The sequence below is a fragment of the Oncorhynchus masou genome, chromosome 16, assembly GCF_036934945.1.
Source record: "Oncorhynchus masou masou isolate Uvic2021 chromosome 16, UVic_Omas_1.1, whole genome shotgun sequence".
Lineage (NCBI taxonomy): Eukaryota > Metazoa > Chordata > Actinopteri > Salmoniformes > Salmonidae > Oncorhynchus > Oncorhynchus masou.
This window is the reverse complement of record NC_088227.1, coordinates 25380437-25449563: the sequence shown is the minus strand read 5'-3', so window position 1 is coordinate 25449563 and position 69127 is coordinate 25380437. Positions and strand designations below refer to the sequence as shown.

Below are 69127 nucleotides of genomic sequence, written 5' to 3'. Positions count from 1 at the left end.
GCATATGTAGGCCGAGCCTATGAACGTCATGAAAATGTGTGAGGTCGAATTAAACCAGTTTTTACTGAAAAAGTAGGCCTTACGCCTAAACATCAAATAGACTACAGACATGTAGTTATTTGCTTGCTAGTCCTTATTGATAAGTACTCTGGGTCTGTGGTTTGTCTCGACCAAGTTTACGAAGTAACTTTTAATATTTATATTTTTAGGCTACATCAGTCTGCAACCCGCGTGAGCATCCCACGCAGACCCTAGACAGATGCGACCCGGACCCTGGGGCATGACCGCGGCCTCCTCTTTACATTATAGGGTCGAGGTGTGAGTCAAGTCCGTCCAGCGCTCACAACACAAATAAACATTTATGGAGACTAGACGCTATGAAACTGCAACTGCTGCTGCCCCAGGATCGTGAAGCTGATATTGATCCAGACTAACAGTGACATTTTGAGGGGTAGGGAGATGTCTGCAGTAGGTGCTTCGGGGGACCTCGTAGAGTTAATTTGAGATATAAGTCGGACGTAGCCTAGATACAGGTCCTATTATTTAGAAGGGTCTCCCTAAATATTCTCCTGCTATAGCTTGGGCTATATGCGGTCTCTGCAAGGTGCAAATTATGTCCATGGATAATAGCTAAGAGTGCCTTCATCAGGGAATGCACAACTGAATGTTATTGCCAAGCCTTGGTAGTGTTTTATCCCTCTACAATATTGATGTCACTATCATGACCGGACATTGTAACAAATGGTGTGATCTCAAATCTCAAAACGAGTCAAATGTTGCCGATCTATGTTTCCATGTGAAGTGAAGACCCATCAATCAATCTTTCACCTTTTGAGAGGACAACCCTTCATGTTCGGTCTGACGTCATTGGTGACAGCTGGAACTGTCTTGAAATGGGTGGTCTACACCCATCCATCAAAGTTACTGCAACGAAATTGATGGCCCATCAGAACTATAATGAAGAGTTTATGTAGCTTGTCATATAGTGAATTGGGATTTACAAAATGTAATGTATTGAATAGGTTTACTTGAATTTCAATCAAAGATCCAACATTACTTTATTTATATCACACTGTAAAACACTTCTGGCCTAAATATGCAAAAATACAAATGTTTCAGCACTGGCTACAATGAACAGCTCCGTTGCAATACAAGATATTGGAGCTGGTTAACTGCTGAACCAAATAGGCCTTTTATGGGTATTTTAGTTCCATCTCCAGAATAATAAATGCCCAAGTGATGGCCTGTTGCTCAAGCATCATGGCCAGACAGAACACGTACTGTGCTAGCTGCACAAACAAGGAGTTGTTAGATCTAACCACCGTTTCGAAGTCGACCACACTTACCGCTGTGTCCCTATGTAGGCTGCAGTGACGTGTATTCATGGAGGCCAAGGAAAGCCATGCTTCCACCCAAAAATGACGAATAAAATTTAAAAAAATGTAAAAACATCTTTCGTCTCACTGCGTTTCATAATTTCCCTTCAATTCGCAAGAGGCTGAATGTATCTCACCAGAGAAAGCATCTGTCTCTGCATGTGTAGGCCATATATCTGATGCTGTCTGGTCAAAATAAGTATGGTATTGAATGCAAGGGAAGCCAGCGAGCATTTGGCCTCACTTCATAAAAAAGTATAAAATAATAGCCAGTCAGCATTGAGCTAAAATGAGTGAGCTCAACTCCATAAACAGTCCTGGCACACCAAAATAGTGTCAAGAGAAGACAGTTTGGATTTGACTTTACCCCAATCACATCAAGAGCCAAACATCATTGACAGAAACAACTTGAATTGTTGCACCTTGTTGAATTGTTGTCCTCCGGTGGATAGCTATCAAGCTAAAATAGGATATTTCCTAAATTAGCCATGGATGGAGATATGGATTTGGACTTGTAATTTCACTACATTCTCCGTACTGGCCAATGATTATAATGGCTATTCTGGTCCAACCATTGTACCCCTGGCCTGGTAGGATGGCAGTTCAATATGTAGCAAAATGTAGAAGGCTGATGTTAACTAGCTGACTCAACTTGTACTGTATGACAGTCATAGACCGTTTCGTCAACATGAAAGAGAGGAGGATGGCATTGAAGCTTCTCTACAAGTAGAGTGAGTCAACATGTTTATTTCTACTTGCACGAACGCACACACACACACACACACACACACACACACACACACACACACACACACACACACACACACACACACACACACACACTCACACTCACACTCTGCTGATCCTACAGATGTTGTATGCAGTAATCATGTGCTTATGAACCAGAGTGATGCTGCTAGCACTGAGGCGGTGTGCCCTAGTTGGAAGTCCACTGTGTGCAGCTCACCCTGCACTAATAAAAATAACCTGAGTAGGTCTGCCTCTGCTAAGCTTCCCAGTAAAGCAATAAAACAATCAAGCATCCAAGAAAAGTGCAACAAATTGCCCACGTTAACATATGTAGCTGAAGAAACAAGGTTCATGAAATCAATCAGTTGCTAGTAACAGGTGACATTCACATTCGGACAATCTCTGAAACTCACTTAGATGGTACAGTGGTAGCAATACATGGTTATAAGTGTTACAGAAAATACGGAAATGCCAAAGTTGGAGCTGTGGCCGTTTATATTCACAACCACATTTCTGTAAAGCTGAGAGAGGATCTCATGTTAAATACTGTTCAAGTAATATGGCTACAGGTTCATCTGCCTCACCTAAAGCCCATTCTGGTGGGAAGCTGCTATAGACCACCAAGTGCTGACAGTCAATATCTGGATAACATATGTGAAATGCTTGATAAGGTATCTGATATCAACAGAGTTATATTACCTGGGTGATTTACATATTGACTGGCTTACATCTTCAAACTGTAACTAGTACCTGCAACCTGGTTCAGGTTATCAGTCAACCTACCAGGGTAGTTACAAACAGCACAGGAATGAAATCAACAACATGTATTGATCACATCTTTACGAACGCTGCAGAAATCTACTTTAAAGCAGCATCCAAATCCATCAGATGTAATGATCACAATATAGTCTATAAAAACCAAAGTTCCAAAGGCTGGGCCTAATATAGTGTTTAAGAGGTCATACAAGTTTTGTAATGATTCCTATGTTGTAGATGAAAAGAATATTTGTTGGTCTGTGGTGTGTAATGAAGAGCAACCAGACGCTGCACTTAACACATTTATGAAATTGTCGTGAGGTTGTGTGTTTGAATCTCATCATGGGCAACTTTAACGTTTAAGCTAATTAGCAACTTTGCAACTATACAAATACTTTTAAACTACTTTGCAACTATTTAGCATGTTAGCTAACCCTTCCCCTAACCATTTTAACTAACCCTTCCCCTAACCTTAACCCTTTAATTAACCAAAGCAACAATAAACTGGAATTCATAACATGTCCTACGTTTCACAAATTTAGCAAAATGTATATGAATGTAACATAATGTACGAATTTCTATTCGTAACATATCATACGAATTGTAATCACAAGTTAATTACATACCATATGAAACATATCACCCTAAATCAAATGTTTCGGATTTACGTACAGAATGATACGAAATGCTCTGAGACCAGGTTGCATTGGCTATCTGTGTGTGTGTGTGTGTGTGTGTGTGTGTGTGTGCGCTGAAGATGTCGCAGATGGAATGAGTGAGTCACAGTCAACGAGCCTCGCTGGTTGTGTGTGTTATGGGTTGTCGTTGGCTGCAGAACAATTGTGCTGTCCTCAGAACTGGATAATTATACATTTATTCACATTTTTGCCTCGGCTACTATATGCGTTTTAGGTTGCCCATTGATAGAATAATATGAAAATTGGCCTAGCCCAACTACGTATTATTTATTTCATAAGCTTTCGTCAGCTGTAGGCTAACTTTTCTTTTGACTCATTCGATTTTTCCATCTTGTTATCGTTTGCTCAATTTCACTTCTTGTGGCCTAAAATATTGCTAATTCAAAATAAATCTGATTGAAAATAGTATAGAATCTGACTTTCATTATTATTCCCCATTTAAAAGCTGCAACTTCAGGATATTAAACACTGTATTAGAATAGTTTGGAAAATACTCATCATTTTAATTGTCTTAATGATTTTATGATATTTTAATTAGTAGGATTAGGCTTTTGCTCGGTGGCAAAAGGAGGATTTCTTTCCCGGGCTCGCATGCATGCATCATTTTTGTTATAATGCTTTGCTCAACTATACGGTTTGCAAAAATGTCTCATTTGATTTCTATAACTTGCTGTTGTTTCTTATATCCCTTTCATTATTACCTTAGGGCTCCCATGTTTTTGGGTTATTCAAAAACAACTTCAAACTTGTTTGATCATGAACTAGCGCGGCAGGAAAAGTCTAGAATGCCTTAAACTGAAAGAGTGGCTTAACAGGCCAAGTCATATTCATATAAAATGGAGAGAAAATATAAAATGTGGGCTTATATAACAATGAAACACCAGAGTGTCCGCTATAAAAATTGATTTTGGCTATTGGCCGAGATCATCCAACATTCTAGAGAGCGAAAAATATATATATATATATTTTCTGACCGGATATTCTGCGCTGCTTTGGTGAGACTCTTAGTATCTACATCGTTCTCTTGCCTTGTGTAAATATAACATATTTATTGAAATAGGCTATAGCAAATAGGAATATAAGCAATTTAGTAAGAATGTCAGAGCAGCTTACCGATCACTGTACCTGTACACAGCCAATCTGTAAATAGCACACAGAGTTACCTCATCCCCATATTATTACTTACCCTCTTGCTCTTTTGCACCCCAGCATCTCTACTTGCACATCATCATCTATCACTCCAGTATTAATGCTAAATTGTAAATATTTTCGCCTCTAGGGCCTATTTATTGCCTACCTCCCTACTCTTCTACATTTGCACACACTGTATATAATTTTTTCTATTTTTATTTTCTTTTGTGTTATTGACTGCACGTTTGTTTATGTGTAACTCTTTGTTGTTGTTTTTGTCGCACTGCTTTGCTTTATCTTGGCCAGGTCGCAGTTGTCAATGAGAACTTGTTCTCAACTAGCCTACCTGGTTAAATAAAGGTGGGGGGGAAACACACAAAAACATGCACTGCCTGATGTGTGCTGCCTTTTCCAATTCGGATCAGAATTAAAAGCATTAAGAGGGTTTGATATTGTGATTTTTTTAAACTTGTCCATTCGGACAACTGAAATCCATATTCTGGTTGTCGGACAGTTTTTTTTTAATTGTCCCGGAGAAGCGGACAAGCCATAATGTCAAGCCCTGTATGTATTGTTTACTCACTTCTTGTCAGCATGAAAAAACTATATTTGAAGCACAGCTTAAATCTCCCTAGTAAAGGCATAGATGAGCTAAAATTTCAAATGAGACCATTCTAACCTGTGTTTCTGTGGTTAGACACTTAGATTGGGCCCAATAGTGCAATTAAAAATGTTTCCCCATGAGGTGACTGTTTCTCTGGCAGCAGTGACTTTGAAGATGCTTTTCCTCTTACAGGTTGTGTAGTTTCAGGTAACTGCAACAAAACAGAGATAAACACATGTATGAACAGAGGCTACATTCTCCCCCTGTTTTACAATAGATTCTGATATTGGTCTTGGAATTCTGTTCCATATCAGGCCAAATGATAAGTACCTCTTCTTCTTCTTCGTCAATGTATTCTACATCTGTTTGATGTCAAACAATTCATCAGGGCCGTCTGATAAGTCTGAAGAATCCTCTTATCTCCTGGGACGCTTCCGATATATCGTCAGGGCCCGAAGTCTCATCCCACCTCTCAATGGAGTCATGGCTGTGATCTCTTGGAAAATACTGCAATGAAGTCATCAGAACAGAAAAAATGATGAAGGCTTCAAAGTAAAACTTCTAATTACAAACTGCTAACATAATAGAAATGCCAAACACACTTCAATTTAACTATAGCTGGCTCTTGTGATCAGGGTGGGTATACAGTATGAAAAGTGGAGCATGACAGTTTTTCCTTGATAATTATCATTTAATGTTGATCATTGGCATTATTCAAAATATTTGGGTCTATTGCAGATATGTCTGTCAACATTCAACTCCTCCTTAATTTCCTCCTATTTTTTAACCACCACATCTAATATCTCCTTTCTTAACAAACTCTGATGGCAGAGAAACTGGCAGAAACGACCCAGGCAACACCGGTTTGGCGTCAGATTCCACCTGTAAATCATAAGATCAACATGTACCAAGACAATGGTGACATGACGTTAGATTCATTTTGTGTAAATTAATCACGGGATATTCCGAGACTTATTACAGAGAACTTGCCTTTAATGCCTTCTTATTGTCATAAGAACTGTCTGTCACACTTGTCTGTCACTAGTTCGGATCGTTTTTCCTTTGGCCCATCATCACAGGGTCCAGCAGAACCGAACTCGGGCCTCATCTTTTCCCTTTTCCCACACCATACGAACCTAGCCATGACATGGTGGTCAAATAGAAAGATACCAGTCCTCCTGAACCCATCCTTCAGTCCTCTCAGTTCCAAAAGCATCCTATGTCTGCTTCAACACTGTGGCAACTATGTGCCTAAGGACAAAGTCCCTATAAGGAGGGTGGATGTCACAAGCATCCCTGAAAAACTCAGCCTTGAAGAGCCCAAAGAACTCCATGGTTAGTGGCTGCAGGACAGGGGGAAAGTCTGGTGGCAGGTAGATACTGAACAATATCACACCATCACTGCCTGCTTCATTGATAATATCAGAGTCAAGTAGATCTGTTTCTCCTTTGACAAACAGCACAAGCGGACGGTCCTTCACGGGAAAATAAATAAATAAATGACACCACCCTTTGAAAAACGTTTTGTCCAAATCCCCAATTTCAGATGAGTAGTGGAACACTTCATAAGGGTAAGCTGAATCAAATAAGTTGAGGTTAGACATTTGGTCTGACCCTTTGAAGAAGACGCTGGATGGTATAGCATCTGCAGCAGCGTTGTAGCAGGCCATTAGTGAACATTTGCCCCGTCTGTTTGACCTCTGCCCATCTGGAGACAACATACTTTACAGCTATAGATTTGTTTTAGCTTTAAATTGTATGACTCTAGTGTCACATCAAGGGCTATGAAGTAGCAGGTGACTAGAGGAGAGGTAAAGAGTGCTTTGTCCCTTGAGCTATAACAGTAGTCATACTATAGTACTTCCCACAATCGGTCAACTAAAGATATTTCCTTTAGGTGCAGTGTGCTTTCTTTCTGTAATGTAACGTAAAGTCTATTAAAACAATAACCAACAACCCCAAGTCATAAAATAACCATATACCTCAAATACATAGCTTGGAGTTACAGAGGTGGCAGATAGCCTAGTGGTTAGAAAGGGTAGAAATGTTGCTGGATTGAATCCCCGAGCTGACAAGGTAAAAAATCTGTCGTTCAGCCCATGAACAGGGCAGTTAACCCACTTATCCCTGGTAGGCCGCCATTGTAAATAAGAATTTCTTCTTAACTGACTTGCCTAGTTACATAAAGATTAAATAAATAAATCAAATAGAATGACTTGCAGAGATATAATGCAGTGATTTAAAAAATATATATATATTGTTATTTCACCTTTATTTGACCAGGTACGTTAGTTGAGAACTAATTCTCATTTACAACTGCGACCTGGCCAAGATAAAGCAAAGCTGCGCGAAACAAACAACAACACAGAGTTACACATGGAATAAACAAGCGTACAGTCAATAACACAATAGAAAAAAAAGAATGTTTATATACAGTGTGTGCATATGGCGTGAGAAGGTAAGGCAATAAATAGGGCATAGTAGCAAAGTAATTACAATTTAGCAAATTAACACTGGAGTGATAGATGTGCAGATGATGATGTGGAAGTAGAAATACTGGTGCGCAAAAGAGCAGAAAATTAAATAAAAACAATATGGGGATGAGGTAGGTAGATTGGATGGGCTATGTACAGCTGCAGCGATCGGTTAGCTGCTCTGATAGCTGATGTTTAAAGTTAGTGAGGGAAATATAAGGCTTCAGCGATTTTTGCAATTCGTTCCGGTCATTGGCAGCAGAGAACTGGAAGGAAAGGTGGCCAAAGAGGTGTTGACTTTGGGGATGACCAGTGAGATATACCTGCTGGAGCGTGTGCTACGGGTGGATGTAGTTATCGTAACCAGTGAGCTGAGATAAGGCGGAGCTTTACCTAGCAAAGACTCATAGTTGACCGGGAGCAGGTGGGTCTGGCGACAAATAAGTGGCGAGGGCCAACCGATTAGAGCATACAGGTCGCAGTGATGGGTGGTATATGGGGCTTTGGTAACAAAACGGATGGCACTGTGATAGACTGCATCCAATTTGGTGAGTAGAGTGTTGGAGGCTATTTTGTAAATGACATTGCCAAAGTTGAGGATCGGTAGGATAGTCCGTTTTACCAGGGAATGTTTGGCGGTGTGAGTGAAGGCGGAATAGAAAGCCAATTCTAGATTTAATTTTGGATTGGAGATGTTAAATATGAGTCTGGAAGGAGAGTTTACAGTCTAGCCAGACACCTAGATATGTGCAGTTATCCACATATTCTAAGTCAGAACTGTCCAGAGTAGTGATGCTAGTCGGGCTGGCAGGTGCGGGCAGCGAACGTTTGAAATGCATGCATTTAGTTTTACTAGCGTTTAAGAGCAGTTGGAGGCCACGGAGGGAGTGTTGTATGGCATTGAAGCTCGTCTGGAGGTTTTTTAACACAGTGTCCAAAGAAGGGCCAGATGATTACAGAATGGTGCTGTCTGCATAGAGGTGGATCAGGGAATCACCAGCAGCAAGAGCGACATCACTGATATATACAGAGAACAGAGTCGGCCCGAGAATTGAACCCTGTGGCACCCTCATAGAGACTGCCAGAGGTCCGGACAACAGCCCTCCGATTTGAAACACTGAACTCTGTCTGAGAAGTAGTTGGTGAACCAGGCGAGGCAGTCATTTGAGAAACCAAGGCAGCTGAGTCTGCCGATAAGAATATGGTGATTCACAGAGTCGAAAGCCTTGGCCAGGTCGATGAAGACGGCTGCACAGTACAATCTTTTATCGATGACGGTTATGATATCGTTTAGTACCTTGAGCGTGGCTGAGATGCCAGCTCGGAAACCGGATTGCACAGCGGAGAAGGTACGGTGGGATTCGAAATGGTCGTTGATCTGTTTAACTTGGCTTTCAAAGACTTTAGAAAGGCAGGGCAGGATGGATATACAGTAGCATTTTGGGTCAAGAGGTGTGCCCCCCTTTGAAGAGGGGGATGACCGCAGCTGCTTTCCAATCTTTGGGAATCTCAGACGACACAAAAGAGAGGTTGAACAGGCTAGTAATAGGGGTCGCAACAATTTTGGCAGATAATTTTAGAAAGGGTCCAGATTGTCTAGCCCGGTTGATTTGTACGGGTCCAGATTTTGCAGCTCTTTCAGAACATCAGCTGACTGGATTTGGGAGAAGGAGAAATGGGGAAGGGTTGGGTGAGTTGCTGTGGGTGGTGCAGTGCTGTTGACCGGGGTAGGCAGGTGGAAAGCATGGCCAGCCGTAGAAAAATGCTTATTGAAATTCTCAATTATAGTGGATTTATCGGTGGTGACAGTGTTTCCTATCTTCAGTGCGTGCAGTGGGCAGCTGGGAGGAGGTGTTCTTATTCTCCATGGACTTTACAATGTTCCAGAACTTTTCTGAGTTTGTGTTGCAGGAAGCAAATTTCTGCTTGAAAAAAGCTAGCCTTGGCTTTTCTAACTGCCTGTGTATATTGGATTATTGCTTCCCGGAAAAGTTGCATATTGCGGGGACTATTCGATGCTATTGCAGCCCGCCACAGGGTGTGTTTGTGCTGGTCGAGGGCAGTCAGGTCTGGAGAGAACCATGGGCTATATCTGTTCCTGGTTCTAAATTTCTTGAATGGGGCATGCTTATTTATGATGGTTAGGAAGGCATTTAAAAAAAATAACCAGGCATCCTCTACTGACGGGATTAGATCAATATCCTTCCACTAGCCAGCTCGATTAGAAATGCCTGCACGCTGAAGTGTTTCAGGGAGCGTTTGACAGTGATGAGTGGAGGTCGTTTGACCGCTGACCCATTACGGATGCAGGCAATGATCACTGAGATCTTGGTTGAAAACAGCAGAGGTGTATTTAGAGGGCAAGTTGGTTAGGATGATATCTATGGAGGGTTCCCGTGTTTACGGCTTTGGGGTGGTACATGGTAGGTTCATTGATAATTTGTTTGAGATTGAGGGCATCAAGCTTAGATTGTAGGATGACTAGGGTGTTAAGCATGTTCCAGTTTAGGTCGCCTAGCAGCACGAGCTCTGAAGATAGATGGGGGGCAATCAGTTCACATATGGTGTCCAGAGCACAGCTTGGGGCAGAGGGTGGTCTATAGCAGGCGGCAACGGTGAGAGACTTGTTTTTAGAGAGATGGATTTTTGAAAGTAGAAGTTCAAATTGTTTGGGTACAGATCTGGATAGTAGCCTGCAGAGTTTTGTCCTATCTTTGCAGTAGACTGCAACTCCGCCCCCTTTGGCCGTTCTATCTTGTCTGAAAATGCTGGTTTTCAGTAAATAAAGTAATTTCAGTAAATAAAGTATTTTTTTCAGTAATTTCAATAAATGGTTATTGAAATTCTTGATTATCGTGGATTTATCGGTGGTGACAGTGTTACCTTGCCTCAGTGCAGTGGGCAGTTGGGAGGAGGTGCTCTTATTTTCCATGGACCTTACAGTGTCCCAAAACTTTTTGGAGTTAGAGCTACAGGATGCAAATTTCTGTTTGAAAAAGCTAACCTTTGCTTTCCTGACTGACTGTGTGTATTGGTTCCTGACTTCACTGAACAATTGCATATCGCGGGGACTATTCGATGCTATTGCAGCCCGCCACATGGTGTTTTTGTGTTGGTCGAGGGCAGTCAGGTCTGGAGTGAACCAAGGGCTATGTCTGTTCTTCTCTGGAGGTGGTATTGCTTATCACGTGGTCTGGTATACCGCTTCTAAACAAAAAAAGATAGAATGAGATGTTTTAAAATCCAATGGTTATTCTGAGATTTGACTATGAAAGTCTGCAATTGGTCTGCTGGCTTTCCTGAATTAGCTCGCTCGACTAACGTTTAGCAGACAAACTCGTTCTCAAGACTATAAAAAGCTGCATTCATTACTATGGTTTAGATCTAGCCTGTATTTTTTCTTAATCGTTCGAAATTAATTTATGTATAATTAATTGACCACTATACTTACATTGCAAAAAGCCATGAATCGGATGTTGACGATTTTATCATTACGTGCCTGCTGCGTGATGACGACATCAACTAGCGTCTCAGCTAACGATATCAAAATGCTACAAGTTGCTAATTTCAAGTTGCTAATCAAGAATCGCATTACTACCTAATATCAAAAACTGGTATGAAGATATGGTATACGATTACTTAGAGATGTAATAAGAGTAGTTTTATGAAAACTTCACAGGCCAAACTTCCTAGGTTGAAGATGAATTAATTTTTTTGACCTATCTCGCAAACTTCTATAAGAAGGAAGGAACACCCCAACCCACATGACAACCATTGTCCAATGGGAACACACATCCCTAGGATCATCTCTCAGTTTAGAATAGAGGGAGAAGCAACAGCGGACAACGCATAGGGAGGTTGGTTGAAAGACAAGAGGAGAGATGTATAGGAAAAAAGTTGTTTACATCCATTTGTAACTGTAATATGAACGGTCACGTAGCTGGATTACTATAGTCGTGGAGTTTGAGCATTCTCGTCACGTCAACGCTACGGTAATTAGCCAAGAATTGAAGTTTCTTTCTGAGTTGTTGTTCATGGGACAGCTGAAAGTTCGTGGCTCTTTCGTCACTCAGACTGCGACACGGTCTTCTTGCTATGTTAGGAGTTGTCTCAACAGCTACACTGAATACCACCATCAGCATGACCAGTCTGTGAAATCAGTCCTTCAAATAGTATTTCTTCATTCATTAGGTTTGCTTTTGGTTTATCAAGCTGAACCTTAATAGCTGGCTTGTTTTCCTTTGCTGACAAAGCTGGCTAGCTAGCGGCTAACTTAGGCGAAGTAGCTGGTCAGCCAAGTTATTATTAGGCTATTGGTGTTACAATGACTCAACATAGCTAAGCTAGCTCGCTCTTTAGTTTAGGTATTGAACTGAGCTAACCTACTGTAGATTAATCATTTCCTATCCAAATTATTCCTTGCTACACTGTTGCTACTTGAGGAATGAATGGCTGGGTTTGATATTTTTCAACCAAATTGAAATGACTAGTGTACTGTATTGTATGCACCTGCTTGTACACACAAATTAACATTAATTCCTGTGTATATTGTGTCCTTTTTCCTCTGTGTTGTGGACTCTCCCCTTCCCATCACCACACCTCCCTGCTCCACCTTACACCCCTCCAGAAACTCCACTCCCCCTCTTCTTAAAGATGACGCTGCAACATACCCACTGTGTGACCTGCCTGAGTCAGAGGTGCATGACCAGGCCTGAACCTGGTATCTCCTGTGACCTGGTCACCTGCCCCTTGGTCTGCGGGGCCATTTTCCACACCTGCAAAGGACCCGAGCACCGCCTCCTCTGCCCCCTGGAGAGGGTGCCCTGCCTGAACAGTGGCTTTGGCTGCCCTGCCACCCTGGTGCGGACCCGGATTCCCGCGCATTTGGAGGTGTGCCCAGCAGGCGTGGTGTGCTGCACCATGGAGTGGAACAGATGGCCGATCAGCTGCCTGGACTACACCTCATACGAGAGCCTGAGCTGGGGGGTGGAGGAGACAGAGCAGCTGGACATGGCGCTTGCCCTGCAGGACCAACACACACTGATCGAGTCCCTCAAGGTGGTCGCCATGGCGCCCACGGTTGAAAGACAGCCAACGGTTGTTGCCGTAGAGAGCGAGAAGGACACTGCTTCGGACTCGGCTGTGCTGGTGGTGGCCGACCCTATAGCTGCCACTTCTGAGTCACCACCACCATTGACGCCACAGTCACCGCCACCATTGACGCCGCAGTCACCACCACCAATGACGACGCATTCACAACCACCATTGACACCACCGCTGGGCTCAGCAAAGGATAAAATTGCCAACGGAATAAACGGTTTGAACGAGGAGCGGTATAGCAAGCTGTACGAGGCCACAGTGGAGACGGCGAGGAGCCTTGCCGCCGCGTTGGACGTCCTCAGCAGCGCTAACAACACCTCTGACAACAACACAGAGCAACACATCAACGGAAGAGCAGTGCTGGAGCCTCAGCATAGCGAGGACAGCAGTGACAGGAATGAGGAGCTGCTGCTTCACAACAGACTGGAGGTCAAAGATCCTGTAGCTGAGGGTGTGAATTTGAAGGAGTGCTATGGACAGCTGCACCAACTCCACCAGGCCACAGTCCAGCTAAGGAGGAGCCTGGTCACAGCCCTGGGTGACCTTGGCAACACAGTAAAATACACAGACCCAATCAACGGAGCCCCCTCTCACCCTCAGGCGGAACCTAACTGCAGCTTCCACCAATTGGAAGATGCAGACTCAATTAATGTTGAGATGAAAGATGCTGAGGCAGGATCATCAGTCGGACCGTTGAAAGTGGTCAGCAGAACCAACAGTGAGGCTGCCATGAATGTTGTTGCTGATGGCAACATGCAGATGGAGATTTTAGGTAGGGCCTCAAAGAGTGTTGAGGGAATGGATGGACATAGCCTATGTAATGGTTATTTGAGTGGGGAAGGCTCCCAGAAGAGGCCACAGGAGCAGGTCTTAGGTTCAGATTCAGCAGACCAGCAACAGCCTGGAACCAGTTGGTCCACCAATGAAACAGTATGCCTAGTCAAGGTGCAAGATGACTTGAATCTGTCACCTGTGCCTCAAGAGTCACAGTCTCACCCAGACCCTCCACTAGCACCACCCCTGCATATCCACCAGGGTATTGCACACAGGGCCAGCCACGTGGTCCTAGAGGACAGAGGGCTGGAGAGGAAGTTCCAGAACCACCAGTTGCTCAGAGGCTTGGGCCAGTTTGCTCTGTCCAATGGACGAAGGGTACGGGTTAGGTTTAGACCCAAAATGGAGGACAAGGCAGTGGATACATCAGACCTGGAGCAGGAGGACGACCCCATGGGCCTGGGGGAGATCGACCTGATCACAGCAGCCCTCCTCTTCTGCCTGGAGGAGTCTCGCAAGTGCCGCAGGATATCTGAAACAACCTATGTCGACGGCTTCCACGTTGACTTCGGCACGCAGACCTTCACTTTCCCAGCGGCCATCTTGGTGACCAGCACAAGGGTGGGCGACGTAGCGTCTGCGGCAGCCTGCGACCACGCGCCCCAACTATCCTACCCCAGCCCCTTCCGCACCCTCCGCCTGGACCTGGTTCTAGAGGAGGTTCCACAGATCCGGAACATGCCATGTAATCGTCTCCAGCAAATGTTCTCCTTCGTTTGTGGCCAGCTGTTCCGCAGGGATGAGTACTCCTCCCACTTCAAGAACGTCCACGAGGACATCCATGCGGGCCTTAACGGTTGGATGGAGCACCGCTGTCCCCTGGCTTACTACGGCTGCACCTACTCCCAGCGCAGGTTCTGCCCCTCATCCCAGGGTTCAAAGGTCATCCATGACCGGAACCTTCGGTCATTTGGGGTGCAGCCAAGCCCCGTTGGGGGGGAACCGTTGGGGGAGTCCCAATCAGACCAGTTCAGTGGGCTTCCCTTTGAGGTGCTGGAACATGTGGCCCGCTTCCTAGACGGCTTCAGCCTGTGCCAGCTGTCCGTGGTGTCGCGGACCATGAGGGACGTGTGTGCTAGCCTGCTGCAGTCCCGGGGGATAGTGGAACTACGGTGGGAGAGGAGGCAGTACCCAAACGGAACCTTCTCATGGCAGATCAAAGACAGGGTAAATAACTCACATTTGTTGGCTGAAACTGGACCACTAGGTGTAAGATGTGCAAAAGTTTGATTTTTAGACCGCCAGTATTATAGTTTACAGCCATATTTACAACCACATCTGATGATTTACATTCCCAGATTTTAGCGTGCCACTGCCACGATAGGGTCTTCTTATTTCGGCACTGACACATGTACAATAGCACTGATGTTAAATCCCTTACCCTATACCCCATTTAAATGTTTGCATGTATAGGCTAATACTACTGGATTGAACTCTCTTGCCCTCTTATCAATACTCTCTTGTTCTGTTTGGGCAGGTGTGGAGATTCAGCACTGCCTTCAGCCCCGTTGTCGAGTGGCGGTTCGCTGAAGTCTCCAGCATGTCCGACCATCTGAGGACGTGCCGCTACAACACCATCGAGCGCAAGATGGAGGCCGTTCCACTGCCATCCATGTGCACAGCCAGAGACAGATCCCTCCTCTCCATCTTGAAACTCCAGGAGCAACACATGACCTAACCTCTGTTAGCTACACTGTGTAATTTAATACCATAGGTTTTGATGTTACATGTATTTTTTATATTGAAAAATAATGTGGGAGAATCTCAATTGCATACTACTTGTGTCCTCTCCCCTCCTTCTCAAAACCCATTGGAGGAGAAGGTCAGAGAGGAGGGACCTCTGGCTTTCTCATCCAATGGGTTTTGAGGAGGAGAGGATGTCAGCAGTATGCAATTGAGATTCTCCCTGTGTCCCGTGTTGTATGACGGTTGAAGAAGAGCCTTAATGTATGAAATAATACTTGATCTGCTTGACACACGGTTACAGTAGGTTTCTTGACCTGCAGTGTATCCATACTAGATGTAAATTAGTATTATTTAACTTGCATGGTTTGTTGGTGTTTAAATCGTGCCCCTATTTTGGTAACATGATTTTCTTGGACAAATACTGACTATACATAGAAAGAAATATAAATATTTTCACTGTCTTGCATTTCAGCAAGTTATTTTCCAAGTTATTTTCCATAGCACTTTAAAGGAATGTGCAAGGCCCTGGTCACTCTTACACCAATGTACCAAAAGCATCAATATGTGATATGTGCAAACTGGACTTGAAGGACCAGTGGGTTGGACCAGAAAGTGACCACAACACACAAAACAAAGGAAGAGAAGTCATGCGTGGTCACATGGAGCTGTCCCAACAATGCATGTGATTTTGTTGCTGTTTAATAAAATGAATCTTCAATAACACCGTTCATGATCTTCCTTGTGTTTGTCTAGCTCTTTGATAATTTTTTATCGGCACCATAGAGCTTCAGTGAATCAGACAAACTTTAATTTATTTGATCATTAAAAGTACATAAAGCTGCTCACTACCACATGTTAACTTGAGAGGAAGTGCAATAAAACATGGTTATTGAGATCAAAGAAGACAAGATGGAGTATATTTACATTCTCCATCTTTCCAAAGGTTAAATAAAATGTTCACTTGAATGCTCATAATTAGTAACAGATTTGCATAACTCTGGTTATTGGCAGCAGGGTATACTGTATTCCTTGAACACAATACTATGCCCTGTACTACAGGGCTTGCGAGCAACTTTGCATGCTCAGTCATTATGGTAACATGAACCGGCTCACTTAGATACACTATTCTCCATCTCGGCAGGGTTCAGGTAGTTATAAGGGGGTGTAAATGTGGAATTCCTCTCAGTGATTGACTCACTGAGGTAGGATAACTCAGCCTGAAAGTGCTTCATCATCTGCTTGGTCACGTCAAAGTATCCATCAGTCTCGTCAAAGTATTGATTTGGGTATGAGCCAAGGGGGATCTGAGGAAAACAGACGATATTCCAATTTATTACTTTGTGGGAGAAGAAAATCTCCAGATATAAGAAGAAGCAAATGAAGAAGCAAATGAGTGAGTTATGTATTTGTGATGATTAGGCCTGTCGGGTCATTGGAGCAGTGGGGTAAATAATTAATTAGGAATACTTTAAAGTACTACTTACAGTAAGTTGTTTTTTGGGGTATCTATACTTTACTTTACTATTCATATTTTTGACAACTTTTACTTTTAGTCCACTACATTCCTAAGGAAAGTAATGTACTTTTTACTCCATACATTTTCCCTGACACCCAAAAGTACTCGTTACATTTTGAATGCTTAACAGAACAGGAAAATGGTCCAATTCACACACTTATCAAGAGAACATCCCTGGTCATAACTACAGCCTCTGACTTGGTGGACTCACTAAACACAAACATTTAATTTGTACATTATGTCTGAGCTATCACTAAAAAAATGGCTATCACCCTGGCTATCACTAAAAAAATGGCTATCACCCTGGCTATCACTAAAAAAATATAAAAAAATCGTGCCGATTGGTTTGCCTATTATATTTAGCAATTACATTTACTTTTGATACTTAAGTATATTTATACTTTAAATATATACTTTAAAATTCTTACTCAAGTAGTATTTTGCTGGGTGACTGTCACTTTTTCTTGAGTCGTTTTCGATGAAGGTATCTTTACTCAAGTATGACAAATCTACTTTTCCCACCACTTCATTGGTGTCAGGTTTAGACTAGACTTGAGCAGCAATGTCCCTGTTTGAATACTTTCAAAAAGCTATAGGAGGACTGGCTCAATGTAATGGCTGGAATGGAATAATTGGAACAGTATCAAACACATGAATCATATGCAAACCACATGACTCTGTTCTATCCATTCCATTCCAGCCATTACGCTGAGCCCATCCTCCTATAGCTCTTCCTACCAGCCTCCTCTGGTGGAAACAATGTTTTGACCGAACCCACGCAGAGACCTGTGATTACCTCAAGCAAATAGGGTGGGAAGGAAGAAAGGAAGGACACAATTGTATTCGAACAGGGTCAATGACTGCAGCAACAGTGACCACAGCACATCACAGATATGACTCTAAAAATACCATATCTAAGAGGGTCAAATCATTGAGGTCAAAACTCACAAAGTCTGAGTATTTCTTGCTGCGCAGCCATGTGGAAGCCATTCCCCTCACTGTTGAGCCGACATCTGGCAGTGTCTCAAAAATGGTGCTCATGCTAGAGCACCCCTTAGTTGTGGGAGGAGCTTTGCATAGAAATATGGGGCTGTTGGGTACCCAGCTGCAGTAGTCAAACTAGGAAAGAGGAAGTAGTCATATGTAAAAATATATATATATATACTTATCAGTCCTGCAATGTAATTTGTTAACTTGTTTTGCTCTCTTCCTCATCTCACTTGTCCCATGCTGACAGCAGAATGTTGTGCTGACACAGTGAAGATCACCATGGTGATGAATTTGATGACTTCCTTCACTGTGTCAAAACGTTGAGGGATTCCTGGGAAGGTGACATCAGTGGTGACATCAGTGGATGAGGAGAAGGATCTTAAACAATAGAACTACAACAGTGACATGTCATCTGTTCATTTGATGAGTCATCATACCTGACTTGTTGTTTCCAAGGAACCCATGGATGAAGATCTCGTGGATCCAGTCCTGAAGCTCAGAGTCCCTGGACACTTCACTGTCAGAGGAGTAGAAGTGCTCCACCATCCCCTGGACAAAGCTTCACATCACAACAATCAAGCAATTATCTATGTTTGTGTTATTTTTTACAATACAATTATTTCATTGGCCATTAAGGTTACTAAGATATTACTGATATGTCCATCAGTGTAGCCATAGCTCCACCTGTTGATGATGTTCCACAGCTTCAGGCCGTCCTCCCTGTAGTAGAAGTTGGGGATGGACTCCAGTCCTCGTGCAACAATGTTCTCCGGCAGACAGAGGGAGCTGTAGGTGATTTCTGAGTGTGCCCTTTTCAAGAGTTCCTTCAACCCCTCCAGTCCTAAAGTGGTGTCCTGGATAAATGTTCGCTTTTTTGTCATTTTTTCAGGACACTTCAATAAAATATGCATTTGTTATCATTAGGGTAGCAATGTCTATTGGGTTAGCTTTTAAGCTGTGTATACTTTTACTGTATTTAAATACCTTAGTTAAGCCTTCTTCAGGTCCAAAAAGTATTTCACGGCTAATGGTGTTTACCGGCAAGGTATAACGGAAGTGGGGAATCAGCAACTGGACCGAGTACAGACAATTAGGAAGAGGGAAGTAAAGAAAGTTACAAATATACATTGAAAAATCTTTGTTATAAACGTGTTCGGGATCGGTGTCAGTGAAAAAAAGGGGTCCTTAAGATGCAATGCAGCCATTTATATCTCAATATCAAATCATTTCTGGGTAACAATAAAGTACCTTACTGTGATTGTTTCAATTAAATTGGTCAAAAAGAAACACAAGTAGCTTCTTAGCAAGGAGCAATTTCTCAAGCAAGAATTTTGCTAGGACTGTCTGGGAGTGGTCTGAGTGGGAAGGGGGAAACTAAAAACTAAAAAAGTTTGGAACGCTCTTTCTTATTGGTCTATTAATTAATTTACCACTTGATGATGTCACCAGGCAGGTCAAAACTCCTTCCCATTAAAACAAACTGAAATTTCAGTCTGCCTTTTCCAACACCTCTTGCACTTAAAGGGCATTATCACAATTTTCACAATATCACTGTATTATTCCAACCTAATAGTTTGGAAAAATACATAAAAGACAGGATAATCATGTTTTTCACTGCCCCGGGTCACGTTTAACATATTGACATCCCATTATTCTAACATAGTAAATTGAAGTAAAAAATGGAATCATTAATGGTGAAACTGTCACATCCATTTGGAATATTATAAAAATAAATAAGTTACTGCAAACAACGAACACTGTGATTTCCCCTTGAATATCATTGCACACGCGACAGAACAGAAGAATATGTACTGCAATTTGTTTTACCACACTGATTGACGCAGTTCACGTCCGTTTCGTCCACACAACAAAAACAATAACAAAGGTGCTGGGGCAAACAGTGGTGCTATTTCCCCTAATGAGGATTCCATCTTGAAACAAGACACTTCTTGATAGTTGATTGTTTGGTGGGACCCCAGTCTGTGTCAGGTTGTCATACCTTGTGGAGAGGGTGCATGATAGGAAGGCTCCGGAAGGTTGCCATAGCAAAGGCCTCAGCCAGTAAATGAGTGCCCAGCAGATTATAGCTATTCTGGTGTTCAATGAAATCTGCATTCCTCACAAACATCTTGGCTAGCAGCCAGTCTTGCTCAGAGTCGCTAGGCAGATATATGGGGTTCTGCTGAGAGGGCTGCTGCTCCAGCTGTGAGGTCAGAGAAACCCAGAACCAAAGGAATAAAGGCAAGTTTTAACAAAAACAACTTTTATGACAACATTGTTCAGGTACAGTTCTCAATCCACAAACATGTAGCATTTTGGCAAATAAACTTATTAATGTCATATCAACATTCAAATATGTATCCAAACATGGACTGACTCCCCCTTCTCAGATCTATAATTTAAATAGCCTTGAATACTGTACATACATGATATTGATTAGAGGCTGTGATGTAATGATAACTGTGGAAAGTGGCTTTGTTTTGAGTAGAAGTGTTTAGCATGTTTTTTCCTTTCTTTTCTGTTAACAAGACACTTTTTCTCTTATTTTTAAATGATTTTTTAATGGTTGTTTTATTCTTTTTTTCTAATGACATTTGGTTGAGCTTTGTGGAACAGTTAGGATGGTACTACAGATGTAGGATCTTAATTTGATCGAGTTTGCTACAGGAGGAAAATAATCATTCAGCAAAGGAAATGTGAATTATTACGTGGATTATAATTAATGGACATTTTTGTAGGGTTTTTATATTTTTTTGGTAAGGGAAAATCCAGTCTGAAATTTCAAAGTGGAAATTACAAACTTCAGAAGTCCCTTTAAATCTCAAATATACTAAAAGTTTTCCTGCAACAGGGTGATCAAATTAAGACCCTACATCTGTATTTTTAGCTTTATGCTGAATTGTCTAGAACATTTTCTGAAGACAGCTGCATGTTTTAGTTTACCATTGTCCCTAATGTCTATGTCACTTAAGTATGCCATTGGTGCAGGTGTGTGTACCTGGATGGCGATAGGTGTCAGATTGTCCTCTGGGTTATTGTAGAACAGGCAGAGAGCAGCAGTGAGAGGCAGTGGTTCACCGTTTACCACCCGGGTTGGTACACCCTCAAGCCTCTTGTAGTCGCAAATAAATATGTTTCCTTTCTGTGGGGAGGACAAAAGAAGATGGAAGTTAAGGCATTTGTGGTCTAATTTAATTTACTTAAAGTAGTTATAGTAGCTCATGCCGCTCACACAATGGCTCCTACTAGCAGAAAGACAAAATATACAATTTAAGGTATCAAGGGGTTGTATAAGGGAACAGCAGGGGCACAAGCAATGAACCCTGTGCAACACCAAATAAAATTTTACTACCAGTTTAGGGGAAGAAACCCTTCCTCTAACTCCATTGTATTGTTAACTAGCAGCACCCACCTGTGATAAAATACAAATCTATACAGCATATTTAGAGATCCAAGGCGTGGCTAAGACCAACTTGTTTTTCATATGTTCACGGATGATGTTACAAAAGGGTAGCATGTATAAAGTGAACAGAAGGGATCCAAGCCCTGAACCTTAGGGAACATCCCTTCCCACTTCAGAGTTGCAAGATAACTTACAATCTAATTAATAATTCATACCTGCATCTCCGTCGCCAGGGAGCTCCCGTCCTGCAGGAAGGGCTGAACCATCTCGTCTGTGACAGGGAAGTTGGGGGGAAGCGTTGTGCAGCGCTGGATCACATTGGGGTTGGTTCCATTCAGAAACTGGGACCCGAAAAAGTCATCCTCCTTCCAGTGCTCAGAGACATACTCTAGGATGGAAGTATTATGTCCGTGTAAGCTTAAACACATCTCTAGATTAATTCAACAAACACGTCTCACTAGGACAGAGTTATGGCAGTATGCACTAGCCTAATAAGTGTATGGTTTCGAAGAGCAAGGACATTTGGTATCATTTTTAAGCTGGTAGGGCCCACTGATGTAAGAGCAAGTTGCTGTATGCTGCAATTACATCTAATAATGCACCCTATGTTTGATGTTTTAACTTGAGGGGTCTGCTCTTTTACCTGAGATGGGTGTCTTTCTGAACCAGAATACCTTTTTCATCTTATCCAAGTCTTTCCACTGCTCGGTGGAGTCTGCAAGGCCCTTCAGTTTGAGCTCAAACATTCTGGAAGAGGGTAGATGGGGTTAAAGGCGAAAGGTGAAAGGTTACAGGGATATTTCCTTCATGTTATGTCATTACCATCTCACCGTCTTAGGGATGGTTTTGTGTTTTGCATCTTCAGATGGAAGAACGCTACACTGGTGGGTTTTGGTGGGTTTTATGCACTGGTGGGTTTTATATTGGTGGGTTTTATGCACTGCTTTGAACCTACCCTGATTCTCTTGTGTAGATTGTCTCTACCTCTTTGGAAAAGGAAAAGAGAACTTCAGCAGGAAGGGCTGAGAGTGTTTTGGCACTGTTAATGTGGGGAAGTCCCTCAGCAAACTCATTCCACCTGAGGGTGGGACAAGAACACACACTTATTGAAACAAAGAAATGTGAACAGTTACAGAGACATGTGTACATGTACTCACAGTAACCTACAGCATTATACAGATGGACATTTATGTCAGTGTGTTGAGCTGGGAAGTGAAAAACGTACTGGAACAGTTTCTTGTGATGCTCCAGCTCCTTTTTACGATGGTGCACCAGTAGAGGGAGCTCATCCTCAAAAACCTTCCTGGCTGTGAAGTGGAGAGACATAGAAGGATGACAGAGGATGAGCAAAGAAGGTCAAAGTAGGCAAATGTATCACATCTTAGCTACATTCTTGTAATATAAGTTATACAGCTATGCAGAAGGTATATGTTAAATAATATTGACTAGGGTATTATATTCCCTGAATAAATGCTTATTCAGGGCACACCTTTTCCTCCTCTCAGCTCCACAACCTCCCCTCTGGACACCCATTTGTAACAGGGGAAGTAGATGACATCATGCTCAGGTGTCGTCACGACAACCTTGGAGCAGAACCACTTGTTTTCTGGCAGGAACAGGTACTGCTCTTTCTCCAGCTTAACCAGGAGGAGTTGCCCCAGAGTTGAGGCGGTGGTCACAGTGTAGGTCCCTGTCTGTAGAGAATGGAGATGTGGCAGTTTAAGCCTACATGAGGCAAGTCATTTTGGCCAAAATATTTTTTATTTTGCCCAAAAGCTTTTTTGTCCAACATGCCATTTTTACAGCAGAGCCAAACTGTAAAAATCCACATGAGCAAAAAAGTTCACTTTTGGGGCTGTCAAGGTGGCATCTGGAAGTGAACTAACCATTTAAAAAATACTATAAAAAATGCTTTAGGAGACTATCCTCCTTGAGGCCTGTCACTTTGTACATGTCACTACTAGTATAAAATACCATCATCCTCGAGACTCTACAATGATGGTGAGTGAATATGAAAAACACTCAAACTCACTTGCATGACAATCTTAATTTCCAGTCACGGTCAGAGAAAACGGCTGATGCAAATGTCCCACATGTGCTTAAGATACCCAAATGTCTCACCGTATCAATATTTGACATACATACTTCAGTCTACCTCTCGTGAATGAACATACAGCATGATATTGCACACCGTGTTAGTCTCCAGCAGTGTTGCCAAAATGATTTGACCAATTCTGTGAACATCTTCCTATCGACATTATGTATAATCCTGTACCGGTATATTGTTTGAGGTTGCCAGTTATGTTTTAGGTGAAATCACACTTTTAAAAGCAGCCTTTGAAAGTGATATTTTAGAAACAAACCTGCCTTCTTCATGGTGCCTCTACCACAATCAGTCGTCTATACTTTGAGTGAAGGGCTATTACACATATTTGCAATTCTTAACTGCAACAACTCAGTTATCAACTCAGTTTCACTGCAGGGTTAAACAAAAAAATATGCAAAAAAAGACAGACAAAAAAAAGATAATCTGTCACTGTCAAGCAATGTGAGGTACGCAAAGCTCATAACTCACCTTTCCAGTCATGACATCTAGGACACAGTTGGCCAAGTTTGTGCGCTCACTTGTCCCGTCGGTTCCGATCAGTGTGGCATATATACTGTCAGAGGTAGATGAGTGCAGAAAGTCACCAGTACTCAGATATATTTTGTACTGGTGTTGTACTAGTATTGCCATGCTTAGTCAACGGCAAAAACAAACAAACCTGAGATAGGCAAAAATGTACTAGAATATATACCACTCTTTAGTGAATGTAGACAAGTGCAGGTGGAATGTTTCTCTTTTGCTCTCTTTTTCTCTCTCTCTCTGAACATTCATTTGACTATCTTAAGGGGGTGTGTCTATGTCTGAATCAAACAGGAGTATGGTTCCATGCAAGTGGACAGGGCAAATTATAGCATGAGGATTATCTATTAAAACTTTCCATATCTTCAATGTGCTTGGGCTTTAATCATCATTCATCTCAAATATGGGCTGCATTCTGATCAACAATACAATGTGACTCAGTATGGAATGAGATACAAAGAGGACAAATTGCATTTGTAATCCACTTTATTAATGCATTCTTCATAAAGACAATTGCAAAGTTCCATTTTCTAAAGTTGGTAGCCCTTTCTTGCGACTTTAATCCAGGACTCTGTGGTACTCAGTGACTTCAGGACTTCAGCTGCCTTCTAGATCTTTGGTTTGCCATTTTGGCTATCATTGATGATTGAAGTGATGCTCCAGAGCCTTTGTATAATTTCAGCCAGTAGTTTTGAAAGAGGTGCTCACAAGACAAAACAGGTCCCATTTTTCGTGTACTCCGTCATCAAATTGTTTACTACGCCATCCATGTAGTATGATATGTTGTGTTTTGTACATTTAGTATGAAATGTTATGTTTTGTACATTTAGTATGATATGTTACGAATCCAATTCGTAAGAAGAAAGAAAGTCGCACACTCCCAAACATTTAATGTGTATAGCAACCAGTGCCTTCTTCTTCAATATCATTTGTACTGTTACATTCTAATTCTCAGAGTAAAAACTCTACGGACACTATGAAAGCTTAACCAAGTTTATTCTTCCCAGAGGATCAATACAGCTGCATTAGACAAAAACATTTTCACACAAGCACTGATATTCAACCCTTCCTCCGAGGCTGAGTCTCCTCTTACACATCTGTACAAACATTTCATCTTTACTGCTAGGCAGGACACTAAGTGCTAAACTTGTATTTCTCCCTTAAAGTGACCTGACTTACTAATCCATGGCTCTCTCCCCTTATCAATGCCTGCCCTGCCACGTGATCACTTCCCTGCACTCAATATTTCAATAGGATACCTTATATAATGTTTATGTTATACATTACCCTCTCTCCCTCAGTGACATGAGTAAGTATATTTCATTTTCTCAGAACCCAACAGTACAATATGTTACTCATTTGTTAAGCTTAAGATCCCAGACTGCATCTTTAAGTAAACTGTAATCATTTGAATGGGCCTAAGCTCAATCATATGGATACACTATTCTCCATCTCGGCAGGGTTCAGGTAGTTATAGGGTAGTGTAAGTATGGCATTCCTCTTAATGATTGATCGACTGAGGTTGGACAACTCTGCTTGGAACTGCTTAATCATCTGCATGGGGACAGCCTCATCAAAGTGTTGATCTGGGTATGTACCAAGGGGAATCTAAGGAAGACAGAACAAACATGATTTAAGTGACGTATATTTTAGATTAGAAGAAGTGAACAAATCAGACTCGTATTTATGAATGGGTTTGTCAAAAGCAACAGTGACTGCACCATATTACAGCCATGACTCTAAAAACATAGCGGATCTTGACTTACAAGGTGAAACGATTAGGGGACAAACTCACTGTGTCTGAGTATCTCTTGCTGAGCAGCCATGTGGAAGCCATGTTATTAACAGTAGTGCTGATGTTTGGCAGTACTTCCAAAATGGTGTTCATGCTTGAGCTCCCCTTCGTGGTGGGAGGAGCTTTGCGCAGTAACAGGGGGTTGTTGGGTACCCAACCACCATAGTCAAACTAGGAAAGAGAGACATCCTTGTATAAACCAATGGTCAAAAGGCAAAATAAGTACATTTGAGTTTAAGTAACATAGCTATATTAAAACAAAACATGAACTATGTGATTATAGCCTAAATTCAATTTTTGATGAAATTCTATAGTGTGTAGCTGTCTACTTTAATTGCTCTCTTCCTTAACTCACCTGCCCCATATTGAGGGCGCAATGTTGAGCTGACACAGTGAAGATAATCATGGTAATGAATTTGACAACTTCCTCCACTTTGTCAAATCGCTTAGGGATTCCTGTGGAGGCAACATCAGTGGATGAGAAGGATAGGTAATACAACACGTCACAACAGTGTAGCTTTCTTGGTTTTATTAACTGATACTTCATAAGTAACGTACCTGACTTGTTGTTTCCAAGGAACCCATGGATGAAGATCTCGTGGATCCAGTCCTGAAGCTCAGAGTCCCTGGACACTTCACTGTCAGAGGAGTAGAAGTGCTCCACCATCCCCTGGACAAAGCTTCACATCACAACACATTTTTAATGGCATGTTCAGTAAACCAAGCTAGCTACTAACAGTATTGATATTAAGCTTCAGCTCATACTGTTGTGTTATTTAGAATAATAGGGAAGTGTTATTCAAATTTTGCCATTAGGGGTAATTCAAATAAATAGTGCAACCTGTTGATGATGTTCCACAGCTTCAGGCCGTCCTCCCTGTAGTAGAAGTTGGGGATGGACTCCAGTCCTCGTGCAACAATGTTCTCCGGCAGACAGAGGGAGCTGTAGGTGATTTCTGATTGTGCCCTTTTCAAGAGTTCCTTCAACCCCCCCAGTCCCATAGCACCCTAAAGAAAGGAAAAGTTTACGTCAATACAAGTGGTAAACATGGAATTGTATCGGACGAATCAATGCATTTAAGGTACTTACATTTGCTAAGGGTCCATCAGGACTAATCAGTCTTTTTCGCGCAAGAAGGTTGATCTGCAGGGTGTAACGGAAGTGGGGTATCAGCAACTATGCAGAAACAGAGGGGAAATCGAAAGAACAAAAGAAAAATTAGCAAAGAGAAGGTGAACATTTTGTTTTATGACTGAATTTACAGCTCAGGGACTATAACATGCATTTTCTTGCTCTTCATTGTTTGGTGGGACCCCAGTCTGTGTCAGGTTGTCATACCTTGTGGAGAGGGTGCATGACAGGAAGGCTCCGGAAGGTTGCCATAGTGAAGGCCTCTGCCAGTAAATGAGTGCCCAGTAGATGGTAGCTGATCTGGAACTCGGAGAAATCTGCATTCCTCACAAAGATCTTGGCAAGCAGCCAGTCGTGTTCCGAGTCGCTAGGCAGAAATATAGGGTTCTGCTGAGAGGGTTGCTGCTCCAGCTGTGAGATAATATATGCCATTTAGCAGAGTCAATGTGTGCATACATTAGTCATGTGTGCATACATTTCACATATAGGTGGCCCTGGGAATTGAACCCACAACACTAGCAGTGCAAGCGCCATGCTCTATCAACTGAGCCATACAGGACTAGAACAGAGAAACCCAGAAGTCAGAAGTAATCATCACTTCTGAGGAGCATATTTACTAAGCATTTGCAACATTGTAACATCTGCCCCTGTTTCCAGGTATGTGTACTCTACCTGGATGGCGATAGGCAGCAGTTTGTCCTCTGGGTTCTTGTAGAACAGGCAGAGGGCAGCCGTGAGGGACAAAGGTTTACCATTGACCACCCGGGTTGGCACACCCTCAAGCCTCTTGTAGTCGCAAAGGAATATGTTTCCTTCCTGTAGGGAGGATAGGAAACAGAGGTGACTTTGTGGGAACAGGGAATTTAAAGTACCCACTGGACAAAAACTGGTTGAATAAATGTTGTTTCAACAAAAAATATTCAGTGGGAAGACATTGAACCAACGTGAAAAGTCAAAAGGGTATTTTTGTATTTTTTCACCCAACTTGCAACTTAAATCCAATGACAGGGTGAAATTGTTTGTTGATTTCACGTTAGTTGATAACTCAACCAAATGTAAATCAAAAGTAGAAGTTGAACTGACGTCTGTTCCCTGTGGGTGGATTAAGCAGCTAGCTGTAGCAGGAGCTCATGCTATTACAGGACAAAGAAAAAAAAGGACGGATGTTCACGGATGATGTTACAAAAGGGTAGCATGTATAAAGTGAACAGAAGGGATCCAAGCCCTGAACCATTAGGGAACATCCCTTCCCACTTCAGAGTTGCAAGATAACTTACAATCTAATTAATAATTCATACCTGCATCTCCGTCGCCAGGGAGCTCCCGTCCTGCAGGAAGGGCTGAACCATCTCGTCTGTGACAGGGAAGTTGGGGGGAAGCGTTGTGCAGCGCTTGATCACATTGGGGTTGGTTCCATTCAGAAACTGGGACCCGAAAAAGTCATCCTCCTTCCAGTGCTCAGAGACATATTCTAGAAGGAAGGGATTTTAAAAAATAAATCCCTTTTTTTAACTTTTTACTGATATCTCAAAATGACCCTTATAGTTGATATCCAATTCAATGGATCAGGTCTCTTACCTGAAATGGGTGTTCTATTCTTCCAGAAAACAGTTTTCATCATCTCCAGGTCTTTCCACTGCTCGGTGGAGTTCACCAGGCGTTTCAGTTTGAGCTCAGCTATACTGGTAGGGGAAGATGGGAAGAGACAGGCTATAGACCATGCTTATTCCATCACAGTCATAGGAAAGGTACTGTGCATCTGGATGGGCTCATAGTAATGGCTGGAATGGAATGAATCAAACACCTGGTTTCCATGTGTTTGATACATTCCATTCACTACATTTCAGCCATTATTATGAACTGTCCTCCCCTCACCAGCCTCCTCTGTCGAACATACAGTATGTTACACTGGTACTGTTGTGGGAATTTAAAATGCTTTAGGTGTGCCGTCTGCTTAGAACTTACGCTGCAGCTTTGGTGTAGATAAACTCTGACATTTTGGAGAAAGAAAATTTAACTTCAGAAGGCAGGGCTGAGACTTCAGTGGCGTTATTGATGTGGGGGACTCCCTCGGCATACACAATCCACCTAATGGTGAGACAAGAAGACACACACACAATCAATCTAAAAGTGTTGTACAGACAAGTTGACTGACTGTGTTGAGCTGTAGACTGTGTTGAGCTGTTGACTGACTGTGTTGAGCTGTAGACAGTCCTACAAAAACAACTGGTAAAAACTCTCACTGGAACAGTTTCTTGTGAAGCTCCAGCTCCTTTTTACGATGGTGCACCAGTAGAGGGAGCTCATCCTCAAACACCTTCCTGGCTGTGAAGTGGAGAGGAGGACAAGATGTATTACACACTTATAGTAGGAGCAGGATTATAAATAGCATTAGAGTATCCTCAGAACAAATGTTGAATCCGGACACACCTTTTCCTCCTCTCAGCTCCACAATTTCCCCTCTGGACAACCATCTGTAACAAGGGAAGAGGATTACGTCACCCTCAGGTGTCGTCACAACAACCTTGGAGCAGAACCACTCATTTTCTGGCAGGAACAGGTACTGCTCTTTCTCCAGCTTAACCAGGAGGAGGCGCCCCAGAGACGAGGGGTTGGTCACAGTGTAGGTCCCTGTCTGTAGAGAATGGAGAAGTACAGGGTGTTGAATAGCTAGCTACATGCTTGGGCTGAAGAGCAAGATCACATTCATTATGATTATCCCCTAAACATTAAATGGAATGTTTAGGGGGGTAATGTACAGATAAGGACATTTCCAGGTAAGTTGACAGAAAGGATTTTAAGTGTTTTTTTTTACAATCTGGACCAACGAATGTTCTTAAAAGGGAAACCAGTGAGCAGTGTAAACTGGTTCTGCTGGTCCTCAAAGATAAGCCATAGCACCTCAAGATAAGGTCACTTCAAAATATCTATTCACATGTAAATATCCCTGGAAGGTGCCCGGTGCTGACAGTAGCGCTGCCGCCCCAAAACAACACATTGCTCCTGGAGGCATGGGTTGAAACACAGACTGCACAGCTTTCCATTCTACGTTCCATTCTTTCCATTATATGTTCCATTCTTTCCATTCTATGTTCCATTCTTTCCATTCTATGTTCCATTCTTTCCATTATATGTTGCCTCCTATGTTCCATTCTTTCCATTCTATGTTTCAGTCTGTTATATCTGGAGTACTTCTCCTGTCCTATCCGGTGTCCTGTGTGAATTTAAGTATGCTCTCTCTAATTCTCTCTTTCTTTCTCTCGGAGGAGGACCTGAGCCCTAGGACCATGCCTCAGGACTACCTGGCATGATGACTTGCTGTCCCCAGTCCACCTGGCCATGCTGCTGCTCCAGTTTCAACTGTTCTGCCTGCGGCTATGGAACCCTGACCTGTTCACCGGACGTGCTACCTGTCCCAGACCTGCTGTTTTCAACTCTCTAGAGACAGCAGGAGCGGTAGAGATACTCTCAATGATCTGACATTTACTCCTGAGGTGCTGACTTGTTGCACCCTCGACAACTGCTGTGATTATTATTATTTGACCATGCTGGTCATTTATGAACATTTGAACATCTTGGCCATGTTCTGTTATAATCTCCACCCGGCACAGCCAGAAGAGGACTGGCCACCCCTCATAGCCTGGTTCCTCTCTAGGTTTCTTCCTAGGTTTTGGCCTTTCTAGGGAGTTTTTCCTAGCCACCGTGCTTCTACACCTGCATTGATTGTGTTAGGGGTTTTAGGCTGGGTTTCTGTACAGCACTTTGAGATATCAGCTGATGTAAGAAGGGCTATATAAATACATTTGATTTGATTTTGATTCTATGTTCCATTCTATGTTCCATTCTCTCCTCATCTCAATCATTTATCCACTGTATCTATCGATAAAAAACACAAAATATGTAAATATATATACAGTGCATTCAGAAAGTATTCAGACCCCTTGACTTTTTCCACATTTTGTTGCGTTACAGCCTTATTCTAAAATTAAATACTACATCTTGCTCATCAATCTACACACAATACCCCATAATGACAAAGCGAAAACAGGTTTTTAGAAATGTTTGCAGAAAAAACGTATTTACATACACTACCCTTTTATTGTTCATTTAATCAGCACAACAGTTTTCAGCTGTGCTAACATAATTGCAAAATAGTTTTCTAATGATCAATTAGCCTTTTAAAATGATCAACTTGGATTAGCTAACAGAACGTGCCATTGGAACACAGGAGTGATGGTTGCTGATAATGGGCATCTGTACACCTATGTAGATATTCCATTAAAAATCAGCTGTTTCCAGCTACAATAATCATTTACAACATTAACAATGTCTTCACAGTATTTCTGATCAATTTGAAGTTATTTTAATGGCCAATTTAAAAAAAAAATTTTTTAAAAACAAGGACATTTGTAAGTGACCCCAAACTTTTGAACGGTAGTGTAAGTATTCAGACCCTTTGCTATGAGTCCCGAAATTGAGCTCAGGAACATCCTGTATCCATTGATCATCCTTGAGATGTTTTTACAACTTGATTGGACTCCACCTGTGGTAAATTCAATTGATTGGACATGATTTGGAAAAGCACACACTTGTCTATATACAGTAAGGTCCCAGAGTTGACAGTGAATGTCAGAGCAAAAACCAAGCCATGAGGTCGAAGGAATTGTTAGTAGAGCTCCGAAACAGGATTGTGTCTAGACACAGATCTGGGGAAGGGTACCAAAAAATGTCTGCAGCATTAAAGGTCCCCAAGAACACAGTGGCCTCCATGATTCTTAAATAGATGAAGTTTGGAACCATCAAGACTCTTCCTAGAGCTGGCCGCCCCAATACAACAATACTGAATGAACACTTTTATTTTAACTTAATATAATACAGAAATAAAAATCAATTTAGTCTCAAATAAATATTGAAACATGTTCAATTTGGTTTAAATAATGCAAAACCACAGTGTCAGAGAAGAAAGCTAACGTTTAAGTTCCTTGCGCAGAACATGAGAACATATGAAAGCTGGTGGTTCCTTTTAACAAGAGTCTTCAATATTCCCAGTTAAGAAATTTTAGGTTGTAGTTATTATAGGAATTATAGTACTATTTCCATTTGTATTTCATATACCTTTGACTATTGGATGTTCTTATAGGAACTATAGTATTGCCAGCCTAATCTCGGGAGTTGATAGGTAGGCCTGATCACTGACAACAACGAGACAGCCTATAGGGAGGAGGTCAGAGACCTGGCCGGGTGGTGCCAGAATAACAACCTATCCCTCAACATAACCAAGACTAAGGAGATGAGTGTGGACTACAGGAAAAGGAGGACCGAGCACGCCCTCATTCTCATCGACGGGGCTGTAGTGGAGCAGTTTGAGAGCTTCAAGTTCCTTGGTGTCCACATCACCAACAAACTAAAATGGTCCAAACACACCAAGACAGTCGTGAAGAGGGAACAACAAAGCCTATTCCCCCTCAGGAAACTAAAAAGATTTAGCATGGGTCCTGAGATCCTCAAAAGGTTCTACAGCTGCAACATCGAGAGCATCCTGCCTGGTTGCATCACTGCCTGGTATGGCAATTGCACTGCCTCCGCCCGCAAAGCACTGATTATTTGCAACGCAGGACAAGCTAGTTAATCTAGTAATACCATCAACCATGTGTAGTTAACTAGTGGTTATGTTAAGATTGATTGTTTTTAGTGTGGCTCAGTCGGTAGAGCATGGCGCCAAGCGTCGTGGGTTCGATTCCCGCTGGGACCACCCATATGTAAAAGTAGTGGCCCCAGCCGACTTGTAAGTCGCTTTGGACAAAAGCGTCTGCTAAATGGGATATATTATATTATTATTATTATTATTATTATATTAAGATACGTTTAATGCTAGCGAGCAACTTTCCTTGGCACCTTGCTGCACTCATGTAACAGGTGGTCTCCTCGTGGAGTGCAACGTAATCGGCCATAATCTGCATCCAAAAACGCAGATTAGAGATTGTTATGAAAACTTGAAATCGGCCGACCTCTACTCCAGAGCGCTCAGGACCTTAGACTGGGAGATGGTTCACCTTCCAACAGGACAACGACCCTAAGGACACAGCCAAAACAATGCATGAGTGGCTTCAGGACAAGTCTCTGAATGTCCTTGTGTGGCCCAGCCAGAGCCCGGACTTGAACCCGATCGAACATCTCTGGAGAGACCTTAAAATAGCTGTGCAGCGACACTCCCCATCCAACCAGAGATTACTTTAATGTATTTTTATTTAACTAGACAAGTCAGTTAAGAACAAATTCTTATTTTCAATGATGGTGTAGGAACAGTGGGTTAACTGCCTTGTTCAGGGGCAGAAGGATAGATTTTTAGCTTGTCAGCTTGGGGATTCGGTCTTGCAACCTTTCAGTTACTAGTCCAATGCTCTAACCACTAGTCTACCTCCTGCCCCAGCTTGAGAGGATTTGCAGAGAAGAAGGGGAGAAACTCCCCAAATACAGGCATGCCAAGCTTGTAGCATCATACCCAATACGGCTGTAATCGCTGACAAAGGTGCTTCAACTAAGTATTAAGTAAAGTGTCTGAATAATTATGTAAATAAGGTATTTGCAAAAATGTCTAGAAAACTGTTTTCACTTAATCATTATGGGTGTTGTGTGTAGATTGATGAGAATATTTTTTTTTTAAATCAATTTTCAAATGAAGCTAAATAAAATGTGGAAAACGTGATGGGGTCTGACTTTGGACACACCGACTCATTCAAAGGCCTTTCTTTATTATTACTATTTTCTACATTGTAGAATAATACTGAAGACAACAAAACTATCAAATCACACATATGGAATCATGTAGTTACCAAAAAAGTGTTAAAGAAATCAAAATATATTTTATATTTGAGATTCTTCAAAGTAGCCACCTTTTGCCTTGATGACAACTTTGCACACTCTTGGCATTAAAGGTATGTCCAAACTTTTGACTGGTACTGTAATATATAATAATAATAATAAGTTGACAATTTTGTTTTGAGGGGATACATTATTATTAATCAATGAATTGATACTTTATTATAAAATATTTATTCATTAACTATATAAAAGGTGCACTACGAATAAATTGCTATCCATTTCCTGGTTGCTAAAATTCTAATAATTCAAGTTTATGTGAAAAAATAAACATAGATAATGTAGAGAACCATTGTACTGTCTAAACCGTGGTGAAATATATTTTCAATAACCAAAAATACAGTATTTTCAGCCTTTTTAAGCTGGTGTACAACACAAAGTAAAAGAGGCAAAAACTAAACTTAAGAACGGGAAGCATAAAAATAGAACATATGGAACACATCTACCGCTTCTTAGACTTGCTTTCAATGAGAATGACAGATTTATAACTCACGTTTCTATGTGCATTTGGTCAGGTTGGCCAAAAAGTTACATATTGCAGCATTAAGCATTTCCCCTCATTGCTCACTGGTAACTTACCATCCCAGTCATGAAATCTAGGCCATAGTTGTCAAGGTTAGTGCGCTCACTTTCCCCCTCTGTTCCAATGAGTGTGACATAAATGTAGTCAGATGAGCCGGAGAATAGAACTTCCCCTGTAGTCACCTTTACTTTGTATTCAACCATGGTGAGCCAATGGGAAAACTGGAAAAGGACAACAAATACTTAACACAGACAAAGGGGTTCTATCGTTCAAAGCATCAACACTTTTTCCAAACCATATAATATTTACAATATTTTCTGAGATACTGGAAATTGGGATTTTTGTTATAGAGGATACTACAAGCATTGTTTTCTATATAATATCTAAATGAAGACGTCCTCTGAACCCCCTGACGTTTCACAATTTTATTGTAGCCCTGAACTAGCTCACCTGATTCACTTAGTCAAGGACTTGATAATAAGTTGACCATTTTAATCAGATGTGTTAGCTGTGGAGTAGATAAAATACATGGGATGGCTGTGGGTCCTCAGGAGAAGTTTGAGAACCACTGGCCTATGGTATGGTTCTAGATACAAGCTTTTAGCAATATGCAATATTTTAAAGTCAGCATACCTTATCAACGAATGGAGATGATGGAGTCTCTCTCACTCTCTCTCTTTTTCTGTATGGACTTTGTCTCACCGGTTACCTGTACTGTATTTTAAGGGCTGCCCCCTCACCTTGGTCTAACAGGTTCCTCGGTTAGAACCAGCGGATTGCCTTGGTCAAACAGGTTCCTCAGTTAGAACCAGTGGACCGCATTGGTCAAACAGGTTCCTTGGTTAGAACCAGCGGATTTTGTGTGCAAATGTTGATAATGTACAAACAATCAACAATCCATCTATTTTTAAATCCAGAATGTAGCATATCATCAAGACCAGAAGAGAAAAACAATGCGTATTGAGCTCATCACCAATACAGCATGTAATGATGGGAACAGCCAAATCCCTTCGGGGATGTGTCCTTCCCCTATTCCAGTATTTCCAAGGATTTTCGGTCTTGCAGAAACAACTTTGTCTTGTCTGGGCAAGTGAGTTGTGTTCGAGAATGCTTTAAATAATGGTGTTCAGTTTCCTTTACTAGCCTGCTGTTGTCACTTAATGCTGGTGGGTAAATCCTGAACAGGGGCTTGTGCAAGCATCATGAAACAATTACACTACTGTTCAAAAGTTTGGGTTCACTTAGAAATGTCCTTGTTTTGAAAGAAATGCAAAAAAAAAAAGTCCATTAAAATAACATGAAATTTATCAGAAATACAGTGTAGACATTGTTAATGTTGTAAATTACTATTGTTGCTGGAAACGGCATATTTTTTTATGGAATATCTACATAGGCGTACAGAGGCCATCATCAGTAACCTTCACTCCCATGTTCCAAAGGCACGTTGTGTTAGCTAATCCAAGTTTATAATTTTAAAAGGCTAATTGATCATTAGAAAACCCTTTTCAATTATGTTAGCACAGCTGAAAACTGTTGTTGTGATTAAATAAGCAATAAAACTGGCCTTCTTTAGACTAGTTAAGTATTTGGAGCATCAGCATTTGTGGGTTCGATTATAGGCTCAAAATGGCCAGAAACAAAGACCTTTCTTCTGAAACTCGTCAGTCTATTCTTATTCTGAGAAATGAAGGCTATTCCATGCAAGAAATTGGCAAGAAACTAAAATGCAAACTGGCTCTAACCAGAATAGAAAGAGGAGTGGGAGGCCACAGAGCACAACTGAGCAAGAGGACAAGCACACTAGAGTAAACTACAGTCCTTAGGGATAGGTTTTCTTACCCTGGTAGCAGTCTATGTACAAGTTATGACAGCAATCCATGCTCTAGTTTAGTGTCCTTGGCAGTACGTGTTTCCACATGCTAATGGCACAAATCCCATTCAAGTCATGGGACCGAAATGAGCATTTTTCACACATCATGTTCAAAACAGTGACTTTGTTGAGCTTCACAATTCATTTGAGATACTTTTGGATAATTTAGACATGATGCGTAAAAATTCTAACATTGGTCCCATGACTTGAATGAAATTTGTGCCACAAACAATTTCAGGGAAACTAAAACAAAGCATGGATTATTGTCATTACTGCTCACAGGGTAAGGACACCAAAGTGTTGTTTTTGTAATTTGGGTGAACTATACCTATTGAAAATGGAAGCTAATGTAATACAAATAGGTTAATGATTTTATATATATATATATATATATATATATATATATATATATATATATATATATATATATATATATATATATATACATACACATACACATACACATACACATACACATACACATACACTGAGTGTACAAAACATTAGGAACACCTTCCTAATTTTGAGTTGCACCCCCTTTTGCCATCAGAACAGAATCAATTCGTCAGGGCATGAACTCTGCAAGGTGTCAAGCGTTCCACAGGGATGCTGGCCCATGTTGACTCCAGTGCTTCCTACAGTTGTGTCAAGTTGGCTGGGTGTCCTTTTGGTGGTGGACCAAAACACAGCAGAAAAACACAGCAGTGTTGCAGTTCTTAACACACCCAGGTGGGCCTGTTGTATCATGTACAAATATTCCCAGTATGAAATAGTTCCCATCCAAATGACTGTTATTATTTAACTATTTAATTATTTATTGGCCTCTACTTTTATTTATTTTTTTACAAATCCCAAATCACTATTGCAGGGCTGACCAACTCTGTTCCTGGAGAACTACCGTCCTGTAGGTTTTTTGCTCCAACCCCAGTAACAACTAACGTGATTCAGTTTATCAACCAGTTAGTTAGGTGCACTAGATAAAGGTTTGAACAGAAAACTACACTCTCATTCAAACACAGAATCGAATACTGGATTTCTCCAGACTTCCAACACAATTCAGTGAGACAAGATTTGGAAGGATGGCCAAGCAAGACTAGTGTTGAACATATCAACATACCACATACCGGTGGTGTTCCTGCCCAGTGTTGCCAACTCATTTTCAGGGGAAGTTGCTAGAGGCAGGTTGATTTGTTGCTAAAAATTGCTAAATGACGTTGTGATGTCATTGCGTGATAACGTAAAACTGCGTCATTACGTAAAATATACAATAATGTTACTCAAAACGACTGGCCAACTTGGCAAAAAATATGATTTGACATTTGTCCAGGTACAGACTCCCACTCTTTTCTGTACTTCTGGCTGTGCAATTTTGATTTACTCATGTTGATTTATGTTGTAAGTCTGTTCAAGATCAAACATTCGTGACCAACTATATTAATTGAGTTTGGCTCGTTGAATCCGTACTACTGCTGCTGCAGTCAGCCAACAATGATTTGCAATTTGCTGCTGGCCTGCTGCTGTCTGTGTACAAGCTGAGCGCCTGCTGCTGATGTTACTCACAATGTACTTTTGCAGCCAGGCACGTGTGTTGTTACTGAATGTGTGACAGAGAAAATCGTTTTTGTGTCATTTAGAGGGAAAATGCGTGCATTTTAGCGTTTGAGTCACTTTTCAAAAGTTGCTAAAAGTTCCAAATACATTTTTAAAAGTAGCTAAATTTGTTGCTAGGTGCTGTTTGAAAAAAAAGTTGCCAGGGTAGTCTGAAAAGTTGCTAAATCTAGCAACAAAATTGCTAAATTGGCATCACTGTTCCTGCCTGATTACATTGAAGACATTGCATTGCATAAACCAATTGCTGTGCGCCACGTCATTGACTATCGGGCATTACATCACTATCTCATATGATGTGGTTAGCTGATATGTTATGTGATGTGTGTTTTGTCCTGTAATTTTATTTTTAATCCCAGCCCCCGTCTCCGCAGGAGGCCTTTTGCCTTTTGGGAGGCCTGACTTGTCTAGTTAAATAAAGGTCAAATACAAAAATAAACACCTATCCAAGCTTTGCGAGATCTGGCAGGTGTCTGGAATGTAGTCCGGCAGGAATGCCACCCATATGATATAGCGTATAGCAGTCTAATGCTCTAATGCTCGGCAGGAATGCCACCCATATGATATAGCGTATAGCAGTCTAATGCTCTAATGCTCTAATGCTCGGCAGGAATGCCACCCATATGATATAGCGTATAGCAGTCTAATGCTCTAATGCTCTAATGCTCGGCAGGAATGCCACCCATATGATATAGCGTATAGCAGTCTAATGCTCTAATGCTCGGCAGGAATGCCACCCATATGATATAGCGTATAGCAGTCTAATGCTCTAATGCTCTAATGCTCGGCAGGAATGCCACCCATATGATATAGCGTATAGCAGTCTAATGCTCTAATGCTCTAATGCTCGACTTTGATGACTTGGCATGCAAATAACTATGTACTATGTAACTATTGGTTGATGCAATGCATTATCTGCAATTTGGTCAGGGCCTGGAACATGACCCTCAACTAGTTGAATCAGGTATGTTAGTGTAACCGATGTGAAATGGCTAGCTAGTTAGCGGGGGTGCACACTAAAGCAGCTTTTGTGGCGCGATGGGTAACGATGCTTCGTGGATGTCAGTTGTTGATGTGTGCAGAGGGTCCCTGGTTCAAGCCCAGGTAGGGGTGAGGAGAGGGACGGAAGCTAACCTGTTACATTAGGTTCGGGTTGGACTGAATACCCACAGGGTGGTAGATCTCCATAAAGAGGGTTAGGTAGCTCTATTGTCACTTATGGGATGGCAGGTAACCTAGTGGTTAGAGCGTTGGAATTGTAACCGCAAGATCGAATCCCAGAGCTGAGCTGACAAGGTAAAAATCTGGCAGTTAACCCACTGTTCCTAGGCGTCATTGAAAATAAGAATTTGTTCTGAACTGACTTGCCTAGTTAAATAAAGGTAAAATAAAAAATAAATTATGTAAGTACTCGGTTGTATCTATTGGTGTGGACCGTAGCAAAACTCCCTTTTGCAATGGAAAACTAAAAACATATAGGCCACGTTCAGGTAGTCCCTTGCAGTTTCAGTCCGTTTTCATTCTGTTTAGTGCTTTGTGAATACAACCCTGTACTGCCAAGTCCCAGGCTTTTGTGGACACACTGCCCCACAATGGCTCATTTGCACTTCTACACTTTCAGTTTTGTTTTTGTGTAGAGAGCAGTCTCCCGCATTGGTCGTTGACCGACCCAGATTGAACTTTATAAATTCAGACAGACTGCCACTACTCACAAGAAAGATAAAAAGGAATGATGTGACGGACTGGTTGTGGTCTCCCATCTTGTCTGTGTGTAGTATCTTTAGATTTGTCTGTTACACTGGTCGCAGCAAGACTTTATTGCCAAACAGAGTTGGTGGTAATTACTTTTGGTACAGCATGATAGGCAAAATCTCCCACAAAGTTTGAATTTATTAGTAGAAAAGTAGAACATTTTTAGGCACATTATGAATTGCATAGACTCTTGAATTGCAAGAGGCAAAACAATATAGAACAGCAACATGAAAAAAACAGACATTATACAGCTGTGCCAGGAAAATAACCTTTCCCTCAACGTCAACTAAACAAAAGAGCTAATTGTGGACTTCGGGAGACAGCAGAGGGAGCACGCTCCCATCCACAGACGAGACCGCAGTGGAGAAGGTGAAAAGCTTCAAGTTCCCAAGGCGTACACCTCAGTGAAATCTGAAATGGTTCAACCACACAGCTGATGTGGTGAAGAATGCGCAACAGTGCCTCTTCAACCTCAGGAGGCTGAAGAAATTTGGCTTGGCCCCTAAGACTCTCCCAGACTTTTTCAGATGCACCATTGAGAGAATCATATCGGGCTATATCAGCACCTGGTACGGCAACTGCACCGCCCACAACTGCCCAACACATCACTGTGGGCACACTGCCTGCCCTCCAGGACACCGACAGCACCCGAAGTCACATGAAGGTCAAAAAGATCATCAAGGACATCAACCACCCGAGCCACGGCCTGTTCACCCCGCTATCATCCAGAAGGAAAGGTCAGTACATGTGCATCAAAGCTGGGACCAAGAGACTGAAAAACAGCTTCTATCTCAAGGCCATCAGACTGTTAAATAGCCATCACTAGCCGGCCTCCACCCATTACCCTGCCATGAACTTAGTCACTGTTAGTAACCGGCCTCCACCCAGTACCCTGCCCTGAACTTAGCCACTGTTAGTAGCCGGCCTCCACCCATTACCCTGCCATGAACTTAGTCACTGTTAGTAGCCGGCCTCCACCCAGTACCCTGCCCTGAACTTAGTCACTGTTAGTAGCCGGCCTCCACCCATTACCCTGCCCTGAACCTAGTCACTGTCGGTAGACGTCTACCACACGGTTACTCAACCCTGCACCGTAGAGGCTGCTACCCTATGTACATAGACATGAAACACTGGTCACTTTAATACTGTTTTACTCATTTCATATGCATCTACTGTATTCAATTCTCCTGTATTTTAGTCAATGCCACTCCGACATTGCTCCTCCTAATATTTCTTAATTCCATCATTTGAATGAGATATTTGTGTGTATTGTTGTGAATGGTTAGATACTACTGCACTGTTGGAGCTAGGAATACAAAACATTTCACTACACCTGCAATAAGATCTGCTTAATAAGTGTATGCAAACAATAACATTTGATTTGATTTGAATATATCGTAGAATCATGTAGAAGTTAAATGTATCTCTACCAGTATAGTCTGATAGCAGAATGTAGGAAATAGTTGGAATGGCTTTGTCCTATAGCAGGTGGAACTGAGAAGCTGTGAACTGTCAGTGCTCTCTGAGTGGAGGGAGGTCGTGAAATGTGGCTTCATATCTACATTCCGTTAAAGTTACCATCCATTGCCAAAAACGTGAGGGCAGAGCTGGGGTCCAGGGGGGCAAAATATAGCCATCTGCATTGTACTCGCTTAGATATTACTGCATGGTCGGAACTGGAAGCACAAGCATTTCGCTACACTCGCATTAAAATCTGCTAACCATGTGTGTGTGACCCAAAAAATTTGATTTGATTTTCAAGCTCCTTCTCTAGCTCTTTGGTGCCACTCACAAGTTGATCATCACCCTACTCCAAGTACAACATACTTGAAAACATACGCCCTTGTAATATTGTTATAATGTTCTTATAATCTATATACTGTATATCAGCACCATGTCACCAGGTCAAATTTCTGTTTGTTCAATGTTCTGATTTTACAACGCATTGTTACAAGGTTATTTACCAACAGAAGCAAAATCACCATGTCAATAACAACACAGTAACACAACAATAGCGTACCGCCTCAGCCAACATATCATGGAAACTACCTCACTAGTAAGTCCTAACAATAACCAGTGGAGTAGGTTTTTAGTGTGTTAATGGCTAAGATCACAAAGCTTATACTGAAACATGCCTTATTGCATCTATGCCTGGATGTGAATAATGTGAAGTCAGTTTCACTGCCACAGGGCTTGCCTTGTGTGTAATCATGTATTATGCCTTTGTGATTTCTTAGCTGATTATGGTCCACTTCTCACATGAAGTCTATGATATGAATACTGGTCCATATATAACACTGAATTAAGATACAGTACCAGTCAAAAGTTTGAACAAACCTACTCATTGAAGTGTTTTTCTTTATTTTTTAACTATTTTCTACACTGTAGAATAATAGTGAAGACATCAAAACTATGAAATAACACATATGGAATCATGTAGTAACCAAAAAAGTGTTAAACAAATCTCAATATATTTTATATTTGAGATTCTTCCAAGTAGCCACCTTTGCCTTGATGACAGCTCTGCACACTCTTGGCATTCTCTCAACCAGCTCCATGAAGTAGATAACTACTGAATATTAAGTACAGTGCAGTAGGTGCCAAAGCAGCAAAGATTCAGTTCAGTTTTCATCAACAGTCTTATGGCTTGGAGGGAGAAACTGTCTCTGAGCATGGTGCTGCAACACTTGATGCTTTGATACAGTTTGCAAGACGGGAAAAGGAGCCAGATGTCTTAGTTTACAATGTTGATATAAGGCCTACCTCTAACGTCAACAACAATCAGAAGACGGTTGTACTGGCTGTGACAGTCATGGTCATCTTGTCTCCCCCACTCCCATCGTAGGCCCAACGGGACACATGGGATGAAAAGCCCTGACTAAGACAGACAGACACAAAGTTGTTGTAGAACAGACTACAGTAGTTGCAGATTTGAAACTACACTATCAAGGGGATATTTCATTGCAGAAGTTGTTAGAAAACCCCTGTGTGCCTGGCACAACAGATTTTGTCACATTTCCCTAACTTTTATAGAAACTGAACTGAATGTACATGATCAACATTTTTGACTGGGAAGCAAGAAGTTGACAGGTTTGTTGACACGCATTACCATTCATAACTCCAACTAGTGTACAATGTTGAGAGTGCTGTGTGTTCCCACAGCACAGTGCCACAGAAATATGTATCTGAGCCACAATTCCCAAGGGCCATACAGTAGCTCAGCCTCCTCCAAAACTACACACACAATGCAGATGGAGTTGGTTGGAGGACATTCCAGCTCCACTGCAGGCATGTACAGTAGCTCCCTCAACATCGCTGCCTTCCTTTTATTTATTTTTCTGATGGAGGAGGTGCATCACTGCAGCTGAGCACAACTTCTGCTGCAGAAGGAAACAGCTCTGTTCTCCCAGTACTCCCTAGACTAGAGAGTAGTGACAATTGTTACTGAGTGGACTATCCTGGTTAAATTAAGTTGAACAGAACTGAACAGAGCAACTTTCTCACCGATCCAAGTTGATGGCAGGGGTGTACTCGCTATCACGCCTCTAGTCAGGTCTCTGTAAACCAGTGTGGCTCTTTTTCTTCTAAAAGATGGCATCTGTAAAGAAAAACAAGACAATAACAACTAAATTTGATTCATTCTAAATTAAGATATAATATGAATTACATTTAAATGTTCTGATGCATATGGCACATAATTATCAACTGTATCATAATGCATGACTAGTGGAGTTACTTTGCTTAAACTCAATTATTTTCTTATAGGGAATCTAAAAGACAGTTATGGGTAGGAAGTTGTGCTTCGCATGGACTTTAAGTAGTCTGAAATGGCTCCAGACAGTTGATGACATCTTTTGGCTTCAACAAGCATGGGACAGGAATATATTGGGCATCTTGGCTAATGGATGATTATAGTTGGAATTGCTATAATGTACCATCTAATACTTGCCTAGTCCAGCGGTTCTCAACCTTTGGGGTTATTGTAGGCCCAATCACATCTTGCTCTGCCCATAGTATCCCCCATATGCATTTTAAATGTAGGCATATCATATGAAATTAGTCTTTCTAAGTACCCACATTGGATATTGGTTCCTGGTTATATGAATGGTGTAAGCATTGGCTGGAGAGTTTAAATCCATGCAAGAAAGTGAACTAGTGCTCACATCGGTAAAAGTATGAAGATTTATGAGACAGACAGGAGACGCAGCAAAATAATTTAGACGCAGTTTAGCACCTAAAACAGTAAATGACACCATGCCATGGTTAAGCAGAAAAGACTGCTAATGCAAAATTGCAAATCCTTTTAAATTGATAATATATTCAGATCGAATTGCACTCAATAAATTTTCTCCCCTACTATGGGTCATATTTGCGGGCTATCCAGAGGTAAACATATATTTTTAAAATCATTACATTAGCTTTGTAAATCATGTAGAAGATCTTCTAGTTTTAGTTACACGTTGTAGTTGCAGCACAATAAAAAGGATCATTACCGCCACCAACGTTTACGGGGGTGTAAAACAGCAGTGGTTGATGCTTTTTGTTTACTCGGAAAGTACGATATGAAACGTTGATTTGAATTTTCTGACCAACTAGTATGTCAAGCGGCGCCCCACTGTCTGATTCATAACGCGTGATTTCTGATAATAGTTATCGACTGATTGGTTCTGTATGCGGTGCAAGCTCCTTTACATGACACAGCGAACCAAGGAAAATTGTCCTCACCCAGCCACTGTAGATAGTCCCAGCTGTTTTTTTTTCTTCCAACCTAGGTTTATTTTTAGGGCAAATGAATATGATAGTCTGCCCAAAATTCAACGCAGTGGTAATGTCAAGTAAAGATAGCCTACACGTTGTAAACTATTGTACGCAATGGCATTGCTGTGCAGCCTTTATCGCAAAGGGAGTGAGCTATGAAAGCGCCGCGATTTAGCCTAGTAATTTACCAGTAGGCTATTACACCGCGACAATATTGTATCTCGTAGTGACCTTTTACTTTCGGGCGATGTTATACAGATTTGGCGTCATTCTCACTCCGGAGTGCCCGGACGTAGAGGTGTTTGTGTTAGGGTCCCGTCCGGAGATGGGTCACTGGGACCCAAACAATGCGGTTCTGATGAAACGGACGCAGGTGGTTTTGTCCATGCGCGAACCTTGCCTCTGGATCGCCGACGTGCATCTGGCAGAACCGTGCCAAGAGAGCCTGTGGTTGAAGTTCATCAAACGAGTGGGGGGCAATTTCATCTGGGAAGGTATTATAAACTGAATAGTTAAAATTTAGTCAGTGATTGGGTTTATAGCCAACACAACTGTTTTTGATAATAGAATTAATTAGGCTACTGTAGGCCATGCTCAATGCTGAACTATTTCCATCTGTTTCCATGCCATTTACCTTGACCGAGGTAAATTTGGTTTTATACTGGATATTTGCTGAATATTCGGTTCTCTCGCGTCAATAGCTATTGAACCAAACTAGAGGGTAACATACCTGCAGAGATCATTGTAGCTCAGTCGGCTGGGAGCCGATGTAGGGATGAAAATGGTTTAGTTGTCCCTCAGATTATTTAGAAACTGTTGACTTTCTGCTTTGTATGCGTTAGCCTAAACCTACCCATTGTATTAAAAGTACATATTTTTCACAATCAGAATTCGCTGCTTCAACTTCAGTAGCCTCTTTCCTCTCCCTATGGACCGAGGTAAAGGCAGTTTCAGGTTGGATATTCGACGGATATTCCACCAACAGCAGTTAGGTACCATCAACATAGTAACAAATCAAATTTTTCAAATTTCAATAGCTCTTTAACCATTACTCCTAAAACTTTCAAAACTGGTTGGAGCTAACCCGGTGGCATAGACACACATTGCACACACTTTTTTTTGTCGATTTACATCTCGCACAATTTTTTATTATTTATTTACATTTTTTAATTTCAATAGCTCATTGGTCATATGACCTAGTGACTTTAAACAAGATTCAGAATGTTCACTGACTACCCTTCTATATTGCACACCCTTTAGTTTGTCAATTTTAATCTCACATGATTTTACATGAATTTTTCAAGATAAAAAAAAGTCAATAGCCTCTTGGTCATGTGACCTAATGACTTCAAACAAGATTCCGAATGTCCACTGACAACCCTTCTATATTGCACACCCTTTAGTTTGTCAATCTTCATCTCACAAAATTTTACATTCATTTTTCAAAATGTATAATTTCAATAGCTCCTTGGTCATGTCAATTACACACCTAAAGAAGTGTGCAGTGGATATACAGCCATATTGCATAACCTCTAGTCACGTATCTTCTATATTGTTGTACATTAATATTAGTTTGACAATTAGGGGGTTCAGTCCAGTGTTTACCCTTTTCTTTAATATTTATCAATAATAATTGGTAGTTCTAAGTACTTATTTTCCTTGTTTTTTATTTTTCCACTGTTTTTAACAGTAGGAGAGAAACAGATAATATCTCCTTTCGTCGTTAATATCAACCATAAAGGAAAAGGGCAAAGTACGAGAGTCATGCTATTAATTATCCAACGCAGGGATGGAGAGTGAGCTAGTGAGGTAGGCTGCAGTGGGTTTGTTGGTCGATACATATACTGAACATGTAACCACAGTAATGGTGGCCAGTAAATCGATTAATAAAAATGTAATATTGACAAATTAAACAGAAATTGTAGATTTTTAGTCTTTTCCAACATGTCACCAGACACTTAACTTCAAATAAGTATGAAACATTTCACAGTGTTAACTTTCTCTTTATCCCTGGTTGGTGTACATTTCAGAGCCTCTTCAGTGTGGATGGGGTATAGCATACATTTTCAACAACAAAGACTGCACTTCCAGTTTGTGTTCTTTACTCTGTTGAACTCCTTTGTCTTCATTCCAAGGTGTAACGGATGTGAAATAGCTAGCTAGTTAGCGGTGGTGCGTGCTAAATAGCGTTTCAATCGGTGACGTCACTTGCTCTGAGACCTTGAAGTAGTGGTGGAGCGATGTTTAGCGATGCTTCGTGGGTGACTGTTGTTGATGTGTGTAGAGGGTCCCTGGTTCGAGCCCGGGTATGGGCGAGGGGACGGTTTATAGTTGTACTGTTACATAGGCACAGCACATGGAACCACCGTTGGCATGCGAAACATTCAATCTAAAACAAAACAAAGCGTAACACGTTATAAATCATATCAAATATCAATGCAGTATGACGAAGGACGAATTCGACATCCATTGTGTTATATCATAAATGGTCTTACATACCATCACTGTTGTCAAAAGATTATAAACATGTTAAATAAAGTTACTAACCCAGTCCGTCTTTGGGCCACATCCAGGGTATTTATCAGTGTCACACATGATCATTATTGAAAATATAACTATCAAACCTGCATTACAAAGACCCCGCAGCTGAAGGTGTCCTGCTGCATGGTGGGAGTTATTTCCCCCTCTTTCCACTTTATGTCCACTCAGTTGTCTTTTCCATGGCTGGATCTTCTCATTTGGAAGTATTATTTTTTTTAAATGTAAACATAATGGAATTCTGATTAGTTATAGGCAAATGAATACACAGGCCAAACTTGTATGCTGTTTTCCTTATCACTATAATCTAGTAGTAATTTAGTAGTAGAGATAATTTCCTTTATGCCCCATTCTACAAACAGCCTCAATTATAGGCACTGAACCAACCCTATCACAGAGTGAATAAATGTAGTGTTTGTAGACTGTAAGAAAAAAATATTAAGATACAGTTTCCTCAGTACGCGCTTAAAGTCATATCACAAAGATCACAGAGGACAGTGCCCACCAAATCTATGACAACAGAGAATGAATTGTAAGCACCAAAGTGTTCGTCAACATAATATCTGAAAATCTCAGTTGTTGAACATAATACTTCTATTTGCAATAGCAATTTATGATATATGCAGTTGAGGAGTATTCCATGTACCAACACTACATGTAGGATGGACATTCCCATATACAGTATTTAAAAAATGTAAAAATATATTTCACCTTTATTTAATCAGGTAAGCCAGCCGAGAACAAGTTCTCATTTACAACTGTGACCTGGCCAAGATAAAGCAAAGCAGTGCGACACAAACAACAATACAGAGTTACACATGGAATAAACAAATGTACAGTCAATAACACAATAGAAAAGCCTATATACAGTGTGCGCAAATGAAGTAAGATTAGGGAGGTGAGGCAATAAATAGGCCGTAGTTGCGAAATAATTACAATTTCGCAAATAAACACTGGAGTGATAGATGTGCAGAAGATGAATGTGCAAGTAGAGATACTGGGGTGCAAAGGAGCAAAAAAACAATATGGGGATGAGGTAGTTGGATGGGCTATTTACAGATGGGCTATGTACAGGTGCAATGATCTATAAGCTGCTCTGATAGCTGATGCTTAAAGATAGTGAGGGAGATATGAGTCTCCAGCTTCAGTGATTTTTGCAATTCGTTCCAGTCATTGGCAGCAGAGAACTGGAAGGAAAGGTGGCCAAAAGAGGAATTGGCTATGGGGGTGACCAGTGAAATATACCTGCTGGAGCGTGTGCTACGGGTGGGTGCTGCTATGGAGACCAGTGAGCTGTGATAAGGCGGGGCTTTACCTAGCAAGGACTTATAGATGACCTGGAGCCAGTGGGTTTGGCGACAAATATTAAGCGAGGGCCAGCGAACGAGAGCATACAGGTCGCAGTGGTGGGTACTATATGGGGCTTTGGTGACGAAATGGATGGCACTGTGATAGACTGCATCCAATTTGCTGAGTAGGGTGTTGGAGGCTATTTTGTAAATGACATTGCCGAAGTAAAGGATCAGTAGAATAGTCAGTTTTATGAGAGTATGTTTGGCAGCATGAGTGAAGGATGCTTTGTTGCTATATAGAAAGCCAATTCTCGATTTAATTTTGGATTGGTGATGCTTAATATGAGTCTGGAAGGAGAGTTTACAGTCTAACCAGACACCTGGGTATTTGTAATTGTCCACATATTCTAAGTCAGAACCATCCAGAGTAGTGATGCTAGGCGGGCGGGCAGGTGCGGGCAGCGTTCCATTTAGTTTTACTTGCATTTAAGAGCAGTTGGAGGCCACGAAAGGTGATTTGTATGGCATTGTAGATCATCTGGAGGTTAGTTAACATAGTGTCCAAAGAAGGGCCAGAAGTATACAGAATGGTGTCATCTGCGTAGAGGTGGATCAGAGAATCACCAGCCGCCAGAGTGACATCATTGATGTATACAGAGAAAAGAGTCGGCCCGAGAATTGAACCCTGTGGCACCCCCATAGAGATTGCCAGAGGTTCAAGGCTTCTCTATTTGAGAAGTAGTTGGTGAACCAGGCGAGGCAGTCATTTGAGAAACCAAGGTTGTTGAGTCTGCCGATAAGAATGCGGTGATTGACAGAGTCGAAAGCCTTGGCCAGATCGCTGAAGACGGCTGCACAGTATTGTCTTTTGTCAATGGCGATTATAATATCGTTTAGGACCTTGAGCGTGGCTGAGGTGCACCCATGACCAGCTCGGAAACCAGATTGCATAACGAAGAAGGTACGGTGGGATTCGAAATGGTCGGTGATCTGTTTGTTAATTTGGCTTTCGAAGACCTTAGAAAGGCAGGGTAGGATAGATATAGGTCTGTAACAGTTTGGATCTAGAGTGTCTCCCCCTTTGAAGAGGGGGATGACCGCGGCAGCTTTCCAATCTTTGGTGATCTCAGACGATACGAAAGGGAGGTTGAACAGGCTAGTAATACGGGTTGCAACAATTGCGGCAGATAATTTCAGAAAGGGAGAGTACAGATTGTCTAGACCAGCTGATTTTTAGGGGTCCAGATTTTGCAGCTCTTTCAGAACATCAGCTATCTGGATTTGGGTGAAGGAGAAATGAGGGAAGCTTGGCAAGTTGCTGTGGGGATGCAGAGCTGTTGACCGGGTAGGGGTGGCCAGGTGGAAAGCAAGGCCAGCCGTAGAAAAACGCTTATTGAAATTCTCGATAATTGTAGAGTTTCCTATCCTTAGTGCAGTGGGCAGCTGGGAGGTGGTGCTCTTATTCTCCATGGACTTTACAGTGTTCCAGAACGTTTTGGAGTTTGTGCTTCAGGACGCAAATTTCTGTTTGAAAAAGCTAGCCTTTGCTTTCCTAACTGCCTGTGTATTTTGGTTCCTAACTTCCCTGAAAATTAGCATATCGCAGGGGCTATTCGATGCTAATGCAGTACGCCACAGGATGTTTTTGTGCTGGTCAAGGGCAGTCAGGTCTGGAGTGAACCAAGGGCTATGTCTGTTCCTGGTTCTACATTTTTTTGAAGGTGGCATGCTTATTTAAGATGGTGAGGAAAGCACTTTTAAAGAATACCCAGGCATCCTCTACTCACGGAATGAGGTCGATATCTTTCCAGGATACCCGGGCCAGGTCGATTAGAAAGGCCTGCTCGTTGAAGTGTTTTAGGGAGCGTTTGACTGTGATGAGGGGTGGTCGTTTGACCGCGGACCCATTACAGATGCATGCAGTGATCGCTGAGATCCTGGTTGAAGACAGCGGAGGTGTATTTTGAGGACAGGTTGGTCGGGATGATATCTATGAGGGTGCCCGAGTTTACGGATTTTGGGTTGTACCTGGTAGGATTCATGATCATTTGGGTGAGATTGAGGGCATCTAGCTTAGATTGTAGGACGATCGGGGTGTTAAGCATATCCCAAGATTAGGTCACCTAACATTACAAACTCAGAAGATAAATGGGGGGCAATTAATTAACATATGGTGTCCAGGGCACAGCTGGGGGCTTAGGGGGGTCTGTAACAAGCGGCAACAGTGAGAGACTTATTTCTGGAAAGGTGGATTTTTAAAAGTAGAAGCTCGAACAGTTTGGGCACAGACCTGGATAGTATGACAGAACTTTGCATGCTGTCTCTGCAGTAGATTGCAACTCCACTCCTTTGGCAATTCTGTCTTGTCGGAAAATGAATACACATACATAGAGGCATTTTTCAGCTATGATTTTACCACTCAGAATCCAGAATGGATATGACAATGGGGCGATCACAGGGCGTAATACACCCTTACAACAATCTACTTTTTGATCTTCTTGACTTGTTATCTGGTAAACTGCTAGTGTGTCAAGAAAAGAGCCCCAATTAGGGGTTAGTGTACTCCAGTAAAAAAGGCTAATTTAAATTTAAAACTATTTTCATGTGTCCCCGTTCATAGGGGCATGAGAGACTAGTCACTGGTAGAATTGAGTTGGCACTTTATTGGCCCAAACACCCACAAGGTTGAGGTTACTCATGGACAGTAATTTGTATTTTTTTTCTTCTTTTTTTGCATTGATGCATTGTGTCTTCTAACTGTCCAAGAATAGGATCCAAAGTGTTAGGGAATATTTGTTCCCATAAATACAAAGGAGGATGTCTCTCCTCATACCTCTGGCACTTTAGTCAGACTGCCAGACTGTGCACCACAGAGCCAATCAGGAGAGAATACATACAGGTCATAGAGTGTGTCTGTGCCTTTTGGATGACTCTTTCTTTACAGAGAACCCCTGTGGTTCAAGTCAAGAGCTACCCTTCCCTTTTCAGTCTGCTCTACTCATGTCTGAGAGTGACAGAGCCATCAAGCAAGAGTTTTTCACAGTATGTCCTAAATAATTATTACACTTATGAATGTATGTAAAAATGTATTAGATTCAGTACAATGGAATAACGAAGGCCTGAATATGAATGCAGCGTGTTAAGAGTCCTCTTCTCTCTTTCAACCAAAAACACTTGTCCTGATGGTTCATGCAGATAATGGGGACGCAATATAGAAATGTATTGATCCCTTAAATGATTTTACTATTAAATGACCCATATCACAATGCTCATACCTCTTCACGAAAATGTACCTAAATCAATTTTGGAAAAAGGATTTTACTCACAAAAGACGTAGGAATTAATTTTTCCAGTTCGAAATAGTAGGCCATGCATCAAATAACCATTTTCATCAGAAAAACAAACCCTCAAATGCAATATTGCATTTTGTAAGTTGTCTGCAGGTGTTGTGAATGCAATCAAATATCAAGTCATTATCAGGTTATGTAAACTGCGTTCTAATTCTCAACGTAGAAGGATTTGTCTTAATGTACAGTATATGAAAGTGATGCTATGAAAAGGATTTTTCATGTTATCAAGCTCACTCTGACTGACCAACCACTGCCTATTACTGTGATTAAAAAGAGCATATGAAACATTGTTTTTCATGAGGCCTACCTGTGCTCCTTCCTTTAATCACCTCTGTATGAACACCGCTCTTGTCCTTGATCCATACCACATACAGCCATTTGCGGATCTTTTCAGTGTCCATGTGAAAGATAGTTATTGTGAGGCTGGAACGTTTGTTAACTTAAAAAAGAAAGAAAGTTTAACACCCATGTAAAATGAAGGCCTGCAAAGCTTACAGATTTAAGTCTAATAGCATGAGATGAAAGTAGACAAACATCAAAGTGTGCGATATGAAGGTCTAGTCGGTGGACATTCTGAACCTTGTTTGAGGTAGGTTACATGACCAAGGAGCTATTGAAATTTTACATTTTGAAAAATTCATTTAAAATCTTGTGAGATGAAAATGGACAAGCTAAAGAGTGTGCGGTGTGTAGGCCCACTGAGTGGACATTCTGAACCTTGTTTGAAGTCACTAGGTCACATGACCAAGGAGCTATTGAAATTCAAAATTTTTAAAGATTCATGTAAAATCATGTGAGATTAAAAAAATCTTTAAAAAATAGTTTGACATTTTTGCAAATGTATTAAACATTAAAAAAACAGACTCATTACTCAGTACTTTGTTGAAGCACCTTTGGCAGCAATTACAGCCTTGTGTCTTCTTGGTTATGACGCTACAAGCTTGGCACAACCGGATATAGGGGAGTTTCTCCCATTTGTCACTGCAGATCCTCTAAAGCTCTGCTAGGTTGGATGGGGAGTGTCGCTCCACAGCTATTTTCAGGTTTCTCCAGAGATATTTCATCGGGTTCAAGTCCTGGCTCTGGCTGGGCCAGTCAAGGCCATTCAGAGACTTGTCCCGAAGCCACTCATGCGTTGTCTTGGCTGTGAGCTTAGGGTTGTTGGCCTGTTGGTGAACTTGTCCTGTAGGTGAACGTTCTCCCCAGAGGTTCTGAGCGCCCTGGAGCAAGTTTTAATTGAGGATCTCTCTGTACTTTGCTCCGTTCATCTTTCCCTCAATCCTGACTTGTCTCCCAGTCCCTGCCGCTGAAGAACATCCCCAAAGCATAATGTTGCTAGCACCGTGCTTCACCATAGTGATGGTGCCAGGTTTCCTCAAGATGTGACGCTTGGCATTCAGGCCAAAGAGTTCAATCTTGGTTTTATCAGACCAGAGAATCTTGTTTCTCATTGTCTGAGAGTGCTTTAGGTGCCTTTTGGCAAACTCCAAACGGGCTGTCATGAGCATTTTACTGAGGAGTGGCTTCCATCTGGCCACTCTACCATAAAGGCCTGATTGGTGGAGTGCTGCAGAGATGGTTTTCCTCCTTGAAGGTTTTCCCATCTCCACAGAAGAACTCTGGAGCTCTGTCAGACTGACCATCGGGTACTTGGTCACCTCCCTGACCAAGGCCCTTCTATCCCGATTGTTCAGTTTGGCCGGGGGGTCAGCTCTAGGAAGAGTCTTGGTGGTTCCAAACTTCTTTCATTTAAAAATGACGGAGACCACCGTGTTCTTGGGGACCTATAATGCAGGAGACATTTTTTGGTGCCCTTTCCCAGATCTGTGCCTCGACACGATCCTGTCTTGGAGCCCTACGGACAATTCCTTCGACCTCATGGCAGCACAGACCTCTTATTAACCAAGCCTGCAAGGACTATGAAGATGGCATATTCTGAAACAGGAATGGATGCAGAACAATCCACACAGAAAAATATATAATAGTAATAACAATAACAATAATAATAAAAATAATTTGAGTTTGGATTTCAATCTTCAATAGATGTTACATAAAATGTGCCAGGACTATGACAATTATATATTCTGAATCAGGGAAGGTTTGTCAGGGGTGCGTAACTCGTGGCAGGGAAGTCAAATGCAGGAGAGCAGAAATTGGTAAATAGCCGGATCCGTTTAATGTAGATAACTACCGGCATCCAAAAATAACAAAACACATGGGCACAAAACGGGTATCGCACCAGTCACATAAAGCACATGTACTTACAATAAACAATTCAATAAACAGAGGAAAAATATACAACATGTAATTAGGGAATTGAAACCAGGTGAGTGAAAACAAGACAAAACAAATGGAACATGAAAAATGGATCGGTGATGGCTAGAAGGCCGGTGGTGTCGACTGCCGAACACTGCCCGAACAAGGAGAGGAACCGACTTCGGCAGAAATCGTGACAGTACCCCCCCCCCCCCCCCCCTTGACGCGTGGCTCCAGCAGCGCACCATCACTGGCCTCGGGGACGCCTCGTGGGGGAAGTTACGGGGCGATCCGTACGTAGACGGTGGAAATCCTGCAGCATAGAAGGGTTCAACAGGGGGCCTCCCGGGTGGCGCAGTGGTTAAGGCCGCTGTACTGCAGCACCAACTGACCGGAGGTCCGTGGAGCGACACACAATTGGCAAGAAGCGTTGTCCGGGTTAACGAGGGCTTGGTCGGTAGGGGTGTCCTTGTCTCATCGCGCACTAGCAACTCCTGTGGCGGGCCAGGCGCAGTGAGCGCTAACCAAGGTGGCCAGGTGCACGGTGTTTCCTCCGACACATTGGTGCGGCTGGCTTCTGGGTTGGATGCGCGCTGTGTTAAGAAGCAGTACGGCTTGGTTGGGTTGTGTATCGGAGGACGTGTGACTTTCAACCTTCGTCTCTCCCGAGCCCGTACGGGAGTTGTAGCAATGAGACAAGATAGTAGCCACTACAACAATTGGATACCACGAAATTGGGGAGAAAAAGGGGTCAAATTCAACAACAACAAAAAAAAAAAAAGAAGAAGTGTTCAACACGTCCTCCTCCGGAACCCAGCATCTCTCCTCCGGACCGTACCCCTCCCTGTCCACGAGGTACTGAAGGCCCCTCGCCCGACATCTCGAATCCAGGATGGATCGAACGGAGTACACCGGAGGAGGGACACATGGAACGAGAAGTTAATGTGGTAATTGGGGGGAAGCTGTAATCACTCTCCTCAGGACTTTAAATGGCCCCACAAACCGCGGACCCAGCTTCCGACAGGGCAGGCGGATGGACATGGGCGGCGTCCCATGTCTCCTCCACGCGCCGGAACCAGTCATCCACCGCAGGAGCTTCGGTCTGACTCTGATGCCAAGGAGCCAGAAGCGGCTGATACCCCAACCTCTACCCCCTGGAAGGGAGAGAGGTTAGTGGAGGAGTGGCGGAGCGAGTTCTGGGCCATCTCTGCCCAGGGCACGAACGCTGCCCACTCCCCCGACCGGTCCTTGCAATAAGACCTCAGAAACCTACCCACATCCTGGTTAACTCTCTCAGGTGAAAACCTGAGGTAAGGCTGACCGAGATCACCAGATGTTCCATGAACACCCTCTAGACCCTCGAAGTGAACTGGGGACCCCGATCAGACACTATATCCTCAGGCACCCCATAGTGCCGGAAGATGTGAGTAAACAGGGCCTCCGCAGTCTGTAGGGCCATAGGGAGACCGGGCAAAGGGAGGAGGCGACAGGACTTCGAAAAATGATCCACAACGACCAGGATCGTGGTGTTTCCCTTTGAAGGTGGAAGATCGGTTATGAAATCCACCAACAGGTGCGACCACGGCCATTGTGGAACGTGTATGGGTTGTAACTTACCTTTGGGCAGGTGCCTAGGAGCCTTACACTGGGCGCACACTGAGCAGGAGGAAACATAAACCCTCACATCCTTAGCCAAAGTGGGACCACCAGTACTTCCCACTAAGATAGCGCACTGTCTGACCGATCCCAAGATGACCAGAGGAGGGTGACGTGTGGGCCCAATAGATCAGCCGGTCGTGTACAGCAGGCAGAACGTACAGATGCCCAGCTGGACACTGAGGGGTAGGGGGCTCTGCACGTAACGCCCGCTCAAGGTCCGCGTCCAGCTCCCACACTACCGGCGCCACTAAGCAAGAGGCGGGGAGTATGGGAGTGGGATCCATGGACCGCTCCTCTGTGTCATACTGCCGGGACAGTGCCTCTGCCCTAACGTTCTGGGAACATGGTCTGTACGAAAGGGTGAAAACAAAAAAGGTGAAAAACATGGCCCATACACACCTACCCGAGCACTCTCATGACCACCCTGTGAGAGCCCTCTGTTGCCATGATATAGAGGGGTTATGATGAGCTAACCAGGGAAGGCCCAGTACCACGGGAAACACAGGAGTCAATGAGAAAGAGACAGATTCTCTCCACGTGACTCCCCTGCGTCACCATGGCCAGGGAGATAGTGGCTTCCCTGATTAGCCCGGACCCCAATGGTCAACTATCCAGAGCGTGAACTGGGAAAGGTCTAGCCACAGGGATAATGGGGATCATAAGACTACGAGCGAGCGCTCTGTCAATAAAATTCCCAGCTGCGCCTGAATCGACTAGCGCCTTATGCTGGGAATGCGGGGGAAATCAGGGAAACAAACAGGTACAAACAGGACTCTGGATGAGAGTGGTGTAGACTCACCTGGAGTCTTGCTCAGCATATGTGGGAACTCCTTCAAGAATGCTGGAAAATCATTCCAGGTGAAATTGGTTGAGAGAATGCCAAGAGTGACGAAAGCTGTCAAGGTAAAGGGTGCCTACTTTGAAGAATTTATTTAACACTTTTTTGGTTATTACATTATTCCATGTTTGTTATTTCATAATGTTGATGTCTTCACTATTATTCTACAATGTAGAAAATAGTAAAAATAAAGAAAAACCCTTGAATGAGTAGGTGTGTCCAAACATTTTACTGGTGCTCTTTATATATACACTGTATAATATATAATGTTTTTTTTTGTGTGTGGATTCTCCATCCAGCCGATTCAGAATATACCATCTTCATAGTCATGGCATGCTTGGTTAAATAGCTATTTTCGAGAGAACCAAATATCCAATGTAATTTTTTTTTACCAAGGTATTGCCTAGATGACTACAAGTTCAGTATTAATTATTCTGCCTCTCTTTCATCTTTAATAAGCCATTCAACCACTTGGTGGCGGCAAAGGTACGTCTTTGAATTGCACAGGCTCAGGGGTTTGGCTCTTTCTGACAGAAAGGGCAGCGCACGGTGATTATAGCATGCTTGTCCCATTATCACCTTAATGACCACCAGGACAGAAGGAACGCCTTACAATGGCCCACCAAATTGCAATATCTCGTCCATCATTCCCTGCAATCTCACTCATCTGTTGTAGCTTCTTTAAATAAATATGTTTTGGGGCAGTATTTTGAAGTTTTGTTGAAAGATAGATTAGAATATGAGATGGATGAGAGGGACAGTTAAAAAAGTGAGTGGTGGATCCGTTGCATATAGGGTCCGGGCAGCAGCAATACCAGTAGATCAGCCCCCGGCACCTGCTATATCTTCTTGATAAATATACGCATGTGAATGGTTTCCATGAAGCCTAGCTCGAAGTCCTCTAGGCCTATTTGCAAATGATTGGATTAACAGTGAATAGGACTAATAACTTCATGAATAACTGTTTCTTTATTTGGTGTTGTAAGCCTACTTGAAGGGCTATTACAGTACCTACCAGCACACATCACCTTAAAGTGAGAAGAAGAGGAGAAGCAAGAGAATTTACACCGCCCCAAATCTGTCTTTGTGATACAAGCCTGTTTTTGTATAGACGTCTATTCTATGAGAGTGTCGAATTACATGAGGTTTATTTGATCGAACAGAAGTTTCGTAGTGTTTAGGCTGTTACAAATGTACTAATATAAGTGGATGCACGTGGTATTCTGGCAACTTTGAGAAAAACAACTTAGTTGTGCCTGTTCACAGAGGTATCTGACCTCTCATTGGCTAGAATGGTCCCACCTGATCTCGACCTGCCTTCAATCATTGAGGACATGTATTCCCATTGTTAGAGTTGTCACTTGGCTGTCTTGTCAATATAATAGATAATCTTTGACTTTAATACAAACATGCTTTATTTGCTTTGTTCCCAGGCAACGGTTCCCACCACGACAGATGTTGTGTGTACGACCAGAGCAACCTGGTGGACGGGGTGTACTGCCACCCTATTGGTCACTGGATCGAGGAGACAGGTCATACGGACGAGATGAAGCACACGACTGACTTCTACTTTGGCGTGGCCGGCCAGCAGGCCATGCATTTCAACAGGTAACATAATACCTGACCCCATTGTCTTCCCACAGGTGGCATCACTCCTTTGCAACGCTCATGAGTGTTTGAGGTTGTTTGTAGCCATCCCCCGTGCGAGAGAGTTGGCTATTTGCATTATTCAAATAGTTTCCTCCTCCTTTTCTTTTAAGACATCAGTGGATCCAAGTAAACACTAGAGACAGACTTGTATCCTAGTGAGTTTAACTACAGCACCCCTTCTCCCAGTATGAAATTAGATGCTGTTGTAAGTTATTGTTTGCCTGCCTTTTGTGATGGGAAAACTGGTGTGTACATAATTTGATAATGCTGTAAAAGTTAATGAGTTCCCCTGAGGGGGTGTGTTTCCCTGGTAAGTGGGACAGCTTTTTTAATGGAGCTCTCTTCCACATTCTGGCAATTAAGTTGCCCCTTTCAAAGCAAAAGGGCTTCTTTCAATAAGATGTAGATTTTATTTTGTCTTGATATTATTTTGTCTTGGAATAATTTATGACTATTAACTTAATGTTCCCAAAAATGTGCTCCCCGTAACTTCAGTGCAGTAACTGCCAAAATAAAGGAAACACTTTGTAAATGAGGGATACAAACTATATTGAAAGCAGGTGCTTCCACACAGGTGTGGTTCCTGAGTTAATTAAGCAATTATCATCCCATCACGCTTAGGGTCACGTATAAAAATGCCCAGTTGCCCATTATTTCGGCTACCATGGCTAGAAGAGGAAATCTCAGTGACTTTGAGAGGAGTCTCAATCAAAGGATCATAGGGGGTTTAAAGGGTGTGTGTGGGTGTCTCAGTCACCAGATCTCAGCCCTATTGAACATTTATGGGAGATTCTGGAGCCGTGCCTGAGACAGCGTTTTCCACCACCATCAACAAAACACCAATTGATGGAATTTCTTGTTGAAGAATGGTGTTGCATCCCTTCAATAAAGTTCCAGACACTTGTAGAATCTATGCCAAGGTGCACTGAAGCTATTCTGGCAGCTTATGGTGCCCCAACACCCTATTAAAGTACCCCAAGGCTCAATCCTAGGTCCCACGCTCTTCTCAATATACATCAACAACATAGCTCAGGCAGTGGGAAGCTCTCTCATCCATTTATATACTACATTTATATACTATCCATAGATGCTAGTCTTATTCTCAGCCGGCCCCTCCCTGGATTGTGTTAAATGCTCTACAACAAATCTTTCTTAGTGACCAACAAGCTTTCTTTACCCTTAACCTTGTTCTGTACAACTCCAAAACAAAGGTAATGTGGTTTGGTAAGAAGAATGCCCCTCTTCCCACAGGTATGATTACTACCTCTGAGGGTTTCGAGCTCGAGTTAGTCACCTAATACAAGTACTTGGGAGTATGGCTAGATAGTACACTGTCCTTCTCTCAGCACATATCAAAGCTGCATGCTAAAGTTAAATCTAGACTTGGTTTCCTCTGTCGTAGTCACTCCTCTTTCACCCCAGCTGCCAGACTAACCCTGATTCAGATGACCATGCTACCCATGCTAGATACGTCATTTATAGATCGGCAGGTAAGGGTGCTCTCGAGCGGCTAGATGTTCTTTCCATTCGGCCATCAGATTTTCCACCAATGCTCCTTATAGGACATATCACTGCACTCTATACTCCTTATCTCTGTATAGATGGTCATCTCTGTATACCCGTCGCAAGACTCACTGGTTGATGCTTATTTATAAAACCCTCTTAGGCCTCACTCCCCCCTATCTGAGATATCTACTGCAGTCCTCATCCTCCACATACAATACCTTCAGGCCCTTTGTGCTGTTGTCTCTGCCCAATAATGTTTGTACCATGTTTTGTGCTGCTACCATGTTGTTTTGCTACCGTGCTGTTGTCATGTTGTGTTGCTACCATGCTGTGTTGTCATGTGTTGCTGCCTTGCTGTGTTGTTGTTTTATGTCTCTCTTTATGTAGTGTTGTGTTTTTCTTGTTGTGATGTGTGTTTTGTCCTATATTTATATGTTATTTATTTATTTATTTTTATCCCAGCTCCTGTCCCCGCAGGTGGTCTTTTGCCTTTTGGTAGGCCGTCATTATAAATAAGAATTTGTTCTTAACTGACCTAGTTAAATAAAGGTTAAAATATATATTTTTAAAATAAGATGTTTTCTTTATTTTGTCAGTTACCTGAGGTGAATGGCTCCTCCCACCACATCCTCATGTCATGAGTGTGATGCTTCACCCTTTTCAATCTCCAAGCAGCGACAGCCAGCCATGATTACTCTCCTCCTTCCTTTTTAAGCTTTGCTCTCTCACACACCATTTTAATTACTATGGGAACTGGGTTTTGTAAGGCACTCAGCAATTAATTCAGTGGGACAACGCATTCAAGGGCTCTTCAGAAGTTAAACCATTAGTGGTTGTATCGCATCAACCCCATGACCTTCTCTTTTCACTTGTTGGAGAGATGGGAGGGTCAATATTTAGTTATGTCCTCTGGGCACCTCATAGATAGCTCATTTCATTAACGATAGCTCGCCAAATCCATTAGAGTAACGAAAGATTAAAAGTGTTAAAGACCTTAAATAGATTTTTGTAAAGAGGAGGGCAAAGCCTAGGGGAGGTCACTGATGATAATCCTTTCCAATGTGACAGCCGGACTGTCACCATCATTTGTTCCCTCCTTCTCTTCACAAACTGAGAGCGATGGCGAGTCATTTCATTTGGCTGTGTCATAACAATTCAGTGGTACTAAATTAAGTTGTTGGACTAAATTAAGTAATTTACTAACAGCAGATTGAGAGGTTCTATTAAATGTAGTCTTTCAATGTTCCGATTGGAAAAAGAGTTGAGCAGTACATTTTTGTCCTGGATGTGTGATTCTTTGACTTTGATCATTATGGGTGAAAGGGAAAGAGGGATACCTAGTCAGTTGTCCAACTGAATGTATTCAACTGAAATGTGTCTTCCACATTTAACCCAACCCCTCTGAATAAGGGAAATAGGAAAAAGTGGGGTGAAATAAATGATAAACACCCATTCGGGGCAGCAGGGTAGCCTAGTGGTTAGAGTGTAGAGGCGGCAGGGTAGCCTAGTGGTTAGAGTGTAGAGGCGGCAGGGTAGCCTAGTGGTTAGAGTGTAGGGGCGGCAGGGTAGCCTAGTGGTTAGAGTGTAGGGGCGGCAGGGTAGCCTAGTGGTTAGAGTGTAGGGGCGGCAGGGTAGCCTAGTGGTTAGAGTGTAGAGGCGGCAGGGTAGCCTAGTGGTTAGAGTGTAGAGGCGGCAGGGTAGCCTAGTGGTTAGAGTGTAGAGGCGGCAGGGTAGCCTAGTGGTTAGAGTGTAGGGGCGGCAGGGTAGCCTAGTGGTTAGAGTGTAGGGGCGGCAGGGTAGCCTAGTGGTTAGAGTGTAGGGGCGGCAGGGTAGCCTAGTGGTTAGAGTGTAGGGGCGGCAGGGTAGCCTAGTGGTTAGAGTGTAGGGGCGGCAGGGTAGCCTAGTGGTTAGAGTGTAGGGGCGGCAGGGTAGCCTAGTGGTTAGATTGTAGGGGCGGCAGGGTAGCCTAGTGGTTAGAGTGTAGGGGCGGCAGGGTAGCCTAGTGGTTAGAGTGTAACCGGAAGACTGCAAGTTCAAACCCCTGAGCTGACAAGGTACAAATCTGTCGTTCTGCCCCTGAAAATAAGAATTTGTTCTTAACTGACTTGCCTAGTTAAATAAAGGTAAAAAAAAATGTGAAAAAGCAAATACACATACACACACTTGCCCTGTTTGCTCGGGTCACACACACACACTTGCCCTCTTTGCTCAGGTCACACACACACCCTGTGCTGAGGTGAGCTGCAGGACACAGCAGAAATTAGCCTGGTCCCCCTGAAGCTCTGGACACACACCTTGCATGAAAATGAGAGCGAGGGTGGCCACTGGCTAGGTCCAGCTGGTTTTAATTTGTAATTTGTGGTCCATGACCTTACAAGCTTTTGTCAAGGACCTCTGTGCTGCAGGAGGCAAATTAGCTTTTTAAATGAGAATTCCAGGCTGGTATCAGTGTAGCCACTGGTATCATATACACCTCATTCTCTAAAACATGTATCATTGTTAATCTGAACGAGAGGGTCATGCACTTTACAGGAGCATCGTCTGCTATGCATCGATCAGAGGTGTCTCCCAACGACTTTACTGTTGTCTTGCTAATGAAATTCAAACATGTTTGTACAGTTGGGCTATTTCAATAGTTTAGATATGTTTGTTTCTGTTGTAATCTTCTGTTTACTGCCATGCCAGGGCTGGCCAAGTTTACCCAGTGGGAAAGAAGAGGATCTCACACCAGCCCACACCTTCATCTGTACCAAATGGGCCAGTTAAGCCTTTACAGCCTGTTTTAAAGCTGATGCACAGTGAGGAGAACACGAAAATCTACTGTAGATGCTACTAAATACAAAACGACACACTTGGGATGTTCGAGAGAAGTTTATACTGTACCCTTGTTGTTGAATCAATATGCCCATTTCTATGAGAGTTGTAAATCACTCAATTCCACTGGATTTTAGCAGAACTGAATAGAGTTTCCGGATGTAGAGAGAGTCTTTCTTAGAAAAACCCCCAGCTCTAAATCTAATGTGGAGGCAAAAGTTCCTGAATAATCTCCATTGAGCTCTTAAGCAAATCAGAAGCATCTGTCTTTGAGTGTCACAGCCCTGGTTTTCCATTTAAACCCAGAGGTCTGTGGGCACCAGCCACCAGCTGCTGGCTCAACGAGATGGATCCCTGTGATGTCATCAGAGACGAAAGAGGAAGTGAGACACCCCACTCTGTTTTTTTCTGGTTCAATAAAAATCACTGAACTAAGTAGACCAGACCAGCTGCTATTGCATTGGTGTCTATGGGAGGCACACCCAGTTAAGTAGACCAGAACTAGCTTTTTTTCCCAATGGATAACGGCCTGTGTGAACTATCTTCATTTATCCACCATCTTTGGTGTCACTCGAGGACATCACTTTGTGAAGCTGTCCATGCTTTTATGTGTCACCTCCTCCCACTGACTGTTATTTTACGCATGCTAATGAGCTCTAAATGGAGTCTGGCTGAGAGTGACAGGGCAGAAAATGAAGGGAGGAGGTCAGGGGACAAAAACAGCTGGGGAAAATGACAGGATAGGGAGAGATGAAGGACAGAGAACGCTTTTCCGAGAAGTGGGGAATTTTTTTATCTTTTGTGTGGAGAAAGACATTTGATGAGCGAAAACAGCTTTAGATCACTTGCCTGAGGTCTGTCTGGGAGAGTTTCTAAAAAACACCACCGCTCTCCCCAAAAATTAGACTAGTACCTTTTAGCTCTCTCACCCCCTGGGCATATTAACTTCAACTTTCCAACCCCTCAACCCTTTGCACTTCTCTTACCTCCCCATACTACGCTCCCTCAACCCCATCAACCCCACTCCCTCAATCACACTCCCTCAATCACACTCCCTCAACCACATCAACCTCATAAACCCCACTCTCCCAACCTCATCAACCCCACTCCCTCAACCCCATCAACTTCACTCCCTCAACCCCATCAACTTCACTCCCTCAACCCCATCAACTTCACTCCCTCAACCCCATCAACCCAACTCCCTGAACTCCATCAACCCCTCTCCTTCAACCCCATCAACCCAACTCCCTGAACTCCATCAACCCCACTCCTTCAACCCCACTCCATCAACCCCACTTCCTCAACCCTATCAAACCCACTCCCTAACCCCACTCCCTCAACCACATCAACCCTATCAACCCCACTCCCTAACCCCACTCCCTCAGCCTCATCAACCCCACTCTCTCAACCACATCAACTCAATCAACCCCACTCCCTCAACTACTGTGCCCCCTATCTGCTACCAGGGTCCTTCACCTGGTATGGCTGAGCATCAAGCCCACTCTGTCACCCCCTCTTTGTCTCCCTCACCCCACCGTTCCCTCTGCTCGTTTTCCAGAGTCCTGCCCCGGGTGTTTCTGGGTAGCTGCCCTCGCCAGGTGGAGCATGTGACCCTCAAGCTGAAGGAAGAGCTGGGTGTTACTGCAGTGATGAACTTTCAGACGGAGGGGGATATGGTCAACAACTCATCCGGCTGCCGCCGCGACCCCGGGCAAGAAATGACCCCAGAGACCATGATGCACCTGTACAGGGACTGTGGCCTGGCGTACGTGTGGATCCCAACACCAGACATGAGCACTGAAGGTGAGGAAGGAGAGGGGGGTCTGGGGTATGTTCAGGACTGCAACTGTGTCTCTCCAGGAGTGAAGTAGACAGTCATGAAGCCCTCATTTATGGATCCTTGTATGGATCTGGGAAATCCAGATCCATGTGTTGTCCAGGAGTAGTAAAGGAATAGTCAGAAAGCCCTCCTCTGACATATCTTTGTATGTCGCCCCCTGCAGGCCGGACTAGGGTGCTTCCCCAGGCTGTCTTCCTGCTGCACGGTCTCCTGGAGAACGGTCACACGGTCTACGTTCACTGTAACGCTGGCGTTGGGCGCTCCACCGCAGCCGTGTGCGGTCTTCTCATGTACGTCCTGGGCTGGAGCAAGAGGAAGGTGCAGTACTTTGTCACAGCCAGGAGGGCGGCGGTGTACATCGACGAGGAGGCACTGGTAAATGCCCAGGAGGACTTCATTCAGAAGTTTGGACGCCTGCGCACCTCTGTTTGCTACCCGCAAACATGAGGGTAGAACCCCCTGTGGTGTGGAGTGTTGCTGCCTAGCTGTGCATGGCTGTCTGCCAGTGTGCCATAGAGAGAGTGGAGAAAATATATTTAGTTGAAGTACTGCATTAATCATCTGTACACCCGGCATGATTTGTGCGGAAGATGCCAGAAGGTGAAATAACTTAAGTGAATATCAACCTCTGCACTGATTTGATCCAATGCAAATGACCAGTTTAGTTGAGTGGCTGTCATAAACTGGTCAATGATGAGGTTCCCGGAGGGAATTCTACTAGCTGCTGCCAACAGGTTCAGAAAGCTATTAATACTTATCATTGTGATGTGTTTGTTTTGTAGCTTTGGGGTTGTTTTTAATTTATTTATTGATGGTATTATTTCTAATTGCGTCGTGAACATTGTCTGTAGATTTCTGTTGTTATCTGCAGGGGTTTTAGAAGGACCTTTTGTTCAACCCTTGTTTTTATTAATCAATGAACAGAGCTGACATTTCAAAAAGGCACCTTGAAGCTGTTGTGGTGACTGCAGAGCTGCTAATGGAATACTTATGACTGACTGAGACATGTAGCTCCTGCAGGATCCAGCCTGAGTTGCGGATCCAGACAACAGTAAATATAAACTGGGTCAGGCACAAAGTCAGTGGCAAGGTGAGAATTTCACTGTCATGAGGGTGAGTTTAGGAAAGAATAGAAATATAAACCGCTCCTCTTTTGCTCTCAGCCTATCTTCTCTCCACATTACACTCCTCAGTAAGACGGGATTACTGCTGTGTCACCTCCGCTACCTTCTGAGAGAAATTCTGTCTTTTCATAGTCAATGGTGGCTCCCTGCAAATACAAATGATGGTTGTTTTTGTTATGTAGAAGCCTTAATGCTGCTGCAAATAGGAAAATGTCATTTCCTGCAAAATAAAAATAAATAAAAAGCCAGCCTGCACTCTCTCCCTCTCTCTGTCTGAAGGAAGAGGCTGCTGCCAGAGGAAGAATGAGACTCTTGCAAACTTCTTTTTAGAAGTCATCTCTGTTTGCGTATCCTAACAATGCAATATTATTCAGGTCCTTCTTATGTGTATGTAACAAAACAACATTTCCTCCAGACCACTTCTAATGCATGCATAATAAGAACTGAGTTCATGTCGAGACTCGCCTCTCTGTGGCCAACTTCAAAGGAGCTGAGAGTGCTGGATAGGTTTGAAGCAGCCAACTTTCTCCCATGATGCCGCCAGGGGCTGAATATTGTTGTTTACCCATAATGCTCTGTGGTACAGAATGTTATTTTACTGAGTGGTTACTTGGTGCCCAGAACACACAAACAACAGAGGTGCGTTGAGTTTGTTTGGACATTTGCTCCGTTGCGGAACGGTTTGTATTAAACAACACGTTTTCCCAAAATGTTTTTTGGACGTTCTTGAACAGACTTTGAGGTATGTTTTTTTCCCATTTGTTGGCTCTGGCGAGATGTGGCTTGAAGCAATGAGTGGTGTATTAAATGGGCAGTGGCCATGCTGTCAGTGTTCCACAACCCAACCCCTCCCCGTTTTTCAACTGGTTGTTCAATACAGCATCGCTTTCATTCAATTGAACATTCTAAAACTTAAAAACGTTCTGAATGCCGCCCAGGTGTCTCTACCTAGACCATACCTTACCCATACCAAGCTATACAGTAAAACCTTAGACCAGTTGTTATAGGGCCATAATGCATCGCTACTGTAGTGGTCAGAAGTGTGTGTGAGTGAGAATGAGAGCCAAGAGAAACATTTAGAATTGAAAAAGCTGTGTTTGTGAGAGCGAGAGACAGAGTGGAGCAAATCATAGTAACGCTTTCGTGATCCATAAATAGCTTAAATTAAGAGTTTGTGTTTATCTCATTTCTGTTGCCTGTTCTAGGCAGTTGTCCCTGGCAGCTATCAGCATGTATTTATTATTTCTGCATTAATTTATGTGATTTAATCCATAACACAGATCCATTCTTCTAATTCGCCTTCCAAATGATTAACTGGTGGAGCCGCAGTGAAGATGGATCCTTTCCTGTTCGCGCTCCAGTAAAATGTTATTAAATCAAATTCAAGACGGAAAACACCCACTGGGTCGAATACACAGTTTATGGGCCAATCAAACCCTCCAGCAGCGTTTACGGGGGCTTGGTGATGTTTCCTAGGCGGGAGGGTAAGATGGAGGGTTGAAATTGACCTTTATTCTCAACAATAGCCCAAGGGAATGTTATGCATTTATATCACAACCATGAACATTTATAGGATGATCATGTTTATATTTTGATTTTGGTCATTGGTCAAAATAGAACAAAACTTTTTCTTAAATGTGTCTACAGCAGAGGTTTGCAATCCTGGTCCTAGGAACGCAAAGGGGTGCACATTTTTGTTTTTACCCTGCACTACACACCTGATTCAAATAATCCAAGCCTGGTGATGAGTTGATGATTTGAATCAGGTGTGTACTGCTATGGCAAAAACGTGCAGCCCTTTGGGTCCCCAGGACCAGGATTGAGAACCCCTGGTCTAAACAGGATTGAGAACCCCTGGTCTAAACAGGATTGAGAACCCCTGGTCTAAACAGGATTGAGAACCCCTGGTCTAAACAGGATTGAGAACCCCTGGTCTAAACAGGATTGAGAACCCCTGGTCTAAACAGGATTGAGAACCCCTGGTCTAAACAGGTTTGAGAACCCCTGGTCTAAACAGGATTGAGAACCCCTGGTCTAAACAGGATTGAGAACCCCTGGTCTAAACAGGTTTGAGAACCCCTGGTCTAAACAGGTTTGAGAACCCCTGGTCTAACAGGATTGAGAACCCCTGGTCTAAACAGGTTTGAGAACCCCTGGTCTAAACAGGATTGAGAACCCCTGGTCTAAACAGGATTGAGAACCCCTGGTCTAACAGGATTGAGAACCCCTGGTTTAAACAGGATTGTGAACCCCTGGTCTAAACAGGTTTGAGAACCCCTGGTCTAAACAGGTTTGAGAACCCCTGGTCTAAACAGGATTGAGAACCCCTGGTCTAAACAGGTTTGAGAACCCCTGGTCTAACAGGATTGAGAACCCCTGGTCTAAACAGGTTTGAGAACCCCTGGTCTAAACAGGTTTGAGAACCCCTGGTCTAAACAGGATTGAGAACCCCTGGTCTAACAGGATTGAGAACCCCTGGTCTAAACAGGTTTGAGAACCCCTGGTCTAAACAGGTTTGAGAACCCCTGGTCTAAACAGGTTTGAGAACCCCTGGTCTAAACAGGTTTGAGAACCCCTGGTCTAAACAGGATTGAGAATCCCTGGTCTAACAGGATTGCATTTCTCAGACAGAACACGGAACACTGTGTTCAAAGTCGACGATAATATTGTCATGTATCTTATTTTATAGCCTAAATGTCATGTGAAACAAAACAACTTTGTCATCGACCGAGGGTCTCAGAAAAACAAAAGTCTGTAGCACGGTTTGTAGTTTCGCGTGAGGCAGGCAAATTTATACAAATATATATGCCTTCACAGTAGGTCTATTTAAATTAAGGACTTCTCATCCCATGACAATTTAAATATCACAAATTATATCTCCGTAGAATCATAACTACTTGGCCAGGGGATAGGCCTAGACTATACAGTCATTACCTGCTGGTGAAGTATTCATTTCTTTCAAGCTGTAGACCGACCAGCAAATCAGAAAACTAATTCGCCTGAGGGGAACCACATTGCCTGTGTGTGAAAGGAAGGTACAGCCAGCCACTAACTTCAATGGCTCAGATACCCATCCTTTAACTTCTTATCTCATTCTTTCACCCTCTAGTCCTCATTCCTTGTGAGATTGACAGGCAGACTAAATAGAAGATGGATCTCAAAAGGTTTTCTGTGACAAATCAATGATCTCGTAACCCACCAAAATAACATAATAGGCTATATGTTACACAGCAATGGTATAAGGTGCTGCCATACTATAAAATGTGAATGTTATTTTATAATTTGAACCTCAGTCTGACTGTAAAGAGAAAGGTATATTTTGTTGATGGGCATTTGGGTAATTTCAGCTGGGTAGTATGAGCTTTTCACAAATGTCTCATTCATCTTTCACTGGGCTCTTCTAGCTTGCGTCTGTCTTCTGTGGGGCAGTCATTCATCATCACGAGACGTAGAGCTTTCGTACCGGCAATGGCTCTTCCTTGCCTGTCGCTCAAAAAGCCAGCCATGTTTTATATTTATCACATTAACTTCTGGACTCCTGAATCGATTATAAAGCGGGTTTATTGCTTCAGTGATCCCACATGTATATCCTATGGTGTGTGTTTGGAGAGCGGGGTTGTGGTGACCAACCTGGTCTCATTTTGTATTATTCTGTACGTAAATCCGAGACACTCCATTTAGAGTGATATGTTACGTTACATAAGACAGATGGTTACTTCTGGCAAAAACGAAAGTAGGGTGAGTGGTTGACCGTATAACGCGAAAGTCTGGCAACTCAAAGGTTGCAAGTTCGAATCTCATCACAGACAACTTTATCATTTTAGCTAATTAGCAACTTTGCAACTACTTTGCATGTTTGCTAACCCTTCCCCTAAACTTAACCTAACCTTACCCCATTTAGCTAACCCTTCAACTAACCCTTCACCTTAACCCCTTTTTGGAAGGAAATGTTTTTTGTGTTTTTTCGGATTGTTTGTAACTTATTTTGTACATAATGTT

The 69127-nt window shown here is 42.6% G+C and overlaps 4 protein-coding genes and 1 long non-coding RNA gene across 6 annotated transcripts; 2 read left to right on the top strand and 3 right to left on the bottom strand.

Annotated features, from left to right (window-relative positions):
- Window positions 1–4277: 4277 nt before the first annotated feature.
- On the bottom strand, window positions 4278–11287 carry LOC135557750 (uncharacterized). Its single transcript, XR_010458260.1, has 3 exons — window positions 11241–11287; window positions 5646–5822; window positions 4278–5526 (listed from the first exon to the last, which is right to left on the bottom strand). It is a non-coding gene; the product is annotated as an uncharacterized LOC135557750 (long non-coding RNA).
- On the top strand, window positions 10736–16137 carry fbxo30b (F-box protein 30b). Of its 2 annotated transcripts, none has more exons than XM_064991318.1 (3): window positions 10736–11781; window positions 12417–14890; window positions 15201–16137. In XM_064991318.1, the coding sequence occupies exons 2-3, from the start codon at window positions 12443–12445 to the stop codon at window positions 15399–15401; spliced, it is 2649 nt and encodes an 882-aa protein (XP_064847390.1). In that variant the 5' UTR covers window positions 10736–11781; window positions 12417–12442; the 3' UTR covers window positions 15402–16137. The 2 variants fall into 2 exon arrangements, with proteins under 2 accessions (XP_064847390.1, XP_064847389.1); XM_064991317.1 differs by lacking the exon at window positions 10736–11781 and adding an exon at window positions 11788–11980.
- Window positions 16138–16141: 4 nt separating this feature from the next.
- LOC135557749 (hydroperoxide isomerase ALOXE3-like) lies at window positions 16142–24101 on the bottom strand. Its single transcript, XM_064991319.1, has 14 exons — window positions 23890–24101; window positions 22808–23008; window positions 22544–22625; window positions 22274–22396; window positions 21962–22065; window positions 21534–21706; window positions 20914–21057; window positions 19915–20118; window positions 18900–18986; window positions 18600–18769; window positions 18353–18474; window positions 18146–18246; window positions 17874–18044; window positions 16142–16713 (listed from the first exon to the last, which is right to left on the bottom strand). The coding sequence occupies exons 1-14, from the start codon at window positions 24053–24055 to the stop codon at window positions 16519–16521; spliced, it is 2043 nt and encodes a 680-aa protein (XP_064847391.1). The 5' UTR covers window positions 24056–24101; the 3' UTR covers window positions 16142–16518.
- Window positions 24102–24923: 822 nt separating this feature from the next.
- LOC135557747 (hydroperoxide isomerase ALOXE3-like) lies at window positions 24924–35390 on the bottom strand. The gene is made up of 15 exons (XM_064991316.1): window positions 34907–35390; window positions 34330–34494; window positions 29302–29506; window positions 29115–29196; window positions 28837–28959; window positions 28450–28553; window positions 28170–28342; window positions 27544–27687; window positions 27079–27282; window positions 26830–26916; window positions 26581–26747; window positions 26298–26419; window positions 26095–26195; window positions 25740–25910; window positions 24924–25552 (listed from the first exon to the last, which is right to left on the bottom strand). Exons 2-15 carry the CDS (start codon window positions 34474–34476, stop codon window positions 25373–25375), a joined length of 2010 nt encoding a protein of 669 aa, XP_064847388.1. The 5' UTR covers window positions 34477–34494; window positions 34907–35390; the 3' UTR covers window positions 24924–25372.
- An 8856-nt stretch (window positions 35391–44246) lies between these two features.
- Window positions 44247–65376, top strand: epm2a (EPM2A glucan phosphatase, laforin). Its single transcript, XM_064991315.1, has 4 exons — window positions 44247–44755; window positions 57628–57802; window positions 63723–63967; window positions 64168–65376. Exons 1-4 carry the CDS (start codon window positions 44509–44511, stop codon window positions 64449–64451), a joined length of 951 nt encoding a protein of 316 aa, XP_064847387.1. The 5' UTR covers window positions 44247–44508; the 3' UTR covers window positions 64452–65376.
- Window positions 65377–69127: the final 3751 nt, after the last annotated feature.

Coding starts and splice junctions, on each gene's coding strand:
- fbxo30b (XM_064991317.1), top strand. CDS start 11,824: ATGGGACAGCTGAAAGTTCGTGGCTCTTTCGTCACTCAGACTGCGACA. Junction 11,981..12,416: donor AGTATTTCTTCATTCATTAG/GTTTGCTTTTGG, acceptor ACACCCCTCCAG/AAACTCCACTCCCCCTCTTC. Junction 14,891..15,200: donor CATGGCAGATCAAAGACAGG/GTAAATAACTCA, acceptor CTGTTTGGGCAG/GTGTGGAGATTCAGCACTGC.
- LOC135557749 (XM_064991319.1), bottom strand. CDS start 24,055: ATGGCAATACTAGTACAACACCAGTACAAAATATATCTGAGTACTGGT. Junction 21,058..21,533: donor CCCTGGCGACGGAGATGCAG/GTATGAATTATT, acceptor TCCTCCCCACAG/AAAGGAAACATATTTATTTG. Junction 20,119..20,913: donor TGACACCTATCGCCATCCAG/GTACACACACCT, acceptor CTGACCTCACAG/CTGGAGCAGCAGCCCTCTCA.
- LOC135557747 (XM_064991316.1), bottom strand. CDS start 34,476: ATGGTTGAATACAAAGTAAAGGTGACTACAGGGGAAGTTCTATTCTCC. Junction 27,688..28,169: donor CCCTGGCGACGGAGATGCAG/GTATGAATTATT, acceptor TCCTCCCTACAG/GAAGGAAACATATTCCTTTG. Junction 26,748..26,829: donor CTGATGGACCCTTAGCAAAT/GTAAGTACCTTA, acceptor TCCTTTCTTTAG/GGTGCTATGGGACTGGGGGG.
- epm2a (XM_064991315.1), top strand. CDS start 44,509: ATGTTATACAGATTTGGCGTCATTCTCACTCCGGAGTGCCCGGACGTA. Junction 44,756..57,627: donor GGGCAATTTCATCTGGGAAG/GTATTATAAACT, acceptor CTTTGTTCCCAG/GCAACGGTTCCCACCACGAC. Junction 57,803..63,722: donor CAGGCCATGCATTTCAACAG/GTAACATAATAC, acceptor CTCGTTTTCCAG/AGTCCTGCCCCGGGTGTTTC.